The 72,089-nt window shown below is 43.6% G+C and overlaps 1 protein-coding gene across 1 annotated transcript; it reads right to left on the bottom strand.

The window, feature by feature from the left end:
* Nucleotides 1-3,762: 3,762 nt before the first annotated feature.
* srgap1b (SLIT-ROBO Rho GTPase activating protein 1b) lies at nt 3,763-50,734 on the bottom strand. The gene is made up of 23 exons (XM_033614982.2): nt 50,316-50,734; nt 33,453-33,648; nt 32,660-32,714; nt 30,125-30,232; nt 25,458-25,520; nt 24,928-25,125; nt 24,681-24,809; nt 24,373-24,594; nt 23,981-24,082; nt 20,272-20,469; nt 19,697-19,781; nt 19,561-19,588; nt 19,413-19,446; nt 18,438-18,498; nt 18,012-18,089; nt 17,794-17,928; nt 15,933-16,038; nt 14,265-14,489; nt 13,438-13,517; nt 12,916-13,096; nt 9,465-9,596; nt 8,545-8,887; nt 3,763-4,337 (listed from the first exon to the last, which is right to left on the bottom strand). The coding sequence occupies exons 1-23, from the start codon at nt 50,380-50,382 to the stop codon at nt 3,894-3,896; spliced, it is 3,270 nt and encodes a 1,089-aa protein (XP_033470873.1). The 5' UTR covers nt 50,383-50,734; the 3' UTR covers nt 3,763-3,893.
* Nucleotides 50,735-72,089: the final 21,355 nt, after the last annotated feature.

The following is a 72,089-nucleotide window of genomic DNA, read 5'->3' on the forward strand; positions in this document are numbered from 1 at the left end:
TCCTAGGATAGTGAAGGAATGACCCGCCCTCCTGTCCGTCTGGATGGCTAACACTTGTTGCCCTCGTTGGTTAGTTAGTTTTAGTTTTAGGTACGAGGAGTGGGATTGGTGTCGACACAGAGCTTATGCCGTAGCCTGACGTGCACCTCCCCACATATGTAACTCCACGTCACAGTGACGCAGACTTCCTGTCTGTCTCTGTAAGCTGAAACCATTTCCCTCAGTGGAAACAAAGCTTTGATTTACTTTAATTTCACAGATAAGAAACAATAAATTGTGAAGACAATAAAGCCTCCACACACTGTGTGTGATTTATCCTGGCTGAAATATGAGCAGAGGAAAAGTCTGCTAGCTGCTAGGCTAATTCATACAATGTAAAATGCCATAGGCTTGTGCTAATAACGTTAGCATGTTGTATTTGTGGGGAAAATGTGTCCAGATAAAGACAAGTGTTTGTCTGTGAATGCTGCGAGTTATAGTGAAGCTGATTTGTGTTTGAAACTGTCTCTATGAAGCCATGTTTAATGTGTGTTTAATGTGTGTTTAACGTGTGTTTAATGTGTGTTTAATGTGTGTTTTAAATCAACTAAACTTCACAGCACTTAACAGAAACTCCACCAACTAGTGTTTTGGAGGTGTAACTGCAGAGTGACACAGACACACCACCGCACAAGTATAAATGCTCACGACAGTGTAGGCCAGGTGCGTATGTTACAGCGTAGAGCTGACGCACAAGTATAAGTCCACCTTTAGGGTCAAGCCCTGCACATACTCATCAAGAACAGAGAAATTTCTTCTTTTTCTCGAGGTGCCAAGAACAAGAACAAAGTTCTTTCTGGCCAGGACATTTCATACTTCACGAGAAACTCAAGTGCAGAACTCCTGGGAAGTCCTAATAGGCCCCTCCCACTGTCGCATATGTCACCACGCCCACTTCAATTTCTGACCAATCACACAATAGTTCTCGGACACCACACAAAGTTCTGCCCAGATGATGTGTTGAGAACAAGCTGCAAGAACTCCCAGACCACGGCTGCAAGAATAAAACGACATCATTCTTTTCTTGCAGCCCTGTGAGAGAGAACAAATTTCTCTGTTCTTCAGAGTATGTAAAGGCCTTAAAGGAATAGTGCAGCCAAAAATGTAAATTCAGCCATTATCTACTCACCCATATGGCGAGGGAGGCTCAGGTGAAGTTTTAGAGTCCTCACATCACTTGCAGAGATCCAAGGGGAGAGGAGGTAGCAACACAACTCCACCTAATGGAGGCTGACGGCGCCCCAGATTCAAACGTCCAAAAACACATCATTGAAACCACAAAATATCTCCATACTGCTCGTCTGTAGTGATCCAAGTGTCCTGAAGCCCCGACATAAAAAGTTGTTTGGAAAAACCTCATTTGAACTCTGTTTTTAGCCTCATTGTAGCCTGTAGCTCTGACTGTTAACTTTTCATGTCGGGGCTTCAGGACACTTGGATCACTACAGACGAGCAGTATGGAGATATTTTGTGGTTTCAATGATGTGTTTTTGGACGTTTGAATCTGGGGCGCCGTCAGCCTCCATTAGGTGGAGTTGTGTTGCTACCTCCTCTCCCCTTGGATCTCTGCAAGTGATGTGAGGACTCTAAAACTTCACCTGAGCCTCCCTCGGCATATGGGTGAGTAGATAATGGCTGAATTTACATTTTTGGGTGCACTATCCCTTTAAGAGTCAATACATTTGCATGACATCAGAGAAAACTGATTTATTGGTGGCAGCTCTGAAGGCAAAAGGGGTCCAGGCAAGGTGTACCTAATAAAGTGGACGCTCTGTTGAGCACGTAAAGAAGTCTCAGATGTTAAACCTGTGAAAGATGTGAGCAATGTGTCTTCAGTGTTTGATAAGAGCACTCACAGGGAGTTATTATTCTGCAGAGGCAGAACGTCAGGTTTTATTTCAGAGGAAGAAACTTCTGCTGACATTTGTGACATTTAAAGAACAATGTGACAGAAAGAGTGTCAGACGCCGCTGAGTTACAGAACACACCTGGAGGTTTATTGAGTGTTCAAACAAAACATTTAGCCACATTTCATTTAAAGAAAAGTTCCGATCGATGTAACGACTCGATGCTAATTTATTCCGATTTATTTATAATATAAATACAACACGTTGATACAATCCATTTGGCTATATGAGCTCATCTTTAGGAAGCTCAGTTTTTCAAATACAGCAACACTAACAGACAAAAACCATTTTCCGTTATTATGAAACACATTCAAAGAAACCTCCCTTTGAGTTAAAATGCACCAACATGTTATGATGCTACATGCCAAGTACACGATCCTATACATCAAAGTGCAATGTCACAATGGGTTAATGCTAGAATTCATAATTCAGTAAGTCTACTAAACACTTTATGATTATTTCATTCAGAGTGCTGCTGCTCTTCGTTCAGGACATGCGTGAGTGGACTCCCCAAAAAAGACATGGATTAAAAAAAAGGCACTTTCACATACACACACACACACACACACACACACACACACACACACACAGATGTGCATCCATAGCCCATCTCAGCACCACACACACACACACACACACACACACACACACACATCAGTTACCAGCCCAGTTGGAGGCCACATTCAGTGTGCTGTTCAAGTGTTTCTTTTTTTGTTTGTTTTTTTGGGCGTTTACACACAAAGCCCCACCCTGTTAGCTTATTGTGAATTTAAGGTTAACTAGTGACTTCAGTGACTTCACAAGCAGGTAAACCATTATCCTTGCACACACACACACACACACGCACAGGAAGTGGCATGCTTTTTGCTCTCGTTTTCCCAACTTGCACTTGCGTGTTCTGGCACTCAGGGCAGGCATGAATATTCTATCATCTATCACTATTCTAGTGCCTCTGCACTTACAAGGGAGCAGAACAAGGGCAGGCAAGCAGAACACACACACACTCGTCTTCACACACACCAACAAGAACAAAATCATACACCCTCCCCTCCCCCGTCCATCCCAGAAAAAAGTTCTGTCCAAGCTCCTCCGCCACTCAACCGTCACACCCTGTTTGAAGCTCCGCCCCCTCCCCCACCCTCCGAAAACACAAGAAGGCTGTTAAAAAGTTTCGTGAGTCGCCGCAGCAGCTCGCTGAACATTCAATAGATGGCTGAACAGTCGTTAAATACTGGAAACATTCATTAGATAGCTGGACGTTGGTTAGATAACGTGAGTTTGGTGTCACTGACGACCTCAGGAGGCGTTTTTCGTGGTTTGAGGTGAAAGTGAGCTTAGCAGCTGAACCGAGTGGAAAAATAAAAAAATAAATTATAAGTCGCACAGACGTGGTCGTTGCCGTCACTCTGCCGGGTCCTCTTCCTTCTGACAGACGCAGCAGCCCATCCATCGGGACAGTTTCTACCAACACAGCGGCCTTGTTGGTGACGGGCTCCTCAGCTAGCCTATCGTCATGACAGCACAGCCAACATTCACGTATTCACTGAAACTACATTTTTACTGGAGCTGCACTACACTCGCCACGTCTCCCCGACTACCGCCGACTCATATACAGGACAGGACGCTCCGCTTCGTTCCTGTGTCTCTTCTTCTTCTTCTGCACTTCTTTTAGCTAACCTCTGATAAATGCTTCGATACATGGAGAAAGGAAACTCCTACACACCAAGAGAGAGTACACACCAACCTGACAACACAGAAATATCATGGCATATCATATCATAGGTCATGTCATATATTATAGTTTATTACTACAGTAAAACCCTTTTCTCTGTCCTACCCTTTCTACCCTCATGTTGATTATAAACACTAAGCAGTACCCTGATCTCCTCTTCTGGCCCAGTTTTGGCCCGGGTAGGCCTGATTTGGCCTTCTTCGGCCTGTTTTGGCTCACATGGTGCAGGATTTGTCCAGCGGTGGGGGCAGAGGCGGGGTGCTGCTCTTCGGCGGGACCATCGGTTTGGGCCTCAGGGCCGGGGGCCGCAGCGGAGCCCCCATGCGAGCAGCTGCCACGGGCTTGAAGGAGCCCAGGGTGTCGGGGGAGGGGTTGGATGGTCGGGGAGGTCCGGGCGGAGGTCCGGGGAGCGGGCTGATGGGGCTCAGGGGGCTGAGGGGGCTCGGGGTGCCGGGGGTGCCGGGAGTCCCGGGGGTGCCTGGGGTCCCCGGTGTGCTGGGGGTGCTGTGGGGGCTGGGAGACTCGGAGGAGCAGGCGGTGACGGGGCCGTTCTTCACCTGCTCCAGAGTGTCCAGCACCACGTCGGGAGCCGGCCGGCAGCCCTGCCGCTCCAGCTGCCTCAGCTCCCCCAGAGCCACTGTCACCGTCTCCTCGATGTCCTGCAGGAGGACAGAGGACCGTTAAAGAGTCCATGAAGACAGACAAGGACACACCTCACAACTTTACACCTGTAATTACTAATTTCTGTGGCCTGTAGGGGGCAGCACAAACAAGCTGTGGACATTTACACGAGCTGATGTGTTGAACTTTTTATCAAACAGCTGCTTATTTTCACGTCCTGCAGTTACAGAGAGACACGATCAGGAGTCTTTAGTGACTGTGAACATGTTAGTGCGACTTAAACCGGACTTTTAAAATACACGTAAACATGTTAGCGCGACTTAAACCAGACTTTTAAAAGACACGTAAACATGTTAGTGTGACTTAAACCGGACTTTTAAAATACACGTAAACATGTTAGTGTGACTTAAACCCGACTTTTAAAATACACATAAACATGTTAGCGCGACTTAAACCCGACTTTTAAAAGACACGTAAACATGTTAGTGTGACTTAAACCCGACTTTTAAAATACATGTAAACATGTTAGTGCGACTTAAACCCGACTTTTAAAATACACGTAAACATGTTAGTGTGACGTCAACCGGACTTTTAAAATACACGTAAACATGTTAGTGCGACTTCAACCGGACTTTTAAAGTACACTTAAACATGTTAGTGTGACTTAAACCCGACTTTTAAAATACATGTAAACATGTTAGTGTGACTTAAACCGGACTTTTAAAATACACGTAAACATGTTAGCGCGACTTAAACCGGACTTTTAAAAGACACGTAAACATGTTAGTGTGACTTAAACCCGACTTTTAAAATACATGTAAACATGTTAGTGCGACTTAAACCCGACTTTTAAAATACACGTAAACATGTTAGTGTGACGTCAACCAGACTTTTAAAATACACGTAAACACGTTAGTGCGACTTCAACCGGACTTTTAAAATACATTTAAACATGTTAGTGTGACTTAAACCGGACTTTTAAAATACACGTAAACATGTTAGTGTGACTTAAACCCGACTTCTAAAATACACGTAAACATGTTAGTGTGACTTAAACCCGACTTTTAAAATACACATAAACATGTTAGTGTGACTTAAACCCGACTTTTAAAATACACGTAAACATGTTAGTGTGACGTCAACCGGACTTTTAAAATACATGTAAACATGTTAGTGCGACTTAAACCCGACTTTTAAAATACACTTAAACATGTTAGTGTGACGTCAACCGGACTTTTAAAATACACGTAAACATGTTAGCGCGACTTAAACCGGACTTTTAAAAGACACGTAAACATGTTAGTGTGACTTAAACCCGACTTTTAAAATACATGTAAACATGTTAGTGCGACTTAAACCCGACTTTTAAAATACACGTAAACATGTTAGTGTGACTTAAACCGGACTTTTAAAATACACGTAAACATGTTAGCGCGACTTAAACCGGACTTTTAAAAGACACGTAAACATGTTAGTGTGACTTAAACCCGACTTTTAAAATACATGTAAACATGTTAGTGCGACTTAAACCCGACTTTTAAAATACACGTAAACATGTTAGTGTGACGTCAACCAGACTTTTAAAATACACGTAAACACGTTAGTGCGACTTCAGCCGGACTTTTAAAATACACTTAAACATGTTAGTGTGACTTAAACCGGACTTTAGTCCTAGTTAACAGGACCTGAGGGTTAACCCTCATGTTAGTGTGACTTAAACCGGACTTTAGTCCTAGTTAACAGGACCTGAGGGTTAACCCTCATGTTAGTGTGACTTAAACCGGACTTTAGTCCTAGTTAACAGGACCTGAGGGTTAACCCTCAGGTCCTGTTAACTAGGACTAAAGTCCGGTTTAAGTCACACTAACATGTTTAAGTGTATTTTAAAAGTCCGGTTGAAGTCGCACTAACGTGTTTACGTGTATTTTAAAAGTCTGGTTGACGTCACACTAACATGTTTACGTGTATTTTAAAAGTCGGGTTTAAGTCGCACTAACATGTTTACATGTATTTTAAAAGTCGGGTTTAAGTCACACTAACATGTTTACGTGTCTTTTAAAAGTCCGGTTTAAGTCGCGCTAACATGTTTACGTGTATTTTAAAAGTCCGGTTTAAGTCACACTAACATGTTTACGTGTATTTTAAAAGTCGGGTTTAAGTCGCACTAACATGTTTACATGTATTTTAAAAGTCGGGTTTAAGTCACACTAACATGTTTACGTGTCTTTTAAAAGTCCGGTTTAAGTCGCGCTAACATGTTTACGTGTATTTTAAAAGTCCGGTTTAAGTCACACTAACATGTTTAAGTGTACTTTAAAAGTCCGGTTGAAGTCGCACTAACATGTTTACGTGTCTTTTAAAAGTCCGGTTTAAGTCACACTAACATGTTTACGTGTATTTTAAAAGTCGGGTTTAAGTCACACTAACATGTTTATGTGTATTTTAAAAGTCGGGTTTAAGTCACACTAACATGTTTACGTGTATTTTAAAAGTCCGGTTTAAGTCACACTAACATGTTTACGTGTGTTTTAAAAGTCTGGTTTAAGTCGCGCTAACATGTTTACGTGTTTTAAAAGTTCGGTTGAAGTCGCACTAACATGTTTACGTGTTTTAAAAGTTCGGTTGAAGTCGCACTAACATGTTTACGTGTTTTAAAAGTCCGGTTTAAGTCGCACTAACATGTTTACGTGTGTTTTAAAAGTTCGGTTGAAGTCGCACTAACATGTTTACGTGTATTTTAAAAGTCCGGTTTAAGTCGCACTAACATGTTTACGTGTGTTTTGAAAGTCCGGTTGAAGTCGCACTAACATGTTTACGTGTATTTTAAAAGTCCGGTTTAAGTCGCACTAACATGTTTACGTGTGTTTTGAAAGTCCGGTTTAAGTCGCACTAACATGTTTACGTGTATTTTAGAAGTCGGGTTTAAGTCACACTAACATGTTTACGTGTATTTTAAAATACACGTAATTTAAAATACACGTAAACATGTTAGTGCGACTTCAACCGGACTTTTAAAGTACACTTAAACATGTTAGTGTGACTTAAACCGGACTTTTAAAATACACGTAAACATGTTAGCGCGACTTAAACCGGACTTTTAAAAGACACGTAAACATGTTAGTGTGACTTAAACCCGACTTTTAAAATACATGTAAACATGTTAGTGTGACTTAAACCGGACTTTTAAAATACACGTAAACATGTTAGCACGACTTAAACCGGACTTTTAAAAGACACGTAAACATGTTAGTGTGACTTAAACCCGACTTTTAAAATACATGTAAACATGTTAGTGCGACTTAAACCCGACTTTTAAAATACACGTAAACATGTTAGTGTGACGTCAACCAGACTTTTAAAATACACGTAAACACGTTAGTGCGACTTCAACCGGACTTTTAAAATACACTTAAACATGTTAGTGTGACTTAAACCGGACTTTTAAAATACACGTAAACATGTTAGTGTGACTTAAACCCGACTTCTAAAATACACGTAAACATGTTAGTGCGACTTAAACCGGACTTTCAAAACACACGTAAACATGTTAGTGCGACTTCAACCGAACTTTTAAAACACACGTAAACATGTTAGTGCGACTTAAACCGGACTTTTAAAACACACGTAAACATGTTAGTGCGACTTCAACCGAACTTTTAAAACACACGTAAACATGTTAGTGCGACTTAAACCGGACTTTTAAAACACGTAAACATGTTAGTGCGACTTCAACCGAACTTTTAAAACACGTAAACATGTTAGTGCGACTTCAACCGAACTTTTAAAACACACGTAAACATGTTAGTGCGACTTAAACCGGACTTTTAAAACACACGTAAACATGTTTACACACAAACACAAAACTCCTTAAAGCTGCAGATTCAGCTGCTACACACAGCTTCATGCTGTTATTGTAAAAATATAGAATAGAAACTACACAGCAAAGGCAGAACTGTGTCTCTGGTTTACACGGACACATTCAAACACATGAATACTGACTGCAGCAGTTTTAAAGAGGAGCTCATGAGCTCAGCGAGCAGACACACACCACAGACTGTAAACTGAATATTTACATGAGAACATTTAACAGCTGCAGAATCTCTGATGATTCTCTACGAGCGACCCATTTCACATAATTCAATTTAATCCATTAAACACTGATTAACGCAGCTTTAATTAATGCTGTCTATTTAACTTCATTAACTGTATCCGTGTGTGTGTGTGTGTGTGTGTGTGTGTGTGTACCTGAGCCAGTGTGTCGGGGTCCAGCGCTCTGGACCGATGGGACTCACTGAAGCCGTGCTGCCCGCTGCTCGAGCGCCTGATGGGCGTGTCCTCCGGCCTCCGCAGCGAGTCATGCCGGCTCACTGTCATGGTCACAGCGGCAGCTGAGCGGCGGCGGCGCTCAGGGCTGTCAAGGGGCGGGGTCAAGCCCTGGCCCCGCCCCAGCAGCAGCTCCCTGGGGCTGAAGTGACCCGTCACCGGCGGGGAGCTTCTCTCCATCACACCTCCGTTCCCGTGGCAGTGGTTGTCGTTGGAGCGGCCGAGGGGGCGGCGGAATAAACCGTCGGTCCTCTTCCTCCTGTGACTGTCGACAGGAAGTACAAACAGTTTTAGGGTACAGTTTACAGTCACTCAGGGTGGAAGGAATAATGAACGGTCGGCTGATCTTGCTAACGACAGCATAAAGATAAAGTCGAGGACGATTCAGACGATCGCCATCTCTACGTCATTTTCCAAAGGTTTTAACTTTAATATTTGTCACCTGTGTTTCTGTGTCGAAGTTCTTCTGTAAATATTCAGTCTGTTAAACACAGAGACACGGATCTGACTCTGTAACACAAAGCTCTATCTCTGTAGGGATCCTTTCATAATGCTGTCAGACACTCAGACACTGACGGTGTGAACAGAGGAGTCCAGGATGAAATGCACCATTATAAGTGAAGGCAAACTGCTCAGCCACTTCTCCTCCATAGATGAAAGTATTGTCAGTGAGGGGATAAGAGTGAAAGGTGTGTGATGTGTGCAGGCGGAGAGAGAGAGAGGAGTCACATGAGACTCAGGAGTGAGAACAGCCTGATGGTATTTATAGAGGTGAGAGGAGGAGAAGTTTAAACCGTCTCCGTCTCCTCTCCTGTGATAATGGAGGTGTCTCACACACAGACCTGTTGTAGGTCTCCGGTGGTCTGATGTCAGTGGGGGAGCTCAGCTCGCTCCTGGACCTCTTGTCGTCGGTGCTGCTGCTTCCTCCGTCGCTGTCCGCCTTCTGACTGAGCGTGTCGGACATGACGTCGGCCCTGAACACACACACAGACTCTCAGTCAGGACAGATGGCTCTGACACAGGAGAGCTGGACTAACACAACACACCAATCATCAATTAGCTGATCGATAGTCTGCAGTTAGTGACTCTCTCAGTTCAATAAGTCCGTGAATCAACACGCCGTGAAACAAATCCACCTGAAGCATCGCTGCAGCTCGTCCATGAATCACATGAGACACTGATGTTAACAAGAGCTTAAACACACTCTGCTTTAAAATGTTAAATACATGTAATAATTGAAGCTGCATGCAGCGATGGACGGGGCCTGGATGATGCAGCCCTTCTTTTCTGACTGCACACAGGAGTGAGATGGTGTTTTCTGCATCGAGTGCAGGTGCTCTAATGATCTGTTTCACTTTAGATTGTTCAGACAAAATTTAAGGCAACTGGATTAAATCTGTAGGAGGAGTTTGTTTAAGTACAACCTGGAAATAGACACAAAATGCACAAAACTGAACAGTAAATTCAAAATGGCCGACTTCCTGTTGGGTTTACGGCTCCAAGAGACTTTTTTGTAAGTCTTGAGGTGTTTCATGTGCCAACCAAGTTTCATACACGTAGGGGAAACCAACTTTGGAGACTGCTTAGTAGAAATTTAATAGGAGGTGCTACTGAGCCATTTTTTTCCCCACACAAGTATGAGACTCATAAAATATTAAATTTTACAGTATCACATAGTTTTCAAATGTGTGCAAAGTTTCATGAGTTTCGAGCAAGATAAGCGTCTCAGAAAAGCAGTTTATTTCAGGTAAAAGGAAAAATAATAATTCCTTCAATTTCTATCGGGCCTTACAACCTCCTGCAGTCAGTGCTCAGGCCCTAATAACAATAAAACAATAATACAAAATATATTTTAATAAAATAAAAGGGTCCTTTTAAAGTTTGCATGGTTAAAATATACATTTACTGAATATTACATTTTTTTAAAGAAATATTTCAACAATTTATGACCAGTAACAAAAACGCCTAAAATGACATACCCAAATTAAAATGCCTGTAGCTTCTGAACCGCTCTGACTACATGCATGCATGAGGTCTTGCCAGAAAGAAAACTCCCTGAAGTTTCTTGTGAAAGTGTCAGAAACACTCTAGGTGATACAGAGACAGAGTAATGGGCCTCTGAAGTCAGTAAAAAGTTGAAGATTTTGCCTAAAATAAAATAAAAAATGTGTTTCAGGATGAATAACTGTCTGTGGCTTCATCTGAGCAGGTAAATGACACTGTGGGGCTGTAGGCACACTATCAATGAACACTTGTTTCAAATTTGAAGAAGACTGCTCAAAGTATGACCATTCTACAGTGTTTTTACCATGAAAAGATCCAGGCGGAGCTCCAAATGACAAGTGGGTCACTCTGCTTCAAAACAGTCCTATCAGTGATCAAACAACACTCAGCCAGCTTCAAACATTGTACCTTATTGAAATCAGGTGTGATTATGATAGCTGATGTTGTTTATGACACAGAAACACCATAAAATATCACCAAATAAAGCCATATGAAACGTGAAAGTTATGATCCCACTTTCTAGACGGTATATCTCAGCCAAAAATAGTGGTAGGAGTGAGACTCTTACCTTTTATAAACCAGCTAAGTCCCCGCTAACAGCTCCACATAAGATTGCGAGTAATCCTTTAACTTTTCCCGTTGAAAAACGGCATGACATGACTTGTCACCACTCATGGTGATTTTGGACTTTGTGTGTTTAGGCTGCTCTGGTGTGAAATACATAATAAATAAAAGAAAAACGATGTTATTTTTGAAAAGTCGAGAGCTTCCTGAATCCAGCAATACCAAACATCACATGGTTTGATGACGTAGTGCGCCTGGGAGATACCATTTAACAGAGGAGGGGGGGAGCGAGGACGTCGGTGTCCTGGCGGAGTTAGAGAGGTTAAAGGGAGACTTTCAACCAGCTCTGTGTCATAACCCTGAGGGCAGTATGTGTGAATGAACTGTTGGAAACTTCCCTCCATCTAACCAGCGCCCAGATCTCCCTGATCATCTCCCTGCTAAATTTTTACTGGCTCCAAGGCTGTTGCTCGAGTTGCAGGTTGTACTACATTTTCGTACACCTGCCACCACAGACACAAAGAGTACAGAAACAGATCAACCGCCTGGTGGAAATGTCACCTTCACAGCGGCGAAGATAACAAGAACAGTTGACCAATTCTTGTATTGTGCCTGATCATAATAAACTCTATCAGGTATGTCGTTAATCTGCAGATGCTCCGATTCAAAATGAGACAAAACTTTCCTATGGGTGTCAGTTTTTGAGTCACGACAAAGGACAAATTGTGTCCTGTAACAGACGGTGAGGCTCGATGTTTTTAGACGAGATGATTTCTGGAAAACTTGCAGCCCCGACCGGCCGGTTCAGAGGAGTGAGGAGTCAGTGATGGAACAATCGGTCAATAAACAGGTTCACTGCAACCACGAGAGATCACTGAGCAAACAGTTATAAATGTGCACACACAACATGAGGCTGATTGGTCCAGTAGTCTGTGAGATTAGCTGCAGACAGACAGATGCAAGAGTCGCTACCTTATCTTTACATTTTACACACAAACTGTTCAGATGAAGAAGTATGAGACTCTATTAACATTATTTTAAGTGCAGTTTGAGTTCCTTGTGCAATTTGTGTGTTATTTCAATTGTTTTAATTAAGAAAACTGAATTTGAGGCAAAAACAAGGCAGAAAAACATCCATTTCAAAATGTAAATAATCAAAAATAGATGAAATATAAAATGATAACGGTAAGTTTTTAATGCTACCTGCTGTAAACGTACAAATAAACAAAAAACATTTTTTTAAATTAACTATATCATATTCACTATGTTTTATTATGTTATACAACATTTGTAATACTCTTGTGCATCTATACCACACCATATTATAGGTCATTTCCCCTACTATATCATTAATATGTTAAATAAAATGTCTGAATTAACGTAATGTTGAAACCAAAACAATATTAAAATAACATTTTCCTACCTGGTTTTTATAAACTCTCTCCTTCACAAACTCAAATTTAACCCTAAAATAATATAATAATGTTCATATATTCATACTTCTATGTGTTTGGGATTGATTTAATGTTTGTACAGAGGAATAAAATCTATCAGGTGTCAGAAAACTTAAATTAATATTTAAGAAGATGATGAAACACCTCTGAACGTCAACCGCAGCTCCTCTGACATATTAAAGCAAAATGGAAACAATATTAAAATAAAAGTGTGTGAATAAAGAGGTGCGTGTGTGTGTGTGTGTGTGTGTGTGTGCAGCCGAGCACTCGCCTGTCCTTCACCACGATGTACTGGTGAGGCACCAGGCCGTGGTTGCCGTTGTGCCGTCCCTCCCACCAGTCATGTGACGCTCGCTGGAAGAGCTGCAGGGACGCTCCCTTCTTGAAGGAGAGCTCGCGGCCCGACCGGCCCACATAGTCGAACCTCGCCACCGCCTCCACGCCCTCGCCCTCTGCCAGAGAAAAGAGGAGGAGGAGGAGGAGGGGGGTTGAAGATAAGAGGTGAACCTGAACCTGTCAGTCAGCCGTCTCTGCGGCTTTGTTCCTCCCACAGCTCGACCAATCAGAACGCAGCATTCAAACAGTCTTTTCTATTAATCCTGATACAGAGAGAGGAGGAGGAGGAGGGGAGGAGGGGGAGGAGGAGGGTGTGGAGAATGGAGGGAGGGAGTGTGGTGGAGGGGGAGATGTCTCCATGGCTGCTGTTGCCGTAGCAACCCCTCTCCACCAGGGACACACACAGAGGGATGGGAGTGTGGGGGCGAATTGTGTGAAGGTCAGGGGTCGTGCGTACCCTCGTCGCTGGTCTGGGTCTCTGTGCCGCCGTCGGGCTCGGCCTCCTCCAACGCCCCCGGCTCGCTGAACGGACTCTCGCTGCAGGAAGAGGAAGAAGAAGAGGAGGAAGAGGAGGAGGAGGAAGATGAAGCTCAGATCGACACACTGTCCATTCAGCATGGGAACAAAAGCAGGATGAACAGATGGAGACGAGGCTGCTGATCAAGAGTCTGAGGACGTTTATGCAACAACGCAGCGCCGGCACAACGTCAAGAGTTCAGCTCATGGCAGAGGAACGACGACTGTTCTCAGAACCACACACAACCACACTGACACACACTGACACACACAACCACACTGACACACACTGACACACACACGCTCTACACTCACTGCTTTAAAGATGCTCTGGGAAATAAAACTTGTTTCTGATGTTTTCAGGTTCACATTTATTTTTTCTGGCACTGTCTCGGCGCTGATGAGCCTCCTGAGCTGAGGAGGAAATACCACGGCTGGGTGAGACGATGGCTACAGAGGAGGAGATATCTTCCCTCCATCGTTATGGGAAACGTAAGATCGCTGGTTAAAAGGATGGATGACATCACATCACTCAGAAAGAGCGGGAGTGTTTTTCGTGAGGCCTCTCGTTCTCTGACACAAGAATTTACTTTGGGATAAATTAAGTTTTACTGAATCGAACTTCATGTCAGAAAACGCCTGACTGTAACGTAAAGATCAGAGTTCAGGAGGTTAATCTGGACGCAGAGACGCAGACACAGTGATAACATTAAGATATTATAATGAGATGAATCTGATTAACGAATGCTGAAGTGTCAGTGAACTCACCAGTACTGGTCTCCAGTCATACACTTCTCGTACACGGGGCCGGGCAGCTCCTTGGTGTCGGGGAAGATGTTGTCGTGGTTCAGGATCACAGTCTTGATGACCTCGTTGACGTGCGCCTGACAGGCCACCTGGTCCAGCGTGTCCGGTGTGGGCAGGAGGGTGGGGCCGAAGACGATGGCCAGGTTCCCAGCATCCATCATGTTCTCATCACTGTACTGGGAGAGGCTGAAGAGAAACATTAGCACTATTAAAATCAGTTTTCATATCTCAGTTTGGGCTCATAGAGAACACACAGCATCGTATTTTATTTACACCTTCTTGATTTATCTATAAGCTCAAATCCTGTCGTTACCACGTCTCATAGTTTGGACGAAACATCGACATCGTCTCTCTCTGGACCCAAATATCCAAAAATAATCTGCTCACACCTTCATTTAAGTTTTAATCCTTCTTCATAACCATCAGCAGTTTTCAGCAGCAGCCATTCAGTGTATTCACATTCTGTCATCACCTCTTTGTGAGGTTGTTTTCAGCGAGTCTGTGACACCTGTCCTGGATTTAAGCTCCATCTACACGTACAGAAGTATTTTTGAAAAATGATATCTTCTCCTTACGTTCTGTTTAAGCACACACACGTGAGTGCGGTGCCCAGAGAGGCAGTCAGAGCTACAGGCTACAATGAGGCTAAAAACAGAGTTCAAATGAGGTTTTTCCAAACAACTTTTTATGTCGGGGCTTCAGGACACTTGGATCACTACGGACGAGCAGTATGGAGATATTTTGTGGTTTCAATGATGTGTTTTTGGACGTTTGAATCTGGGGCGCCGTCAGCCTCCATTAGGTGGAGTTGTGTTGCTACCTCCTCTCCCCTTGGATCTCTGCAAGTGATGTGAGGACTCTAAAACTTCACCTGAGCCTCCCTCGGCATATGGGTGAGTAAATGGCTGAATTTACATTTTTGGGTGCACTATCCCTTTAATAATGCAGACGCTGAGGTGGTGTGAATAACGTTAGGTTTCAGCGCCACCACAGCTAACCGCTAACGTGACAAGGTGATGAAATCTTACTGTGTAGCAGAGGCGCAAACATTAATTTGTTTATCTCTTTATATGAGCAGAGAGCTGCAGAAACTGATGACACAAACACTCAATGAGAAATAAAAACTGTGCAGCTGAACACAGGCTTTAAAACTTTCCTCCTCTGTGAAACTATTTGCTGCCAGTTAAAACCTAACATGTGTTCAGCAGTCAGATTATTGTTTATAAACGTGTCTTAATAAGATGCTGATGTTAAAATGTTTCCACACTCAGTGCGCCAGCGCTCACAGGACAGATAAATATTCTCTGAGTCCTCGACAGTGAAGCAGCTCCTGCTTTAATAACACTGGAGGTGAACGCACTTCACGGTGCTGTTAATAAACGCACCGATAGATTCAAGCTGCTACATCACACCTGCACATCACACTCTGCCCCCCTCCTCCTCCTCCTCTTCATCGCTGGCTGCTCTCATTCTATATTTATTTGAGAGGCTGCAGAGCTGCTGTAAGTGTGCTCCTCTCTCCTCTTTACCACAGGAGAGCTGTGTGTCCTCTCCTCAGCGTCAGGACGAGAGGAGCAACTCTGTGGAAATGGAACAACATGATGATTTGAGGTGTGAGCAGGAACTCACTGGTTGAGGAAGGCGAACAGGTAACGCATCACCACCAGCGTCGCCCTGGGGACGCCCAGCAGGATCTTACGGATGCACTGCGCTCTCTCGTACATGTTCTCGATCCCTGCGGCAAGAAACACACATCAGAAGAGCTGTCATCATCATCATCGTCAGTCCTGAGACAGTGAGAGGTGTCTGTGAGACGACAGCAGCAGACGGATCTTTATCTCTGCTGAGGAGGACGAGTTTCACAAACACAAAGAGACGCTGAGGAGACACAAAGACAGGGGAACTGAGAGGGGACGAGTGTGTGTGTGTGTGTGTGTGTGTGTGTGTGTGTGGGCTGAAGAGAAATTCAGTCTTTATTTCCACATCACGATAATTAATGTTCATTAACAAGCTTCCTGGAAGCAGCACCAACATTCAGGTCACATAAACGACCAAAGGAGTCCCAAATATTTTCATTAAAGTCATTTCCAAACCTTTTCAAGATTTTTCAAGGACTCCAAACCAAATTTTGACGACTATTAACAACATATGAGTACACAGCACTGTACGCTTTACACCAAATGTTAAATATTGAATCATAATCATTCTATGCAGTAACCCAAATGTGACGTCTCGACACACATCAGAGCTGCATTACGTCAAAAGCTACAGAAAATAAATCTGCCGTCATGCTGTGTAATGTGGAAGATTATCTACGGAAGTTTAATGTAACAAATCATTTCTTTAAACATAACAAAATTCCATGATTTTTCCAAAACTTTCAAGGACTTTACCAACACCATGACCTCTCCAAGCCTGGAAACTGAGATGTAGAAATTGAGTGAATTTTTTCCACGTTTTCTTTCCAGGAGTCAGGGGAAAAATCCATACAGATATGATATCTTTGTGTGGCAGTATCATGTCGTCACACACAGTGCCAGGCATCAGGTTTTTTATTATATGAATTATTAATATTACCAATACAAATTAAACTACTAGGTAGCTACAAGAATAATCTTTTTCAGTCCACTAGAGACATTTTTCTGTGAAACAGACTGAAAACTTTATCTTAACAGATCAAACGGATGCAGACAAAGTTTTTCTTTGGGGACAAAATTCACAATTGAAAAACGTACAAAATCACAATATATATATGTTTTTTAAGATTATTTTTTCGGGCTTTTTGCCTTTAATGTACAGGACAGAGTGAAATGGGGTGAGAGATAGGGTGGGAGGTGACATGCAGCAAATGGTTGCAAGCCGGACTCGATCCTGCGACTGCTGCAGTGAGGCATTGCCTCTGTACGTGGGGCGCCGGCACTATCCACTACGTTACAGACGCCCCAAATCACAATATATTTTATCACAAAAAATATATTGCAACACGATAATAGCCAGTCAGGCTGTAACCTGTGACAGGCTGTCATGATACAGTCACATATATGGAGTTTATTCACGCAGATTTCCATCAGCAAAGGTTTGTGACAGAATCAGAGAGGAGAGGGAGAGACGCTGTGCTGCTGCCAGAGGAGCCGCTGAATGAGTTCCCTCTGAGCAGACGCCACAGTTTATTCCTACTGAAGCTGCTCCTCTTTCTGGAACCACCAAGGAGTCCATCATCATTTCACTGTCAGCCATGCTTGTTGTTGCCGTGGGTAACAATATGACGTCAGTATGTCAACAAGTCCAAATATCGCGATATGAATTTTTCTTATTCTACATTAAAAATTATACCAGTTTTATCATGAACGAGATGATGTGACAGCCCTACTGGAGACGCTGATTAAGTAAGAGTTAATCCACTAGTAGGTGTGTTCCAAACGGTTTTAATGCACGACGTGGGGGCGAAGAACTACCCGACGCGCAGCAGTAAACAGACGGCGTTACTCACGGACACAGGAAATGAGGTCATTGAACCTCTCCTTGGGGAACAGCGGGTTCTCCAAACCTCTGAAGTAAAGCTTCAACACTCCGGCCACCGAGTTGATGTCATGGTTGCTCTCCTCGTCAATCAGCGGGTCGTTACCTGGACGACGAGACAGAAACAGTCAGTCACACCCTGACCCACCTGACGCTGTCAATCACGTGACCTTCAGGTCGACCTCTCACCTCTCTCGAAGGAGTTCTTGATGTCGTTGACCTCCACCTGTGACCCTGACACCCGGAATATACCCTGATGCTGAAGACCTGTTGGGAGCAGACGGGTGTTTGTCTGTCAGTCTGTCGGGTCGTCATGGTGACCTCACTGAATTTTTAATATCTTATCAGAGCTTTCATCAGAGGAAACTGAATCAATGTTTTTCAAGACTTTTAAAGATCTGCAGATACAGCTGATTACTCTTTTAAAAAGTGTCAGCATTTAATTAGAACAATAAACTCTAAACACTAATCAGGTCTTTCAAACCAGAGTTACAGGTGATTCACAACATACTGTACATACCATAGGATTAAAACAAAAATAACAACTACAGATGTGTACTTCTGATCAGTAACAGCTGGGTCAGATCAAACCTGGATGTCGTGAGTGAAACTCACCGTGTAGGTTGATGTAGCGGATGCAGCTCTCCACAAGCAAAGGTATGGCTTTGGTTGAATCCTGTGAACAGTCAGCAGGTTCACAGTCAGGACTGATTATTGACTCTGGAGTTCTTCTCCACTCCTGGTTCTGAGTCTGAAATTTTAATACTTCTGTACAGTCTCAAACCACTGCATTAAACTACTGAAGCACACAGATTATAGCGTAAAACTTCACATTTTCATTAAAGGGATAGTACACCCAGAAATGAAAATTCAGCCATTATCTACTCACCCATATGCTGAGGGAGGCTCAGGTGAAGTTTTAGAGTCCTCACATCACTTGCAGAGATCCAAGGGGAGAGGAGGTAGCAACACAACTCCACCTAATGGAGGCTGACGGCGCCCCAGATTCAAACGTCCAAAAACACATCATTGAAACCACAAAATATCTCCATACTGCTCGTCCGTAGTGATCCAAGTGTCCTGAAGCCCCGACATAAAAAGTTGTTTGGAAAAACCTCATTTGAACTCTGTTTTTAGCCTCATTGTAGCCTGTAGCTCTGACTGCCTCTCTGGGCACCACAGTTTTTCACAGTTTTTCACAGTTTTTCCAAACAATCTCTGCAAGTGATGTGAGGACTCTAAAACTTCACCTGAGCCTCCCTCGGCATATGGGTGAGTAGATAATGGCTGAATTTTCATTTTTGGGTGCACTATGCCTTTAAGATGACATTGATAAGAGTACGTAAGAATACTGATAGACACTAGACGAAATGTTTTTGTTCATTTTAACCTGAAAAACATCCAGAGCAGTGTGTGCAGCCTCCTCACAGGCTGCAAGTACAACTTCCACCAATCAGGATCGGTCTTTTTGCAGCCTGTGAGCTTCTAACCTGACTGTAACACTGAGGAGGACATGACGCACGTCCAACACCTGACCGTCAGCAGAAACACACAGAAACAACCTTCAGTCTGAGCGAGGTGAAACTTTACCTGGTGCTTGCTGTGGGAGTTCTTCCGCCCGCGACTGAAACAAACAGAGAGAGTCTCAGTTTCACAGAAACAGGTGAGGTCACACTTCTTCTTGTTATCATGAGGAGAGAATCTGCACTGTGACATGAAACATCACAGGAAGTCATACCTGGTAGTCAGCAGCTCAGCTTTGTATCCTGGAGGAGAAACGCAGAGCCTCTGATTAACGTCTGAGTTATAAAATATGTGGCAAAGAAGCGGTGAGACAGTGTGTGTGTGTGTGTGTGTGTGTGTGTGTGTGTTACCTTCTGCTAAAGCTTTCTTCAGTATGTCATGTTTGGCCTGCAGTTTGGAGATCAGATTACTGCCCTCCAGATACTCACGGAATTTCTACAGATTCAGAAATAAAAACACACGTTTATCCTCTGTCGTCTCCTGCAGCCGCTCAGAGCTGAGTTCAGGGTCAGGCCAGGCTTTATAAATTATTATTAAAAATTTACAATGAGCAGCCATTTTAATATGACGTCGTATTATCGTATACAGAATGAAATTAACTGCAAAAATGTATCTTCTGTTTTTAAAATGGCCGCCGTCCAGCCATGAAACACAACCCCAGCTTCCTCCTGATCCCGCCTCACTAGTTAAATTTAAGACTTTTTAAATATCACCTTAAATTAAATTTAAGACCAAACTTGTGATAGAAACACACACCAACTATACACTGTGTTTTGTGTAGTTGCTGTAAACATGTACATTCATATCTTCTCCTTATTCATAATCTATGTTCTGTATATTCTGGATATCAATATTACATTACTCTGTACATCTGCTTAGAAGCTAAAGACAGAAGCTAAAGATGTTTCCTGTGTAGTTCCCTCACCGTGAAGTAGAAGAGCTCCGTCTCCTGCTGATTGGCTCGCTTCTTGGCCAGACTCGGTTTGTTCAAGTATCCGTCCGACACGCTGGACTTGACCGACTCGGAGGACGGGCTGTGGGTGAAGCTCTGAGAGACGTCGAAGTCCTCCAGCACCGTCATGTCCTGCAGGGTGGTCAGAGTCGCCCCCCAGGTCTTCTTCACCTGCAGAGGGACAGACAAACAGGACTAGGACCAGCTCACATGATTCGTATGTTTTTTTGGTCCCCAGATTCAGCTGCAGAGTGAGCGCTCGTTGCTTTACACTGCTCTCCGGTACAGGCAGCTGTAGACACAGAGTCTGAGCGAGACAGAGGTGTTTTTTAAAGTCTTTGCTCCCTCGCCTTGGTGTCGAGTCACCTTAAAATAGATTCTGTTAGAGGTACAGGTGATTTTAAAACCAGGATTAAGGACCGTCTGACTGCTGAATACACATCGCTCACCAAAACACTGTTGTTGTTCTGTCTGAGATTTTTTCTGCGGGGTTAGTGCAATGTTGTGTTAACGCTAGCGCTGCTGCTCTGTCTCCATACCTGCACAGATGTCACTAAGACATGCTCACATCAGTGGCTGTAGGGGACTGATAACATAACTTTAACTAATTGTATCTACAGTCAATTCAACTGCGTCTCTTCTGTGAGTTTAAATACGGAGCCTTCCAGCATTTACAGGCCTCCACCCTCACCACACCCTCTGCATCTGTTGTGTTGGTGCACCAGACTCAAATCATCCCTCTTACAAAGCTCTATTTTCCTGTGATGAAGAGAGGACGTTGGTTCCTGCAGAGAGAAGAAGAAGAGCATCCTGCACAAGGTCACTCCCAAATAACTCCACCCAAATAGTGCATCCATCACTGAGAGACAGACCTCAGCCGGTCAGGACTGTTTCCTGCTCTCAGAGCTCAGAGCTGCTGCACCACAGTTTATTCTCCACCTTTAAAGAAAGACTGGAGCAACATCTGTGCTCTGCTGAACCTGAATGCAACAACACCAGAATAAATGTCACGACTGCACAAAGCTTCACGGATCAGCACGTATGAATTATCAATCGTTTCAGATGGAGTCTCAGTCTCCTCAGCGTCTGATGAAGTGTGTGTGTGTGTGTGTGTGTACAGTACGTATGCAAAGTGTGTTTGTATTTACAGCAGGATAATGGGTGTAACAGTGTTTTTATTTGTACATGATAATCAGGCTCTGTGTGTGTGTGTGTGTGTGTGTGTGTGTGTGTGTGTGTGAGACGTGCAGATGCAGCTCATTAATCCAGACTCCTTCAGCAGTTTTCTGCCCTTCAGGGCGAGTTAACAGCTGCCCTCTGTGCACACGACACAACAACAACACAACACACACTGCAGCCCGGTCGCCTTCAGATGGCACCAGTTTATTTTTAGAGGTTACACCTGCTCCATTATCGCCCCATTAAAACTGTATAAATTACCATAACTCTGAGCAAAGTTCGGACCTGTCAGATAAACATGTTCGTCTGTAATCAGGGAGGAGCTTGAGTCGGAATATCTCAGCAACTACTGGACCAACAGTCAGAAGAGTTGGTGCAGACGTTAAAGGTTTGAGTGCAGACTGATGTCACACCGTCCACATCTCAGACAGTTTCAGTGATTCAAATAGTTATTAAGCTCATTAGGAGACGTGACTGGAAAACAACTGATTAAAAGGGAACTGTGGTATTTTCTAACCTGGACTCTATTCTCCATGTAGGGCTGGCTGTATACCAGTTCGTACTGAAAACTGGTCTTTATTTTCGTTATGATATGAATTTTTCATATACCGCATTACCGGTGAACAGCCCAAACAACGTCTGGAACGTGCGCAGCGGGAAAGTGTTTCAGCAGGGACCCATTTCACCGCTGCACACCACAGGTGTGCTAGAGCCGGCGAGAGTGAGAGCACAGAGGAAAGTGTAGAGGCGAGAATGGCTGCTGGAGAGAGTCCTGAAAGCAAAGCAACTGCACACGTTGTTGAAGAAGAACACGATGACCCAGAAGAACTCCAAAAAGGAGCCATGTCTGTCGTCTGGAGGTTCTTCGGTTTTAAAAGGTCAGACGTGGAGCAAACAACCATCTACTGCAAATGCTGTTGAGCAAAAGTTGTAGTCGGAGGTGGCAACACAAGCAATTTGCTGCACCACCTTAGCCGTAAGCACGTTTTAGAGTACCAAGAGAGAGAGAGAGAGATCCGCACCCTCCACATCTCCACACTGTACTGATTATGCAAACTTGGTTCAGTAAAAATGTTCTATTTTGACTGCAACCATAATCATTCTTTAACTCTTTACTGCCACCCTACTGGCAACCATACTTTGAAGGGGTCATGCATTTACCTGTGTGTGGACATGAAAAAACATGATACAGTCCTTATGACAGTAAAATGGGCTGTTTAAAGCCGATGTACTGCAGTAACTCTTTTCTTCTTAAAGGAAAATGTGGTTAAGACCACTCCAAAACATCATCAAATACCGTGGACACGATATGATTTTTAAAAATTTGTCATATTGCCCAGCCCTACTCCCACGTCTCTGTGTCTCAGTGACCTCGAACTATGACTACACACTGACTGTATCTGTGGTGTTACCATCTACTGTTAGCTGCTGTTCATGCAGAGTGACCTAGATCAGTATAAAAGTTATTCATTCACACTGATAATGACCAAGTGAAGAAATATTTTAGTGGTTTTAGGGGATGTCCTGGTGAAGCAGTGACTCTGGGACAAAATCAGATACTGGAAACAGCCTTCAACGTGGTGTTGTGATGCTCTGAGTGATAAAATAAAACACGTCTTCACTGTTGTTTCCTCCTTAAAGGGATAGTGCACCCAAAAATGTAAATTCAGCCATTATCTACTCACCCATATGTCGAGGGAGGCTCAGGTGAAGTTTTAGAGTCCTCACATCACTTGCAGAGATCCAAGGGGAGAGGAGGTAGCAACACAACTCCACCTAATGGAGGCTGACGGCGCCCCAGATTCAAACGTCCAAAAACACATCATTGAAACCACAAAATATCTCCATACTGCTCGTCCGTAGTGATCCAAGTGTCCTGAAGCCCCGACATAAAAAGTTGTTTGGAAAAACCTCATTTGAACTCTGTTTTTAGCCTCATTGTAGCCTGTAGCTCTGACTGTTAACTTTTTATGTCGGGGCTTCAGGACACTTGGATCACTACGGACGAGCAGTATGGAGATATTTTGTGGTTTCAATGATGTGTTTTTGGACGTTTGAATCTGGGGCGCCGTCAGCCTCCATTAGGTGGAGTTGTGTTGCTACCTCCTCTCCCCTTGGATCTCTGCAAGTGATGTGAGGACTCTAAAACTTCACCTGAGCCTCCCTCGGCATATGGGTGAGTAGATAATGGCTGAATTTACATTTTTGGGTGCACTGTCCCTTTAAGACTTAAAGCTCATGAACACACTGAAGTCAGAGGAACGTGTTCCCATCAGAGGAGCACCTGAACGCAGCATCACTCTCACCGCAGCCTTGTTTTCATGACTTTAACATGTGGAGAAGTTGAAAGCTTTACAGGCCGATGGGAGGAGTCAGAGCTGCTGAGCTGTGATTGGACAATCTCTGGTCAGGGGGAGGGTCTAACGAACAGCCAGTTATCTTTGAAATATTTTTTCAAGCTCAGCTTCTTTACGATATGTGCTGCAGTATCTGTGTGTCTGACCTCTTCGTTCTCGATCTTCAGAGACGCCAGGCGGGTCTGCAGCTGCGTGAGGCGGAGCGTCAGCTCAGCCTGGACCTGCGGCTGGGAGGCGATCTGGGTCACCTGACAGGAAGTGGAGCGATAACAACAGGATTAAATCAGAAAAAAATTTACTCTTCAGGAAAAACAAAACTCAGACATGTGACCTGATACCTGTACTTTAACTTTAGTGAAGTTTATGTGTCAGAGGAACCTGTGACCCAAAATTAAACTGTGTGTACATCTGTAATAATGATTGAGAACTGGTTTCTGAAGAACTTAAACTTCAGAACAAAATTACAGAGTCTGTGTTTCATACACCGACTGTGTCTGTGTGCAGCATACAGACTGTGAATAAACTATGATGTACTGACTGCGTCTCCCATGTGTGCCTGGAAGCCAAAGCGCTGCGGGGGGCAGAAGGCGGTGGGGTAGAGGCCCAGCAGACGCTGCCTGTCTCGGGCGGGGTCCAGGCCCTCCACGGCCCCCTCCAGCACCTCCAGCCCCGCCCTCCTGGAGGCTTCAAGGCTCAGCTCAGCTGATAGGTAGGTCCTCAGAGCCCGGCTCAGACTGGAGTGGTACCCTAGGTCACAGCACTGACACACACAGAGGACACATGTTGACACACACACACACACCGACCTGTTTGTATCGATGAGAGGAAACAGAAGTGTGTACTCACGTCGATGATATCGGGCAGGTCGTGGATGTAGTATTTAAAGACGGAGGCGTTGGTGGCTTCCAGAGTCAACAGATACTCGTTTCTGGCTTTAAGAGTCTTGAGTTTGTTCTCGGAGTACTTCGCCTTCCTCTGATGAAGAAACAAACAGACTGTGTGTGAGCAGAATCAGAAACAGTTCTCTTTTCATCGTCTGTCACTGACAAAATGTTGATGACAGTATTGAGAAGCCCCTCCCCCTGCCTCTTACCTTCTCCCTCATCTTCTCCATCTTGCGGGCGGCGTTGCGTCTCTGGTGGCGCTCTTCTATCCGCAGGCCGAACACAGGCTCCACCCCTCCGCCCGTCCCCGACACGCCCTTCACACGGCCCTCCTGACGCTCTGCCTCCCGCAGCTTGGTTTCCGCGCTGATCGTCTCCACGTGGTACATGTGATACGTCTTCATCACCTAGGTAACAGGAGCACACAGTAACACAGGAAGTGGAGAACGTTACACTGCAGCTGAATGTTGTTACTCGTCAAGGTTATCAGAGCGATGTGTCTGGGATCAACGTTTGGACAGGAAGCTGACAAAACATCTCTGAGTATCAAACACGTCCTCTTTACTCTGATTCATTCTGTACAAGAAAGAATATTTCAATAATATTTAAACTTTAATTTGATGCTCTGTCTGCGTCTCTTACAGCCTCCGGACAGAAAGAAATGACACATGTCTGATTCTCAGAGACCTGCTGACACACTCCATCATCACTGTTACTGAAGACAGTTTGTTCCACTTACAGTGTAAAGCTCGTTCAGAAGTTTCATCAGGTCTTCCTGAAGCTGGAAGAGGATCTCCTTACTCTGATAGAGGAGTCAAAGACACACAAACATCATCAGCATCACGTTCATACTCTTTTTATGTTTATCTGTATCGTTACTTTTCAGAATAACATTTTGTGTGCATCAGTGGCGTGGCGTCCATTAAAGGCCCCGCCCCCCTCCTGCAATCCCTACTGAGACATACTGAAAGTGTCACTGCTCTTTTTGTACAGTTTTGGTCACAGCCTCTCTGCACCTCCCGACTCTCCTATCTTCAGTGTCATTCTTTTACCAAAAAAAAAAGCAAAAATTTTGCACCGTAGATCCAGTTCTTTTCTGTGTGAGGTGTCAACCAATCAGGGGCCACCAGGAACATCTGAACATATGACACACACACTGCCACTGGGCGGAGAAAACACACCTGTCGTCACACAGACAAACTGCAGGCAGCAGGTTTTTCATCAGTCATCATGTTTCTGTATCAATGTCTGATTTATGAGACAGTAACAACTGAGAGTGACACAAACAAAATTAATTTTTATTAAAATATGTTTATCTCTCTTTTTTAAAATCTGAGTCAGTTAGCACACTCATCCAAGAAGCTTCTGGTGCAGAGTCACAGGCTTTACATTACGTTCAGGTGTGAACTCTTACAGAGTCGCTGAGGTCACCCACATTATCACCCACCTACAATGCAGTCTTGGGATCCCTTCTCAGACAACTTCACAACCATTCACACCTGGACCTATCTGACCCTTAAGGTGCAGACACACCAAACCGACATCAAAGAACTAGCGGCGACGAAAGCCAACTGTTGCGTCGTCTACGTCGCCCTGTGTCAGTTGCATTTGAACACACTACACGGACTACATCCGACGGCCAAGTAGCACGTACGTTCTGCGCCTGCGTGAGAGAGAGCGGAGTGAGAGAGTGGTACATCCTGTCAGCCGAGGGGTTTCCTATCTGTGCAGCCGAGCACCGCAGCACCTCCACGGACTATTACATCCAGACGGTCCCGGTGTTTCCTCCGCAGGCTCCACTTCACTCAGCTGCCTGATAAACCCGCTGCTTCTTCCCACTTTAACCTGAATAACAAACCAGGGCTCGGTGCTCCGCTTGGATCCAAACGGAGAGCCGGGGCTAGCTCAGAGACTAGCGGAGGCTAACTGGCTGTGCTTCCCTCCGGTCATGCTGCGGCTAACGCTCCGCTAGCCGCTCCCAGCTAGCTCCGGTTTGTTATTCAGGTTAAAGTGTGAAGAAGCAGCGGGTCTGCCTGCGACTCTGCACCAGTCAGTCAGAACTGAAAAAGCTTCTTGAATAAGAGGAGAAATGTCTTCAAGAAACTCAAGCCAGTCCAGCTGCCTACGATACAACGTCATTTCTGTGAATTTGGCAGCACATCCAACCAGCCTCACACCCACAGACCACGTGTAACCACACCAGCTCAGGACCTCCACATCCAGTGTCTTCACCTGTGAGATCGTCTGAGAGCAGACACCTGAACAGCAAAAAACGGTTTCAACAACTGAAGAATTTCTTCAATAATTGTCTCAGTGACGCTCGTCATCCTCACCAGAGTCTGGACCTGACAGCAGTTTGTCCTCATAACTGAGCTGTGTTCTAGTAAGGCAGGTTGGATGTACTGCCAAGTTCACAGTTATGTTTGTCTTTTTTTATAAACATTAATTCTTTGATATTTTGGTCTTTATATTGGACAGTTCTTATGACTGAAGACAGGAAACAGGAGGAGAAACAGAGGTATGTCAGCGACGAAGAATCAGACAGCTGTGTGGCACTGACACACTGTATAAAGATACTAATCAGCAGTTGTGTGAATAAACTCAGGTAAATAAAAGCTTCGACCACACACAGAAGAATCGGTGGATCTCTGTGGCGGCTGCTCTCCAACATGGTTTCAGTCTCATGCATTAAACAGCTCCATCAGTGTGTGTGTGTGTGTGTGTGGCAGCGCTGCGCTGCATTAATATTACATTATGCTAAATGACTGTGGAATCCCAGGATGGATGGAGCCCGTTCCCATAGCGCCCGCTGAGGAAAAGATCAGCTGAGCCTGTCGCCATGGCCACGGGGCTGTCGGCGTTGTCATGGCCACCGAGCCGTCTGTCTCGGCCCGGCGTCCCTCCTCAGAGCGGAGTTTGTGATGTGATGGAGGTCTTACTGTTTATAGCTGCTGGCAGCCGCTGCACTTTAGTTAGCATGAATAAAAGACGAGCAGGAAGGGAGATTAATAATGAACGCGCGAGCTAAAGTTAGAGGCGGTTTTCGGCCGTGTGTGTGTGTGTGTGTGTGTGTGTTTAATTTGTTAAAGTGTGAGGCGGCTCGACGGAGCTCAGGGGGAAACTGACTTTACTTTTCATTAAAATCAACTCTGGTTCTGTAAAGTCAGCCAGATGAAGAAACAACAAGCCTGCAGGACACGAGGACGACGACTCCCTGCACGGCACGGTTACTCACATACTGAGATACTTTTACTTTACTCGAGTCACCAGCCACTTTATTAGGTACACCTTGCTGGTACCAGCTTGGACCCCCTTTTTAATTCTTGGTGTCACAGATTCAACAAGGTGCTGGAAACATTCCTCAGAGATTTTGATCCATACTGACATGATGACATCACACAGTTGAGATGATGAGAATCTCCCGTTCCAGCACATCCCAAAGGTGCTCTATTGGACTGTGTCAAGTATCTTAATACTATATAATGACGAAAACTCTGTGTGTGTGTGTGTTCCACGTTTTTCTCCTCACTGACTTGGTCAATCCATGTGAAATTTGGCACAGTGGTAGAGGGTCATGGGAGGATGCCAATGAAGCAATATTACATCAGTTGGCCAAAGGGGGGCGCTATAGCAACCCATTGAAATGTCAAACTTTGAATGGGCATATCTCATGCCCCGTATGTGGTAGAGACATGAAACTTTGCACAGAGATGCCTCTCCTCATGAGGAACACATTTGCCTCAAGAACCCATAACTTCCGCTTATATAGATTTTCCGCCATTTTGAATTTTTTGAAAAACACTTCAAATGGATCTCTTCCTAGGAAGTTTGAGCGATCTGCATGAAACTGGGTGAACATAATCTAGGGACCAATATCTAAAGTTCCCTCTTGGCAAAAGTTGGAAAACTTACTAAAACTGAGCTTCTATAAGGCAATGAATATTGCGGAGGGCGTGGCTCATCACATAAAGGTGTATAACATCTCAAGGGTTTCACCCATCACCACGCAACTGTGTAGGCATATGACCACACATAATCTGAGGGGACCCCTCCATTATTGACCCCATCAAACAAAATGGGGGCGCTAGAGAGCTCATTTCTTATCTAGGCCTAACCGCCATATTGATTTGTACTAAACTTGGTAGATATGTAGAACAGGACGCCTCAAGGTGACTGGAGAAATTTAACTCTAATTGGCAACTGGGTGGCGCTATAACAACAGAAAAATGCTTCAAAATGGCTAAAATGCGACCGATCGCTGTGGCTCCCCCTGTGGACCAATGTTGGTGTTGTTTTCTAATGTTTGGTATGACTAAGTCATGGTATGGTATGCTGTACATAATCACGGAAACTGTCAGTGTGTCATTCTGTCAGTCAGTCATTCTGTCTGTCCCACGTTTTTCTACTCACTGACGTGGTCAATCTATGTGAAACTGCACATAGGCATTGAGGATTGGCATAGGTAGAAGGTGACAAAGCTACCAATGGATATGGGGCAGTTTGGTTTTTAGTTTCTTAATGAAAATAAAGTTTATAGGACGTAACAATGCACAGACGATATTTTTTAAAATAAGTCACAAAAAAAAGATCCTCACATTTATTTCTGTGACCAAAAGCTTTAAACTATAGACTCAATCATAATAAAACACCATCAAAACCATCCACTTCTGATACTTTAAGCACATTTTACGTGTAATACTTTATACAAGATTTTAACGCAGGACTTGTATTAGTAATTAAATATTTTTACAGCGTGGTACTGGAACCATTCCTCACTTCAGTCTCACTGAAAAGAGTATCCGTCTCTGATCTGAGATGAATCCTGCAGCGTGCTGAGATCTCAAAGCAATTATATATCAATAAATAACGACTCATTTTTTCTACATGTAAAGAAAACCTGCAGCATTTATTACATTTTCTTTCCCTCCTCTCTGCGCAGCCAGCGTCCATGCTCGACTTCACAACCCATTAGTGGAGCGACTGCGGCAGATTTAAAGCCCGACACTGAGGGGACTTCGCCTGGAACATTTATAAAGATTTACAGTAAAACGTTTGGTTTATAACGGCTATAAAACATCACCTTAATTATGGTTTATTACTCAGGTCACACGTGTCAGAGGCGTCTTCGTCCTGAGAGTAAGAGCTGCAGACTGACAGGAAGTGGCCCAATCAGAGGATAAAACCCGCCCAGTGGTCATAAAGGTATTGATCTCTGTCTGTGTCTCTCAGCCTCGACATGTGAATCTTTACAAACACAAATCTACAGTTTGATCAGGGATTCAAACAGCTGCTTATTGAAGGTTTTAATCAAACACACTGGAGGACATTTGTTGGGGACTATTTTCAGCAGTGGATTAATTCATGTGGCACTGTAGTGAATTTGTGTGATGATGAAGATGATCTCACCCTCTTCAGCAGGCGAGCAGAGTCCTCGCTGATGTGCGTGAGGCGGCTGATGACGTTGTTCAGGTAGAGGTCACTGAGGGTGGCGTGGTCCTTACTCTCCCTCCTCACCTGCAGGACAGAGACAAGCTGACGATGGAACGTCTCGTGTTTTCAGATTTCTTGTTATAAAAAAGGTCGACAGCACTAACACCAGGGTTCCTACACGTTGTTAAACACTTTTAAGGACTTCCTCTCAGATTCAAGGACCCAACACATCACAGTATGAGACACAGATCAGAGCTCATCACTGCTGACTTGAGGACTTATGAAAGCTGCTTCATCCATGGCGTGAACTTTTATTGATTTGCTGCAGGCTCTGAACTCATAAGCCAGACTTTGTGAATGTCTTTGGTGAACAACGGGTCCTGGAATTTACATTTTACAAGAAGCCCTGTAGGTTAAAGCTCCAGCGTTCAGGATTCAGAGGAATATACTGTCAACAATGGAATAAAAAATAATCAGTGTTTTCTTTAGTGTATAATCAGCTAAAAAAATCAGAATGGTTGTGTTCTGGTTCCCTCAGAATGAGCTGTTTATATCTACACAGGGAGCAGGTCCTCGTCTACAGAGATCACCATGTTGCACTGCCATGTTTCTACAGTAGCCCAGAATGGACAAACCAAACACTGACTCTAGATAGAGACATTTGAGTGTAGCTAGCATCCCCTCTGTGACCAGAGTGTCATTGATCCGTAACATCAAACGTCTTCCTTTTTCCTGCTGTAAATCAGCTGGTCTGTTTGTTTCTGAGAGGACGAGACCTCTGCGGATAATTTGGCTCAAAGTAAAAACCTCCTGAACATCTGGGGCCATATTCACAAACCTCCTGAGAACTCTCTCACGGAGCTCCTAACTTAGTCCAAACATTTTTAGTAGGAGTCTGAGCTTAGGAGTGATTTAGGAAAGTTGTCAGAGCGACTCTGAGCGAGGAGGGGACAGAAACTGTGACCTCAGTGAGGAGGTGTGGTCATCAGAGACACGCCCCTCTGTGAGCCTGTAAGGTGAGGACACCCAGTGGAAATGAAATGAACTGCTGACAGTGAACGTGTTGTCAGTGTTAGTGTGATCACTGCTGATGGAAGGTTGAGACAGACTCAACTCATCACTGCTGTACTGACGCCTTTTTCCATTTTCCTAAATATCAACCACACATATTCTTCCTGCACGATCTGATCTGTAGCGTTTCATTTACTCGCTGTCATCCAGTGTTTGGAGAATATTTCTCTGACCTCTTTGTGTTTCCACCATTTTCTCCTCTGAACTGTCTGCTCCAAACAGTTTTTCACCTGAGGAGCTCTTTTAAGGTCTGAGATGCTCTGAATAACTTTTATCTTGACAAGGACCTAGTCTTAACTTTAAGGGGAAATTCTAAGAAAACAAACTTCACTCAGCTGCCCGATAAACCCGCTGCTTCTTCCCACTTTAACCTGAATAACAAACCAGGGCTCGGTGCTCCGGTTGGATCCAAACGGAGAGCCGGGGCTAGCTCAGAGACTAGCGGAGGCTAACTGGCTGCTTCCCTCCGGTCATGCTGCGGCTAACGCTCCGCTAGCTGCTCCCAGCTAGCTCCGGTTTGTTATTCAGGTTAAAGTGTGAAGAAGCAGCGGGTCTGTGGGGCAGCTGAGTGAAGTGGAGCCTGAGGAGGAAGCACCGGTTAGCCCCGGTTTCACTACAGGCAGATTCACTCACTACAGGGGCGAGGAAATAAAACCTGAACAGCCAATCAGAGTGATCTCTCTCACCAACAAGCTCCGCCGCCGATTCAACATGCTCAATCAGCCGAAAAGCCACTGACGCCGAAGTGCCGACGGTGCGGGACACACCACAAAAACTAGGCCGACAGACGCTCACTGACGGCCCGACTTTGGTCGACGACCGACCGTCGTCTTGGTGTGTCAGGGCCTTAAGAATTGTCTTAGAATTTCGTCACTAGGAGCGACTCTGTGTACCAGGAAGCTTTGTGAAACACTGATCTGTAACATGAAACTGTTTTATTCAGTGTTTTTCCTGGTTTAAATCAGGTGCTCTGTTTGTTTCTGAGAGGAAAAGACCTCTGAGGATAATTCAGCTCCTGAACAATGAACACTGAAGGAATTCTAACCAGGAGAAGTTTCAGCTGGTTGTAATCTGCAGCCCTCATCACTAGATGCCACTAAATCCCCCTAAATCTGACACACTGGACCTTTAATGTGAGCTTTCTTGCTGATATATAACAGCATCAATAAGCATGCATGTGATGGTCGTACTTTCTTGAGACATGTGATGCAAGAAACACATGCAGACAGCAGAACGTTGCTTGAACGTTAAGTGAAAAAAAAAAAAAATGAAAAGAACTTCAGTTTCTATTCTTGCACAAAATCTATAAATTTAAACACTTTCAATGTCTGTTTTTGTCCATTTTCTAAATCTTTCAAGCTCTTGATTTCCCCCTCAAATTCACAAAATTTAAAGGATGAAAAGGATCCATGGGACCCCGGTCAAACACAAACAGCTGACCTGGTTTAACAGCAGGTACCAGCAGTTGACTGGAGACAGCAGGTTCTGATCCTTTCTGAAAGACAGACAGAGACAGATCCTTTAAGTGAAGTAAAAACACACCAGCTTATGTCAACTACACTTCCTGTGTGAACACATACTCTAATGTGAGAAAGACAAAGTTAGCAACTAGCTGTCAAACACAGAAACACACTCATTATTGTGCGAACAGCTTGTTCAACTGTCTCTAAGATGCAAAAAAATCTCTTACTGCTGCTTTAGGTTTGTATCTGTCTTGCAGTGTGGAAGCTAGTTAGCCTAGCATGATAATTACAGCACAGACATCGTCAGCATCAAATATTTATGTAAGCACCAGCAGAGGGCGCCATCACTGCAGAATTTGATTTCTTTATAATTACACTTTGACCAAACAGAAAATATATGCATTGACGTTTTAGTAAAAAAAAAAGACCCTTTTCATTTCAACTGGATTCACACACACACACACACACACACACACACACACACACATTCGTCTACTTCTGTCTTTGTGAGGACACTCACAGACTTCATACATTCCCTCGCCCCTTAACCTAACCATACCTATCACCAAATCACATGCCTAACCCCCTTATGCTAACCTAAACCTGATTCTAACCTGAACCATAAAACCAGGTCCAAACCCTCAAACAGGCCTTTAAAGAAGTGGGGACCAACCAAAATGTCCTCACTTTGTTGGTCCATGATTCAGTCCCCACTATGTAGCAAGTACATGTATGTACTCTCTCACACACACACACACACTCAGTCCTACTTGTATTGCTGATGGTCTTTTGTGCTGCGTGTTTTGGCCATGAACCTCTCGGCGAGCTTCTCCAGGTTCCTGGAATATTCCGTTTCGATCTCCGACTTCTTCCTGAAGAAATCCTGCAGGTCCTGAAGCAGCTGGACCCGCATCTCGGTCTGCTGCTCCAGACAGCGCTGCTGCTCCACCAACTGGGCCCGCACATCTACACACACACACACAGATAGACGTCACTGTAAACTGAACACATAAGACAATGTTTTCATTTGTGGCAGCAAAATAACTGAATATTTATTTTTCATTTCACCTCCACAAAGACGGCAGATCATCTTTTATTGTTTCTATTTAGTTCATCTTGTTGTTGTGTGTTGAAAAACACGACTGCAGACTCTTTTCATGGCAACACAACAATCAGCGGAAGCAGTGCTCCGACTGTTTGGTATTTTCCCGACCTTGAAACTGTCTTTCCTGTCTGTGTGGTGTTTTGGTGTCCAGCACAGAGCGCACGGTGCACAGGCGGGAGCTTCATTCAAATGAGGCAACGCTGAGCGGCCCGTTGGACCTTTGGTGGAAATATTTGACTCTGCACTGAGAATAGATGTTTAAGAACCAAATCTGTTTCATCACTCAGAAATGACCGAACAATCCTTAAAATGATTAATTTAAATCAGCTTTAAAAACAAACATTAAATGTGTTTAAAGCAGGAACGTCTGTGAATATAAAATAATCGGAGTGACTCTTCAGTGTCTGTTTTCTCCAGCTGAAAAGTTTCTACTTTGGTTCATTAAATCTCTGCAGACGTGTGAAGACAGCAGGACACAAACAGTCTGCACACACACACTCACACACACTCTTCACTGTGTTTACCTTCATTAAACCACATGTTAATGACTCCAGGCTGATACACAGTAACCACACACACCTCTACACACACACACACACACACACACACATCAGACGGCTCAGTTTAACTCTATTATTCATGCAGGAGACGTCAGGAGCTCATTAATCCTCTGAGTCGCTGCCTCCTGTCCGACTTTCTTTTTAACTAAAGTGGCCTCTCATGTTTTACTTTGAAATTTATTCTTGAGATGCATCACGATGAAAACGCTGCTGAGTCACGTTACGATATGATGTCATCATTTATGAAGTGAGATACAGCAGAATTAAAATAAATCTCCTCACACTGATGTGGTCATATAAAGAGCTTCAAAACATACAGTATGATGTTTGATGGTGGGTGGGGCTTAGCTGGAGGCAAAACAGTTCTCCACAGACATTAAGACATTAGCTAGCGCTAGCTAACAAGTTGTGTTGTCTTGTTTTAGACGATGGAGGAAGATGATGTGAGTGGTGCGTTCAGAAACACTCATTGTGAGTGTGGGAGCGCACTCTGACACAAACTGGAGCGTTGACAAATTGGGAGCGCTGTCTGAATGTAGCGTTGGGTTATCCAGAGCAGCGCACTCTCAGAGTGGCAGAGCGCACTCTGGACACTCTGTCTGTGGAGACGGAGCAGCAGAGCGCCGAGCGGAGTGAATGTGTGATTAACTTAACCGTTGGTTCATTCATGTAGAAATATAACGCTGCGTTTCTTCCACCAACAGGGCTCTCATTTTAGTGTAGAGCGTCAGACTGAATTTACCAACTGCTCCTCCCCTAGGCCAATAATATTTCACTAAAAACTACACACGTGAACCTCAGGGTGACGATAGAGGAAAAAGTCAGAGTATGACTGATGTCAGCAGGATTCAACCTCTGGGAAAGATGAACCTCTGCACTAAAGTTTATCACAATCCATCCAATAATAGTGAACTGTCACAGTTTGGACCAACAGAGATGGACATGAGTATCCACAGAGTCAGAGGCCTCAAACGTGACATCAGATTTAAAATGTTCCTCACAACCTCTCAAAGTCCAAAGCGACGTCTTATTCAAAGACATTAAATTCACAGTAGAGCTGCGACAATTAATCAATTTGTTGTCACTATTAAATTAATCAAACTAATTTGATCATCAGTTAATCAGTTTGAGTAATTTTAAATAAAGTCAAATTTCTCTGACTCCAGCTTCTTAAATATGAACATCTTTTGGTTTCTTTCCTCCTCTGTAGCTGCGGTTTTGTCTTTAATCAGACTGAAATCATTCTGATCAGAGATTCAAACTGTTCAGATGTAGAGTAAAAAAACTAATCTATCTATATGATGTGCGTTTACATGCCCCAGAATATTTAATCAGAACATCAATCTTGTGACCTGTGCAGAGTCGTTCTGCCCGCTGTGAAGCATCCAGTCTGCTGGAAATAAAACAGAAGAAGTTTTTTCCAACCTTGGTACATAGGTACTAAATACTTAGTAACCTTAGTAACTTAAGTACAATATAGGAACATTAGTGTAATCCAGGTTTCAGTAGCTACAAATTACAGGCGTACCCTAAACACATCACACGCAGACTATCAGTAAATGCAACAATTTACCGATGGTCCCTAAACGTCTCATGAGCAGGCTGCTGGTAGTGATGGATGATTGTTACAACCAGTAACTCCACAGTTCAGCCTGGAGCAACAAGACGACCATTTAAAAACCACAGAAGACACTTAATAATCACAGTGGTGGAGTGTTAGCTGATGAGGTGGGTGTACTACTCGGTAGATGGGTAGGTTACAGAGGAGGAGATGAGTATACCCTTCGATATATTCCAGTGGTTTTTTGGCTGATAGGTGGGTTTACTGTTATCAGAAAGAAAAAGAGGTGAGTGTACCCCGTAAACCTGAGCATACCCTCCACTACACCACTGACCAATCAGAGCACTGACATGTCATGTGCAGCACACCATCACCTAATGTTCCCCTGATGTGGCCATATAAACACAGAGAGAATATATTTATTCGAACCGGAGAGAGACAATCAAATTTAAGGGTTTACGTTTTAATCAGGTGCTAATTTTTCCCATTGAACAGATTATCAAAGGTTTCCACTCTGCTCAGGTCAGTCTCTTCTGATTGAGACATTTTTATTCTGATTATCAGTAGAATATTAAAGTCCATGTAAACACACCTAATGACAACGAGTGAGCTGAGTATCTTTGCGTTGAGGACAAAACAAGACATTCGAGAACATTTTCTTGGGCTTTGGAAACACTGATCGACATTTTCACCATTTTCTGACATTTTATAGAACAAACAGCTCACAGAGAAAATAACTGACAGAAAATATGGTTTTGATCCAATACCAAGTGATACAGGGCCTGAATCAACGCTATCCAATAAACTGACACAATGCTTTTTATTATAAAATCAGCTTCTGTACTTTCATGGAGGGGAGAGCAGTGTGTCAGGACTTATCAGCTGAACAATCAGTCTGTTAAATGAACAGCTGATGACGACCAATAACAGTCTGAAAATGAGGCATTAACGAACACTGAAGCTCTGATTGACTGAAACATTAATTTCACCAGACCAGAGTTCGGCAACCTTTACTATCAAAAGAGCCACCATGGGCCGAAACATTCTTTAAAAATCAGTCTGGAGCTGTACAACATATTTGAGCCTTACAGTGAAGCAGCACAGCCTATTAAATCTGAATTAGCCTGTAAACATTCCTAACAGGTCTAAATGAGTATTTATTAATATGTTTTACTCAACAATTATTTGGTACTTGAACTTTGCAGCGTTGGTGAAAGCGAACAAATTCATCCAACTCCAACTCCTCTATTTTCCTCCGAGACATTTCCCTTTTGGATTAGGAATCAATAACTAGCCTCACTGAGGAGACTCAAGCTCAGCCATCACTAATCAGATTTGGCAACTTTTAGGAACAGGCAGCAGGCCGTAGACGTATGACGCACACAGTTGACGCGATGTTGAAACATGTTTTTGTATTCAGTGTATAGGCTACACATGTATACAGTTGGAAAGTGTAAGAATTACTTTAGGGCTTCAGCAAGGATAAATTAAAATCAAAATGTTAAAAAATTACTGTTATTGATTACCATATAATTTCTGGTCAAAGCCACGAGGAGCCGCAGGAGGTGGCGGCAGGTTACCGACCCCTGCACTGGAACATGTACCCGAATGTTGCTCACCTGAGCCTCTCTGAGCTTATTGTCACTGAACTCCTTTCTGTCTTTCTTGTGTTTTTCCTCTTTCATTAAAACGTCTCTGCTGTAATGTGTCATATTAAATAAGTCAGGATACAGGCCGCCGTGTGCTGCATGTGTGCCGGGCGCAGGTTATTTAAGAAGCAGACAGTACGTGCACAGGATGTGTTCACGACAACGACAAACACAAGCAGGTGCACCGTAGAGGAGAGAAACTGGTCCCTTTTTTGGTACGAATCCTACTGACGCCAGGATTGATTTCAAATGAAACCATAGTATCCATAGTGTCAATATTTAGGTATTGATCCGCCCTACAGATTAATCAACATTGAACATATCATCAGCTGCAGTTTGAGTTCACAGTGACATAAAATAGATCCTTCTCATATCTGAGGCAGGAAACTGAATATTCAGCAGTTTGTTTAATAAATAATGTTTAATTAATGTTTAATTTCCCGTTAATCAGTGAATCAATTAAATCAGCTAATTATCAAGCTCCACCCCTCCTCTTCTTCTTCATCTTCCTCCTCTTCCTCTTCTTCCCCTCACTCTCTTTAATCCGTTATAATCACTGATGAACACGACCCGATTTTCTCAGAGGAGTCACCTTGGACGACATCCTCAGACCGCATTAAAAAAAGCCCACACACATAAACACACTCTATATGCGCACGCACACACACAACCACTCACACACACACTCAGTCAGTCCCACAGTCAGCATGGTAATACTGACTGCACGCTTCACTGATCGAGCTGCTTCAGAGCTGCAGCAGGACGAAGAGAGAGGATACAGAATACACAATAACCACACACACGCACACTGATACACACTCACAACCACACACATACACACACACACACACACACACACACACAGATACACACTGACAAACACAGACAGACACACACCGATCCCCGAGGGGACTCTATCCACTCCACTACCTGTTGTCTTGGCAACCACACACTGCGTGTGAACCATGTGATGAGGAGGGTGAAGACAAGAGCTCGGATCTGCCGCATCGACACACACACACACACACACACTGGACATGCTTCATAGATCTCTATAGAGAAACTGCTGTGGCCTTTGGTCCTCACAAGTCTATAAACTGTGTTACTGTACGTGTGTGTGTGTGTTTGTGTGTGTATTGATTCTTTACTAATTTAAAATGGCTGCCGTTTCACGTCGCTCTCTCTCTCTCTCTCTCACACACACACACACACACAATGAATGTGAAACACTTTCATATAAATGAATGTCTGCTCTGCGTCCCTGAACGCTGTAATAACACATTTCACCCTGAGTGGGGAAAATACTCCCTTCTGATTGGCTGCTGGGTCAAATGGGACGTCCCAAATATGGTGTGAGGCGTCCCGGCGGTCAGAGGTTTAATCACTCGTCTAAATTGGTGTTAAGCCCCTGTTGAGCTGCAAGTAACCATGGCAACACTACTGATGCTCTAGAGGAATAATTCAGGCGACAACCTCTGAGGCTGAAACATGAAGGCAGACCCTGCAGTTCCTCTAATGTCCACTAGAGGCTGGCTCCAACAGTCAGTCAGTCCCCACAGACCAGATTCATAACAACTATACAGAACTGAATTCATGTACAACTCACCTGTTTAAATGTTATTAAGGATTAAAGTTACAAAGTTAACGATGCTAAGGGGGTTTTGCAGCACAACGTTAAGCTGCTTACTCACCAAGGCTACATGGGAGGAGACTGAAGGGTGGGCGTCCTGTCACAGCGGGTTGGGACGATGTTACTAAAGGTAATTGCCTAATGAGCAGCGCCGCTAGCTAGCTTCCACCTCATAAGGCTGGAGTGCAGTGCGGAGCCAGACCTCAGGAACAGCACTGGGCTTTGAAGACAATTTTACATAGTAGCCAAAAAAGGAAGTACACCGTCAGGGTCCGTCATGTGATGCCAGAGGGCCCAAAAGACTTTATCCAATGACTTACATCGTCTGTAAATCACTGGATGCATTTTTCTTTTTTTAGCGTCACAACCACTGTGAAATGGCTCGTTTCACTATCAGGATTTCATTCAGTCTGATAACAGTTGGAAAATCCAGCAGAGCTGCAGAATTAAATCATTTTTTCTCCGTTCACGTTAGCAGAAGGCTAAACAGGAAGTCAGCTGCTTGGCTGTAAAAGTTCGTTAGTGTGCCTTCTCTATGGGCTCCACACTGTGGAAGATCAAGATAATTTCATACATCAAAAATCAGCTTATTTGGCGTCATGCACCACTGAGCAACTTTCTGAACGCTGTGTCTGGTACTCTTTATATATCCACTGTTAGGAGCAGCCGAGGCTAACGTTAGCTAACCAGTGGAGACTGGATGATAGGCAGTGGGCGCCATGTTTTCGTATGTTTATTCAGCTAGTTGACAGCCAACAGAAAATAAATCAAAAGGCAAAACATTAACATCTAAAAATGCTAAATTTAATCACCTCTCAGTGGATAGTGGTTTTAAATGTGGTCCTGAAATTCACTGAGTCTATGGAGCACCAAACTGAAAGGAAAGGATTCTCAAATTCACCTGATTTTAAGGTTTGTTGTTCTGTTTTTCTTTAAGGGTTGAATAATAACATTAATGTATGAATGCTGTGGAATATTTAGAGATCTCTGGTCTCAGTTAACAGAGTTTAATGTGGCAGTCAGTGGAATTTCTTTCACTGTCAGGTTCACTGTGCCAAACATGTAAATCAGATTGTTTCCATAGCAACATTGTTTGAAAGTGCACAAGTTTTACTCCATTTTGACCAAAAATGATGTATGTAGAGTGAGAATTGTGGGCGTGACAGTCTGTCAAAGAGACCAGTTTAAGGAGTTTAAGAAGTTGAGTCCTCCACTCTAGCTCTGATTATTCGTCCCATAGAAACTAATGTAAAAACCTGAGGAAGGCATTTTGACCATGCTCTGAAAAAGTCTGAATTTTCAAAAGCTTACATGGGATTTGACAGTTGAATAAAATCCAGAATATATGAAAGATGGGGAACATTTTAAAGTTTAAATGGAGTTTCTACATGAATGTATGAATGAAGAAAAAGGCTTTGAAAATACTTGAAAAACTTCGGATTTGTGTCACATTTGAACATTCATCCATTCATCTGATCGGAGAAAATTTGCCTGAAAATGGTTTGAAAGACATGAATGATAAAAACAAAAGCATGCATGTCCCAATTGAGCTGAATATTTTAATTTTTGAATGAAATTTCTACGTTGAAAAACGCTTTAAAATTTATCATGGTTTCACGAAGGGTGACGTGTTGGACTGTTGCTCCGCCCAGTCACAGTTGCTAAGACATGATTGGACAATAGCTGTCCTAGGGGGCGGGGTTTAGCAAATGGTCAGCTACCACCACAAATAAATTCTTAATCAATGCTCTTTGTATTACGTTCAAACGTCAGGACATTTAGTCGCTGGGGATCTAACATTTGTCAGTGACTGTCTTAAACATCCAGCTGTGAAAGTACCCAAAATAAGAACAGGCTCTTTTTGTTTCAAGGCGTCTGAATCTCATTTGAGAACTTTAATGTTTAATTTGCTCACATATTGAGTTTTGTGAACATTATCACACTTTATAAACACGTTTTCATTGGTGTAACTCCGTCCCCTGACTGCTTGATGAGGAATAGCTGCTGTATATTAAATCTAATTTCCAGAGAGCTAACGACTGTTGTGGCCCACTCTCCCAAAAGTCAATATGTAACTACAGACCAAATATTCTCAGAGGTGATTTATTTGTGATGTATTTCATCTCTGGGACTAAAACAATCACACCAGTGGAGCTCTGTGCAGGAAAGTCTTTTAGCTGTTTGTCAGATCCCATTCATGCTTCCTGCAGGGATTTCAGACGTCACATCAAAGAGTGTGAACGTTCACCGCCGACAACATGATGTGAGACTCTTTACATAAACACTCATCACAGGAACAGACTCAAATATTACAGCAACTATCGAAACAACTGCCATAAAGATTTGTTCACACATTCATGTTCCCCTCAGGACGAGCTGTGATAAGACTGGTGACTTCATGTAGCGCCATCAGCAGGTCAAAGTTATTAATACCTGCAGAACTAACAACACGTCACTGCACTTTGTGTTTGGAGCTGATTAGCAAATGTTAGCACGCTAAAATGCTAAACTAATACAGTGAACACGGTGAACATTACACCTGCTAAACATCAGCGTGTTAGCATCATCGTTATGAGCATGTTAGCATTTAGCTAAAAGCAACACTGTGCCTCAGGGCATGATGTACAGTGTTAGGAGGCTTTCACACCGCCACGCAGCTACTAACTGCCTCCAGTTAACTTATGAAGGAAAGGTGCGGAGGGGAAGCGGTCTCAAACGTGGCAGTGAGGGTATAAAGCAAACGCGCAAAGAGAGGACAAGATGATAAACGGACCTGCATTTGTAGATCGCCTTCTCATCACCCGACCTCTTAAAGCGCTTTCACACTACAGCCCCTTTTACACTGCCAGATTTTCGGCTAATGTTGGGCCGTTTTGCCGGCAAGCTGCGAGCGTTTAGACACACAGAGCCGGATTGGCGAGTTGATCCGAGGTGCCCAATTTTCCTCTTCGTAGGGTAGACATATTGGTGGAACCCTTTTAGTTTAAACAGACCGAGGCGGCCTTCTGCAACGGGAGGAGCTGCTGATGACTTGTGGGAGGAACTGTTGATGACTTGTGGGAGGAGCTGTTGATGACTTGTGGGAGGAGCTGTTGAAGACTTGTGGGAGGAGCTGTTGATGACGCCGCACGTGCGACCTACTGGCGGTGGATAAACAGGAAACAGCTGATAGCAGGAATTAGCGAGCAGCTAGTAGCAAGAGGGAAACACAAACCTGACAGACACTGTAAAGATGAGCAACTGGGGAGACAAGGAATTGTGCGCCCTCCTTGTCCTCGCAAACGAAGAGGCCATTAACCATCAGATGACGGGGACGGTGAAGAACGGGCCGACTTACGAGAGAATCACCGAAGGACTGACCAGCCGCGGCTTCCCTCCCACGTCACTGTTTACGTCACACGCTGAGCTACACGTTTTGTTACTTGCTCACGCCCCCCATTGCCCCGAAAAAGGCACATTCTGTATAAACAAAAGTAGGTAGGCGGCATTTTGCTGCACTCCCTGATTTTGTTTTTATACTGCCAATGCCGAAAAAACACTGATTGGGCTTTCCTGTAAATTTGCACAACTCCTGTTTAAAAAGGGCTGTTGTGTCACATTCATCCATTCTCACACTGGTGGCTGAGATTACCAAAGATTTCTTCATATTTGAACAGTTTACCAGTCGTCTGAAGTTTGGTGCAAAGGTTATCCCAGGGCGCAGTTTCTTTCTGGTTGTCCTAATAAGTTGCTCGTGCCATAGACACTGACATTATCAGTTCCTCCTGAGGCGGATTTGGCTCAGCAGGTACAGCACGTTGTCCACGAACCAGTGGTTTGATCTTCGGCTCCTCCAGTCAGCATGTCGAAGTACCCTTGGGCGAAAAACTGAACCCCAAACTGTTCCCAGTGGCTAAATGTGAATGTTTAAGCCATTCTCGTTTCACTACCAGCTGACTGCACCTCTGCTAACACTTTGCTTTTTAGGAAAGCGTTGTCAGGGCAGTTGCCGCACAGAAGCGTGAAAGCAGCTTAAACCTCCTTTTCTTTTTTAATGTGGGCTGTCTTCTGAGATTTCTTTCTTCTGATGGATCTGAGCTTGTTCTTTCTGAGAATGGGTCTCCATGCTGTGTAGCAATATGAGCATGCTGTGCAGTATCTGTAATTTTGGACTGGGACAGAGGCAGTAAGGAGGTGCAGAGATGCAGATATGAACGGGACTAATATCATCACATGACCTCTGTGTTTGGTGAAATATATTCAAGAATTTTGAGGTTGAAGTTTCACTTGATAAATTACAGATTCACACGAGATTAAGGTCACAAATTATTACAAATGACTAAAGGTCGCCTGTAGGGCTGCATCCAAATGTTCGACCATTTGGATATTCATTTGTAGGGTATGTTTTCAGTTTTCAAATTTAGGATTTGGATACTCGTTTTTTCTTTCTATTTCACCGCACTTCATCAGGCGTCTCAGATTTGGAGCCTACTGTCATGGGCATTCATGTAGGTCTATAATCCATGATCCATGATAAGACAAACACTCACAAGCTCTTATTATTAGGACCTCAATTAACCAAACCCTTTGGGATTGCAATCACACCTAAAACACACCACAGTTTCTCGATTTTTTAAAAATTGATTAACAGAATCCTTAAAAATGAATGCCTTTATTTAAACTGATAGATGCAACTTGCAGCACTATGGTGCCCTACTCAGCTGAGAGCAGAGAAATGTCTGGCTGAGTCCTTCAGGAGTCATGTACAGCACCTCCCCCAACCGCTGGCCCAAGCTTGGAATAGGCGCTATTGATTCCTACCAAAGCTCTGGAGACCAAAAAAGGTCTGTAGGTAAAAAAAAAAAAAAAAAGTCTGAAGGTAATACTAGTACTGTGGGAACGGGATTGTAGTCCGACATGAGTAATCTGAAGACGTCACGTTCGGTGTTAAGAGAATCACAATTGGCCTTTTTCAAAATAAAAAAAATAAACAATAAATGGTGAAAGACTCAGATGAACTGCGCTGATGAACTGATAAAAAAAAACAATTGTTTCTGCAGCAGATGAGTGTGTGGAGGAAAAAAACTCTCAGGTTTGCTGTGGCAGAAAAGGAGGAGGAGGAGGACTGAAGCAGATCCAGCGAGGAGGCGAGATTGTATCAATGAAAGTCGTCTGCTTGGATCACAGTCAATTGAAAGTGAAAGGAGGAAATCCGCCGCACTTTTACCTTTTGATGTCTGAAACGCTGCTTCCTAGAAAACCTCCTCGAGTGTCCTCGTAACACCCCCAAAGACAAGACTCAGCCTCTTTGATCAGGGCAGCTACAGTTGGCGCGGCACGATGTAGACAATATACCGAGCATGGAGAATTTGTCTCGAGAAATGTTCCACTGATTCAGTCTGAAAGCTCGACAGGAAACTCAATTTGTGGTTTTAGCCGGCGGGACAGAGCGCTCGGATCAGGAACCACCGGGAGGTCAGAGGAGGATGATGCACAGTCATCAACTTCAAGGTTATTTTCTTTCTTCAAAGTGACTTTTTACAACATTTTCACACAAATTAAGATTCATTTTATCACATCAAATCTTACATTTACTTCAATCTGATCAGTGACTGTATGTCTTGCTTCAGTCACCTCTGTTACCCCACATCAGTGAGATTATATGTGCTCAGCTCTGTTTATAAAAGTTGGTTCAGATCCTAAAATTCCTGCAATTTGTTGACATAAAGATTTAAAACAGAATAAGATGCAAAAGCCTGAATGTGATCATCACCTGGAGACGACGGCTGTCTAGACTTTCCTCTTCAAAGAGTCTGAGCTCCAGCAGTGAAATGATTTCTGCTGTCTTCTCTTTGTACGTCTACAAACACTGTCGGAAACTGATTTCATCAAACTCGTCTCCAGTGACAACAACATTTTATCTCGAGTTAAACCTGCCTCCTGGTAGTTACAGCCGGATCACGTGACCATGAAGAAACTCATCAACGTCTTATTTTTAGGACTTCTGGTTGAGAAACAGTAAAGTGGTCATGGTTATTCATACTTAACAAACTAAATTGCACCTTCAGAGTCATAAGCCTCTTTCACACATGCACGGCAACCCTCAAGTTATGTAGACGTTACCTGGGGGAGCTGAGTGTGAGAACATGAATGTCCAAATCAGTTGGACCGGACTTTAAACAGACTTTACTCGCTCGGTGCAAACTCCATGTTACGTACGGCTGAGCCCATGTGTACGCAGAGAAGGTCATTGTTCGGAGAATTCACAGCGAGAGAATGGGCGTGTGGAAGGAAGAAGAAGAAGAAGAAGAAGAAGAAGAAGAAGACGGGTCACTTACACGGATGCGGCAAGAAAAATGTCGAACTAGGGAGACAATGAGATTTGGGAACTTGTCTTGATAAGGACCAAAACCAAAATCCTCTGACATGCTTAAGGAACGGCAAGGGACTGTCGTTTATGACCAAATTACAAACCAGCTACATGACCACAGTGTAATCTGCGACGTTTCCTGCCTCCTACACGCCCTGCCAAGGCGCCACCCCTCGCCTAAACCAAGCACAGGATTTCCAGTAAGTGCCAACACTTCTGACACAGACAGTCTCCTGTTGTGTGCTGAATGTGTGCAAGAGAAATGAGAATAAAAGAATGGCTTCAGTTAATTTCTCCCCTTAAGATTTTATGTACGTGCGTGTATTTGTTGAGTTTAAACCAAAGAAAAAGACATTTTCTCAGACAGGTGTTCATCTTTTGCTCTGATGATCCAAACTGGAGAGTTTCATGTTCATCTGAGCTGTGGAGGGGCTTCACCTGTCCATCACCTCACACTGGTTGTGTCTGAAATCCTTCACTCAGTCATTACTCAGTTTAAAGGGAGGTCTATGTTCTGCTGCCTGCCTGAGGATCAGAGGCCAGTTGCACAAAACACCTTAAGCTAAGACTTTCCTTAAAGTCCTAGTTAAGGTTTCCTCAAAATAAAATCGGTTGCACAAAACACCCTTAAGTCTTCTCCTTAAGGATTAAAATGTTCACTTAAGTATTTCTGGTTTTCTTGTCTTGGTCTTATACTTGAGGAATCCCTCATCCGTTGCACAATAGACCTTAGCAACCAAAGCTAGTTAAAAAAAACTTAAGGTCCCTCTGACTCTATCTTAACTGCAACATGACAGAGTTTATGGTGATAAATAACAACACTAACACACCCTGTGAAGAGTGTTCTGCGACCAGGAGAACCTGATGATACACTTCTGATTTTACACTTTAGATTTGACTGAATTCATTTTCGTTGCGTGTTCCTACAGCTGTTCTTTCTATGACTGTATTCCTCCAGAAGTTTAATCTTCTCCTCCTCTGACCCAAATGGTTTCCTTGTCTTTTCTTCTTCTGACATTTTTGCACTACCTAACTATGAGACAACTCTGTGAGACGCTAACAGGCGTCACCAGCGTGAGTCCAAACATGATAATATCGGCATGTCGTCAGAATCTGCCAACATGCCTTTTATTATTGTGCACAATGAATGAATATTACATACATTTCACAGTGTTTCATGTCTCCATCTGCTGGTGGGCCGTCACAATAAGATATGTTTGTATAATAGGATGTTAATTCTACCACAGAAGAGACTTGCTGCAACAAGTTTTCGGTTTGATTCAAGTTTTTATTGTTAGTTAGTACAAACCAGCATCCAAAGGGTTTGGTGTGTTTTATGTGTGTTTGTAATCCTGAGGGGTTTCACTGAACAAGGTCCTGTACCTGCCTAACTTTACATAAATGCTCATAGTAATGGCTCAGAAACAACACGTGATACAGAGCTGTCAAACAGAAGCGCAGAAAAATCATTTGAATCCAAAACTGAAAACCAAACACTTACCCAACTAACAAAGAGCCCAGTATTCCAATATTTCACTTTCGGCCATGCTTGTTGTTGCCGTGGGTAACACAATATTAATTTTTCATATTATATTAAAAATCATAACGGTAGAATCTTGAACGCTATGATGTGACACACCGTCAGACGGCCGACTTCCTTCCATCCTCTGTGCCTCTAAACCCTTTTGAAACAGAGAAGGTGCCACAGAGCCGCTACGACGTCCCGTCTTTGCACCTTGTTTGCTTTTTTACACAGAACCAAACGACGGCGGCATCATCATGTGGCTCCAGTGTGTAATTTTAGACAACATGATGATATCTCAGAATCAAAAGAGGCGTGACATGTAACACAACAGCGTCAGCCTGTAGTGTGACATATAACATGCATGTCAGCAGTTCTTTACAAACAACAACAACGACATCACATGTCAGTAACAATCATTTAGCATCCCTGTTATATGGCGGCTGATCTCGTCCTCTGCTCGGAGGGTAAGAAGCTCCTGGACCTCACTGTTTGAGTTAGCTGCTAACTGCTAACAGCTACGTTATAAATCTCCCACAGTGGGTCGTACACATAACAGGTCGTCAAAACGTCACACACGTCCTGTCCATGGTCCCGTCCTGCTCCTGTCCCTTTTACACAGACGTTGATTAAGAGCTGATACTTCCTCTGATGCTGCTTAAAGGTGAGACGACACTGTCCCTCCATTCTGTGATCGTACCGTTCAGACAGGGCGAGGCTGCATCATGGTGTGAAACTCCCACCTTGAAGCGGTGGAGTAAAAAGGGGCTGATAACTGAATACTTTCAGGGTTTCGACTGTCGGTCACTTTGGGAGCTCCAATGTTTTCTGATCAATTCATCAGTTAAGGTGAGACTGAGTGTAAAATTACTTGATAATGCAAATAATCATTAGTCACATCATCTCTTCTCAGAGTGCTGACTTCCCTCCATCGTCTGCGCCTCTCAGACTGGTCGCGGCGGTCTTCACCTCCGGCTCGTGACTCACTCGTTCATTATCTTCAGGATGATCTCATCCATCCAAACTCGCCTGTGATCGCCCCCTTTAATCATCTCTGCAGATAAATATATATCTGTGTGTGATGTCACAGGAACAGGAAGCTCACGCCGTCCTCCCCAGGTGACCGTTACCATGACGACCAGGTCCAAGGACACGGGGGCAGAGAACCGCTGGATCATCAAGAAACACACACACACACATACACACACACACACACACACACACAGATACGGTGGCCTTTGAGTCGGCCCCCCAGAACATTTGACTGGATAAAGAGTGACTTAATTATCTCCTCCTCCTTAATCTGCTCCTCTCCTCCTCCTCCTCTGTCTGCAGGTATGCAGATGTGATGTCACTAATCACCTGCATGCACACGCAGGCAAAAAGAGGAGCTGCAGCCGCTGCATGCAGCAGGAAACACTTCCTCTGTGCTGCCGCCTGTCTCTCCTCTCCCTCCTGCAGAGATCTTTTCTTTCCTCCTTTTTTCATTTGCATTTTCTCATTAAGACGCTCCTCTTCTCCTTCACACAGAGGAGGAGGTGTCTCACACACACACACAGATACACACTGGCGAGGTGATGCTCCAAACATCAGGAGCGCGCTCAGTTGAGCGTTATCAAGCGCACAAATATGTACCGTCAGCACTGTGCATAATCTGCTACCTTTCCACCAGGCTCACCTCACCTCAGCGAGCAGACCCCACCTCCTCCTCCTCCTCCTCCTCGTGAGAGAGCGGCGGCCTCCTCCTGTGTATACATTACACACCACCTCCTGTACGGACCAATCAGGAGCCAGAGCAGGGAGGCAGACTTGGAAAGCACATAGTTACAACGCAGATCTATACGCCGGGCTCTCGGCAGGAGGCGACAGGAGGCAGTGAGGAGCGAGGGGGGCTTTATCGGAGCGGTCACTTCAATGCAGGGGGCATCCCCGAGTGTGTGCCGGCACGGCGCCAGAGCACAGGGCCCCACACACACACACACACACACACACACAGGTACAACTGTGTACAAACAAGAGCCCTCACACACATGGGGGCTGTAACACTCGCCTCTACTCTCCATTAAATTTAATCACTCCAAGTCTGTCGATTCATTGTGTGTTGCAGTGACAGAAAGAGCACAGCAGGGTGAAGACGAATGAGAGGAGGAGGAAGGAGGAGGAGGAGGAGGGAGGAGGAGGAGGGAGAGTAATTGTGCATGAGAGGAAGGACATTATTTCTGAATGAAGCAGCTTGAATTTTGAGGATTTGAACTCGAGAGAAAAAGGTAATCCTCCGTAGAGTAAACATTTCCTCCTCCTCCTCCTCCTCAGACGTGGATTCAGCTGGAGCTGAGAGTGATGAAGATGATGGTGATGATGGTGATGATGGAGATGATGGCGTGGGCGTAGGTGACAAGTGAACATGGAGGTGTGAAGAGCCATGTGGAGAGGGAAGAGCTGTGTAGGAATGAAAGGGGGGAAAAATCTGAGGCTGTGTGTCTGATGGAACCTGCAGGTGTCAGAATACGGTGCAATAAAGGTCGGACATTTTGAACTGAGCCCGTCGAGCCTCTCCAGCAGGTGCATGAGGAGGTGGCGGCTTCAGCTCCCATCACACCTCTGGCTCAGAAAATGAGGCAGCCTGTTAGAGTTGTACTAAAAGGTCATTTGACTCGTCCGTCGCCACCCCTACCAAAGCAGGGATGCTGGTAACCATGGCGCCAGGAGGAGGAGGAGGAGGAGGAGGAGGGTGGTCCCACGGTCATGGCAACCACTATTTGAGGATGTCATCACCTTAAAATGTGCTCAGAGTTTAGCATGAAGCCGCCAGGTGATGTATGGCGAGCTCAGTGCTGCAGTCACAGCCTCAGAGGAATACCAATGGAACCACTCGCAGACGGACACTCGCCTCAGGTCTGAGTGTAAAACTGCACACACACACACACAGATCAAGGGGCTCTGCAGAACACACACACACACACACACACACACCCCTTCATCACACACATATAACCCCCCCCCTCCTCCTCCTCCTCCCCCCTCAGGCGCCATGCAGCACTCAGGATGAACCCAGAAATCCTGACGTCTCATGGTGAGGTGTCAGCTCCCAAACACACCCTGAATGAATCCATGTGCACGAGGGCTCAGCATGCTGGCAGACAGGTGTGTGCGTGCGTGTGCGTGTGCATGTGAGCGTGCACAGGTGAGAGGAGGTGGGTGTGCCTGCCTGATGAGCTGCAGGAACGTTAAATATCTGCACAGCAAACTGCTCTTACCTTTCACCTGGCTCTCGTACTCAGCGAGGATTTCTTTGTCCTTCTTGCTTTTGTTTGAGTTTGACATTTCGTCACGGAGGAGCTGCCCGACCCGCAGGTGAGGAGGAGAAACAAGGTGGAGAAAAAAATCCCGGTTTATTTCCCTCCGCGTGCACCGCCCGAGGCTTCACCCGCAAACACGCGAGTTAGATCCATCCAGTGCCGCAACAACACAGCCAGTAGTGGCCCCGCACCTCCACGCTGAGGAGGAGGAGGGGGGGGGCACGCGCGTGAGAAGGCACGCACACTCAGTGAGAAATTACCCACTCGTGACCGCAGCCGCGAGGACCCGCAGCAGCCATCAAAAGAACAAGAGTCAGATTTAAAGAGCTGCTGGAGGAGCTTCCGCTCAGCTCGCGCCACAACACGCAGTCACACCCGCGCGCTGCTGCACGCACATGCACCGGTCTGCAGGGAGGGAGCACCGGGCACACGCCCACTAGGTACAAATGCAACGGCCCACACACACACACACACAACACACACACGGAGCACGCGGAGACTGTTTGATGCTGTCTTCACCCCGATGTAACCTTTCACACGTGCAGCTATACACACACACATGCACGCGCGCGCTCACAGAATGACCACCCGGAGCGCGTGAGGATAATACCAATAACGGTAAATGAAATGCCGGTGAGGAAATGGGTGTGTCCGCGCTGGAGGCGGGACCAGAGCGGCGATTGACAGCTGAGGTGACCAGTGACTGCGAGACTGTAGGAGAAACTGTCAAACACACAAGGACACAAAAAATCTGTTTGTGCATACATAATTTAATAAATTAAAATGTTTAAAACCTTCACTGGATCCAGACTTCTTTATTTCTCATGATGAACTCATTTCAACTGATTTTAAACTGATATTAATGATATAAAAATACTTTTAAACACCTTAGCTGTGAATGTTTCCTTGTGAAGTGAAGTGACCATATTTGGACGAGAGGGTGGATCTGACTCTGCAGCCCCGTCTCCACCAAACCCTTTCAGTCCAGCACCTTTGGAACCAGCAGTAAGCCTTCAGACATGGTACCTAGACCCTCGGTCTGTTCAGTCAGTCCTCTTAAATGTGGGCGGGGTTGTTGTCACTCACTGCTCCGTCCAGCACTCGCTGTATTTCCTCATCAGCGGTGACACAGATGGAAGTGTCACAAGGCTGCGGAGACAGAAACTATGAACTGAACTGTTTGGTTGAAGCAGGGTTATAGACTGTGGTCAGTGCGGCCTGTGTCATAGGCAGTGACCGCCAATGCTAAGGCCGCCGTCATCTACCTGGGGCGCCACAAATAGGGGAAGAAAAAAAAATGTTAATTGTACTATTTTTACTGATAATATTACTACTGTTGCCGGTGAAGATTCTCAGTCATCCAGGTCATGGTTATCGTGCTGTTTCGTAGGTAACTGGACTTGCTTGCGTTTCTTGAAGATGTTTCGCCTCTCATCCAAGAAGCTTCTTCAGTTCTAAATGATTGGTACAGAGCTGCATGCTTTAAATCCTGTATGGGTGTGAACCCCTGCAGAATCTATTACTGCTATTATTTTGAAATATGACATAAAGCCACAACAATATAACTACACAGCAAAGCCTACTAAATAACTGTAGCCCTTTTTAAACAGGAGTTGTGCAAATTTACAGAAAAGCCCAATCAGTGTTTTTTCAGCATTGGCAGTATAGAAACAAAATCGGGGAGTGCAGCAAAATGCCGCCTACCTACTTTTGTTTATACAGAATGTGCCTTTTTCGGGGCAATGGGGGGCGTGAGCAAGTAACAAAACGTGTAGCTCAGCGTGTGACGTAAACAGTGACGTGGGAGGGAAGCCGCGGCTGGTCAGTCCTTCGGTGATTCTCTCGTAAGTCGGCCCGTTCTTCACCGTCCCCGTCATCTGACGGTTAATGGCCTCTTCGTTTGCGAGGACAAGGAGGGCGCGCAATTCCTTGTCTCCCCAGTTGCTCATCTTTACAGTGTCTGTCAGGTTTGTGTTTCCCTCTTGCTACTAGCTGCTCGCTAATTCCTGCTATCAGCTGTTTCCTGTTTATCCACCGCCAGTGGCTCGCACGTGCAGCGTCATCAACAGCTCCTCCCACAAGTCATCAACAGCTCCTCCCACAAGTCATCAACAGCTCCTCCCACAAGTCATCAACAGCTCCTCCCACAAGTCATCAACAGCTACTCCCACAAGTCATCAACAGCTCCTCCCGTTGCAGAAGGCCGCCTCAGTCTGTTTAAACTAAAAGGGTTCCTCCAATATGTCTACCCTACGAGGAGGAAAATTGGGCACCTCGGATCAACTCGCCAATCCGGCTCTGTGTGTCTAAACGCTCGCAGCTTGCCGGCAAAACGGCCCAACATTAGCCGAAAATCTGGCAGTTTTGAAGGCAAACGGAGGTCCTACCCGGTACAAGCAAGGTATACCTAAAAAAGTGGCAGCTGAGTGTATATCACATAGTTTGATAGTTGACAGATATTTTAGGGGACTTTTAGTCTCTGTTTGTTGGGACAGCTGTGGTGGGACGTGGGCTGGATTCTTGCCCCCTGCTGCTGAGGCAGGGACACAGCCTTTATACATGAGGCACCTGCTCTATCAGGTGAGGTAGTAGGCGCCTCCACGGGAGACATTTTTAAGTATACTTTGAAGTTCACTTTGCTCTGCACTTTCACCTCAGAAACTGAACTGTTAATAGAGTATTTTTATATTGTTGTGTCAGTACTTTCTACTGAAGTAAAGAATTAAAGTATTTTGTCTCCTGCTGTGTGTTCAGGACAAGGAGCTGCAGAGAGTTTATCTCAGCACTGAATCACCTCTGTAGGATCAGAAGGTGGAGTTTAGCCTCTTTACTAACTGTAAATGTGACGTTACCTCATGCTCCTCCACCATTAAATGAGTCCTCCCACAGACATCAGAACCAAACTCCTCCTGCTGCTCCGTCTCTGCTCAGGTCATCTCAGCTGTGTGAAGACAGCACAGTGACATCAGTGATCAGCAGCAAGTGTTCAGTCTGTCACAGTGTGAATCACAAACTTTAAACTGAATCATCAGCAGGTCAGAATCCTGTTTGGGAAAAAAAGCTGAGTTTCCATTTACAGATATCTGTCTCCACCTAGTGGTCAAATGTGAGAACTGACAGCTGATGGGTTTCTACATATAAACTCTGACCTGTGTTACATCCATATCCTCACTGTTTGAGTCCCACAGATATTTGTGTTAAAATAATAATTAAAACTGCAAAACCAATCATGTTTCCCTTCAAATATTTGTTTTTCTCTTCTGAATAATATCAGTTACCTTCAGCTGTGCATCAAACTGAGATGACACATGTAAGAAAGGTGTCAGGTGTTAACCATCAGCAACAAAGAAAGATTTTTTTTTTTTTTTTAAAACATAAGTGTAATTTATGATTTTATTTTGTGTCTCCTGCTGCATCATCTTCAGATTAAAACACTACGAGTCGATAATCTGAACATGAGGGCTGAACTCAGGTGCAGACACACCTTTATCACAGCAGATATTCTGACCTGTTGTTCTGCAGCTCCTGGAGCTGAAAACCAGCCTTCATAAAACCCATCAACTGATAAAATAACTTAAACTTGTGTATCATGTTTTTCCTGTTTTACTGTGACACATGTGGAGTACACACGTATGTTCAAAGGGAAAGAAGTTTTACTTTATTATTATAAGACTAAGGATGTCCCGATCTGAGGAATCGGTGCCGATCACGTTATTTTTACGAAATCGGAATCAGTAATAAAAACAAAAATGGCCAGGTTTTTCATCTATGTTGCTCATTGTTGCCTCCGCTTTCCAATGTATAATACACTGACATTTTCACTGCCGTTAGCATTGCTGGCTGTCCATGCCAAAGCAAGTTATCAGTCTGAACGTCAGTCCCCCGCCTGCCCAACGTTAACACGCTCATTTTGACACTCCTTTACGACACGGCCTGCCGTAAATGAGTGTCGAAATGAGCGTGTTAACGTTGGGCAGGCGGGTGAGTTCAGATGGGCAGCTAGTAACGGTAGCAAAATGTCAGCAATATGGAACTTTTATACATTGGAAGGCGAATGCAGCACAACAGCCACTTGTAAAATGCGCAAGTCTAGCGTTTCGTGAGGGGGAAAAGACAGAGCTCATTTCAACACAACCAATTTGATACGCTATCTGGAAAGGAAACGTCCGTCACAGCATGCCGAGTTCGAGGCAGCGAGTAAAAAGCCACAGAACCAACTGACATTGGCGGAGGCTTTGAAAAGGAAAGAGAAATTTCCCCAGGACCACGATGAAGCCAAAAAGATCACAGCCAAGATGAACAAACCTTATGGGACAACTTGGATGCATTCTTTTTGTTTGTTTTTTTTTTCTTAATGCTTTGCTAGGTATCGGATCGGACTCGGTATCTGACTCGGTTTCAAAATAAAGGACTCGGTATCAGAGGAGATGCAAAAAAAAATGTGATCGGGACATCTCTAGAAAAGACAGAGGTGTTTTTCGGAGTTAATAAAGTTCTGATTGTTTCAGTGACTGTGATGAGGTCATTTACATTGTGAAAACTTCTCTCTGAATCTGTTTCATTTGTCTAATACGTCTAATAATTCTTATTGTCTACATGGAGAGGTGTGTTTGTCAGTTAAACTGTTAAACCATGAGCGACTTTGTTACAATATTTAACACAGTGATGAACAAATGTTTATTTTCAGGCCACACACACCCCTTCAGTTCGGACATGTGATAACTGGAGTGAAATCTTTTCCACAGTGGCGATGTACCAGACCAGAGTTTCCTGAGGTCTCCCTCCTCGACATCACACACTGAGTTTCTCTCAGCAGCCCAAACTTTGAGTGACTTCCACCTACACAGCAGCTTATCTTCAAACTAAAGTAATTGGAACTAAAAGTTCCCAAAGTTTGGAGCGTTTCCTCAGAGGAAACAAACACAAAGAACTGCTGAGCTGAGAGACGGAGTCGCTGATGACGTCATGTTTCATGAAGGGACCGACTCATTGTCTGCAGGTGATGGAAGAACTATCAGATCTTTTACTACAGTGGAGAAATACTCTGTTACAAGTCCTGCATTCAAATTTTACATTTAAAGTAAAAGTAAAAACGTATTAACAGCAATATTATAGGCTACATAAAGTACTAACTAAGCTTTTATAGTGTTAGAGAACTGTGTGAGGACGATGGTGTGATGGGAGGCATATGATTTCATTATGTTTAACTTAAAATCTATTTCTTTTGTTTCATTATTTTCTATATGCAGGTACATACATGTGTTGATTTACTTTATCTGTTATTGTCACTGTTTTGATTTTGCTTAGACTTCATTTTTTTTCTTCAGAAATGTTTTCACAAAGTCCCGTGAGATGTTGGATCCTAGACACATGAAATTTTCACAACCAGATGGAAGTTGTGTCCAAATGTTGCTCAAGAAATGTGACGCAATGTGACCGGGTGGTGGCGCTAAAATTAAGGGTTGTCACTGGACCAGACTTATTAAAACTGATCAAAAACTTGTTGATATCTCTCTGTGTGTTTTAAAGATACTGACCAGTGAACTTCAGAGAGGGCTTGGCTCTGCACATAAATAGACTTAACTCCACAACCTTTGGGCCAATCATCACAAAACTTACAAGCAATGTGGTACGAGATATCAGGAACATATCTGGAAAGTTTAATTCAAATTGTCCACTAGGGGACACCATAAATGCAAAAAAGGGCTTGGGATAACACAACCCAGACTAGAAATCAGAGATTGATTGTCCAATCATTAAAAAACTTGCACGTGTATTAAATTATTTTGAAATCCATCAATAGGGGGCGCCACAAGTTCCAAACAAGTGCAATGTCCTTTCACAAAATTCGTCCATAAATCTATGAATGTTTTTTTCAAACTTTTTTAATTAAGCCATTAAAGCATGTCCCCAAAATGTTTCTACAGTTGACCAATAGGAAGCGACAGTACTTCCAAAGGAGAGCGTGGCCTCGTAAAGATTTGGACATGAATGAATGAACATCGGTCTGATTGTCATAAAACCTGCTGGTGATCTTTAACATAGGTGTCATCTATTGCACGTCTGTCCGTCCTGGAAGAGGGATCCCTCCTCAGTTGCTCTTCCTGAGGTTTCTACCATTTTTTTCCCTGTTAAAGGGTTTTTTGGGGAGTTTTTCCTGATCAGCTGTGAGGGTCATAAGGACAGAGGGATGTCGTATGCTGTAAAGCCCTGTGAGGCAAATTGTGATTTGTGATATTGGGCTTTATAAATAAAATTGATTGATTGATTGAGGCGTCCTGAACTGTCAAAGGTCTTTATTCTACTTAGCTCTCATTTTTTAAACGTCCATGCTGGCTTGAACCCTGAACTGCTGCTTACAGCTGTAATACTTATATTTAAGTTGTGTGCATGTCTCTCATTCAGAAGTTACTAGTTAAATGTAACAGAGTTATGTAATTAAATTATAGAATGAATATACATGTAATCAAATTACAGTTACTGATCAGAATGTATGTGATTACAGAGGGAGTACATATGGATATATTCTATTCAGTGAAAAGTTCCTGTGTCTGAGGAATCATTCGCTCTGTTGCTTTGCATCTTGTCTCGGTGCAGGAATTAATTATTGTGTTCACCTGTTTTATTCTTTCTTCTCCCAATTTAAAACATTTAACAGAATCAAATGTAATGAGTTACATTACATTTGATAAAGTAATTAAAATAGTTACATGACTTATTACATTTTTAACTACGTAGTAATCTGTAACCTGCTCATGTTTATAGTTAATATTTATCCTACATTATATTTCCATGTGTCATGTATGGAACTGGTTTCTGGAATTTATTATTATTATTTAATTAATAGGAAATCAGTGTGTGAAATCTTGTGTTTGATTATTAACCTTAATGGTGTGATTTCGGTTTGTTTTAGTTTGTGTATAAAGAAGTTTACCTGAAGAATGAAATGATGATTTGTGTTTTTCCTTCACGCTCTGTAGCAGTGGACACTAGATATCTGGGCTGATTCCCAAACTAGTTGATATTAATTATTTTTAAATAACAGTATAGGATTGTGTTTATTCTCCTGTCTGGTGCGTATACTCATACTCCATGCTCTCAGTACACTTATTTGCTTTTCTTCTCCTTCCATGTTTTCATGCACAGATGGAAATGTTAATTAATTTCCCATGCTGTCATTAAACTGATGGGGCATCTTTAATTTTTACTGTTGTGATAAGACACATCAGCTGGAAATGACCAAATATCTCTCAGACTATAGGAGCTACTTTTAACTCTAAAATATTGTGGGGAAAACTCTTTCATGTACTGTAAAACTTCAGTCAAAGCCTCGTCCCAATTAAACATCCAGACCTTTTTACCAGCCCGGTGTGGCTACACATTTAGACAAATAAAGGCCTGTCCCAAATATAGGCCTGTTGACTTCAGTGATTTAAGCAAATAATAGCCCAGGGCTACTAATAAAAGTTTTACGGTTTATACTCAAAGAGTAAAGAAGTCTCTAAACTCTGCAGTCAGGAGTTACTCTGGATGATTTCTGGGTTGTAACACAGCCGCCTCACTGACAGATCCACACGATGTGTTCGAGGCCTGAAGGATTTAAATGATTCAGTAATTCACAGAAAACAAATGTTGGAGCAAAGTTTTAAAACGTAAACACAGATTTAGTGTCAGAAATGTTTCTGTGCGTTCCCGTGCTGTGAATCATCTGAGCTGTATCTCAGCCTGCAGGTTCAGAGTGTCCGTCACTGCCTCACAGCTCATTACTGTAAATCACTACAGTGATGGATGTTTTCACAGGATCACAGCGAGCTCTCCATCACTCCTCACACTTAATCTCTTTGCTACAGTCTGCCTTTGTTTGAGTCTCCTAATCTGAATCAGCAGCACTGTACTGTGTATGTGTGTGTGTGTGTGTGTGCGCGTGTAAGGAATGTGTTTACAGAGACGAGCAGCGCTAGAAGGTTCCAGTTGTTTTTCAGCTGTCGTTAGAAGGAAAATAAATCACGTGTTTTATTTGTCTGTGTATCAGTCAGTTATTTGTGTGTGTGTGTGTGTGTGTGTGTGTGTCCGTGTGGTCATCCTGCTCCTTGTTTCTCTTTATGAAGGAATCTGACACACAGGTCAGCTGAAGGAATGTACAGTAATCTTATAGCCGTCTGCAGATGGACGTGTTATATGTGTATGTGTGAGAGTTTAAGTTCTGTTTGGAGAAATCCCAGCAGCAGATTTTTCACTCCTGGTCTCAAAGTCTGAGGTTGTGAAATTGAAATAACTTTACGAAGAAGTTCAGGAGGCGATCACACACACACACACACACACACACCGTCACACAGCGAGCTGTCAGAATGAAACTTTGTAGTTCCTCTATCAGGCTGTTCTACTGAACATTCTTTGGCTAATTTAAATTAAAAACTACATCAAATGTGCTGTGTCGTCTCTGCTTTAACTGAAAAAACAAGCACTTCCATGTGAAGTGACTGACAGCACGCAAATCGATTATTTTCTAAGCACCACTGCCTGTAGAACCAGGAGAGACAAAATCGTGGTGCTAAAGTAATAGTAATAAAGTAATAGTAATAAAGCTCTGGCGAAAGTTCACTCAGCAAGAGGCACTCCTTGCACACATGCTCACTCGCTATGTCTAGGTATCATTGTCTGGGTCTGTCAATTGAGTCATCAGCTGATTCACAATCAAACAATAGCACAGAGACACAACTTCTCCATCAGCCTATCATCTTACTGCTCCTCATTTTAAATATGGTTCTTTCTCTGCCGTAGTTCTTTCTTGCTGCCGTCATGTGTGCCCTCCAACTCCCCATCACCCACTAGTCTTTACAGATTCATCAGCCTCATACTCCTCAGCAGTCAGCAGCCTCAGATTCATCAGCCTCATACTACTCAGCAGTCAGCAGCCTCAGATTCATCAGCCTCATACTACTCAGCAATCAGCATCCTGAGATTCAAAAGCCTCATATGACTCAGCAATCATCAGCCTCAGATTCATCAGCCTCATACTACTCAGCAGTCAGCAGCCTCAGATTCATCACCCTCATACTACTCAGCAGTCAGCAGCCTCAGATTCATCTGCCTCATACTACTCAGCAATCAGCATTCTGAGATTCAAAAGCCTCATATGACTCAGCAATCATCAGCCTCAGATTCATCATCCTCATACTCCTCAGCAGTCAGCAACCTCAGATTCATCATCCTCATACTCCTCAGCAGTCAGCAACCTCAGATTCATCACCCTCATACTCTTCAACAGTCAGCAACCTCAGATTCATCATCCTCATACTCCTCAGCAGTCAGCAACCTCAGATTCATCACCCTCATACTCCTCAGCAGTCAACAACCTCAGATTCATCACCCTCATACTCCTCAGCAGTCAGCAGCCTCAGATTCATCACCCTCATACTCCTCAGCAGTCAACAACCTCAGATTCATCACCCTCATACTCCTCAGCAGTCAGCAGCCTCAGATTCATCAGCCACCACCACCAGTGTTTGGACCCCATGGGGGGGATTTATCCTGCTGCTATTCAATCATAAAAATCTCCCTCTGGTGTCAAAGACTTCTGTTAAATCTTATCAGCACAAATCATCTGTTAATCTATTCACTCATATTCTGTATTAATATTATCTTTACTTCATTCATCTGTCGTTGCTGATTGAATCAGGTGTGAAAGAGGGAGAGAGACTGCTGCGACAAGAACACTGCCTTGGTACATGGGCTACTGGGTGTCCCTGTGATGAAATTTAGAGGAGCAGGCAGGTGGATTTGAGGCCGACTGTTTCCTGTCTTTGTGCTACAGATCCACAAAGGCTGCAGTTGGGCTGATTACTCAGTTACACTGTGAACAGTCTGTGTAACACGACAGGCATATTGAAGGCAGATGATAAATGATCATCTGTTCTGAATGAACCTGACATTTCAGGTTCAGCTGATTCAGCTGCTGGAATCATATCTTTATATTTCTGTTGGATATGAAAGAGAAAAGTTTTAAGCGCAAAGTTTTGATTGACTACAAACATTTCTCAGTGCGCTGACCTGTGCATCACCTGGATCATCAGTAAATACACCGTGCATGTGATGATTTGTGGTCTGCGTGGGGGGTTCAACCAAACCTGACGACGATCGTTTCCTCACAGAGAACTGAACACGTTTGAGGCTCTGACTGTACAATAACAGATCTGTTTGAAGGTCATTGAAACATCTTTTCAGCCGACAGACAGAGTTGGTGGATGAAAAACTTTTCACTCTAAAAATCATTAACGTCTTGTTCTGTGTCCTTGCTCCTGCACTCCAACGCTGCTGCGCCTCCAAATGATGAAATCTCCACAGACCTCAGAGATCTCAAACTTTTCTTCAGACTTGGGCTCGTGTGTGGGAGTGTGTGTGTGTGTGTGTGTGTGTGTGTGTGTCAGGCCTTCGAGGTGAAACAAACAACCACTTCACATTTGGAGGTGTTTTGTGTGTCGGCTGCAGAGCAGGAGGAGGAGGAGGAGGAGGTGCTGATAGAGAGGTTAGATCTGGAGCTACGGATATATAAAAGATGAGTTAACTCACAGGGGAGCTCCGTGAATGATTCAACCCTCACCTCCTTCAGTCTGTCTGCATTCAGTCCGATGCTTCCTGCCACCAGAGATCGACACACACACATTAATATGAGATATATGGAGCTCTGGATACAGTCAGATCAGTAACAACATCACAAACTGTGATCTGAGCTGAGAGGCTATAAACTCTGAGTGATTACACACCCGTCAGCCGATAATGGAGGCATGTAAACGCATCGTTATGTTAATGGATGAACATGTTCTGTAGGTTAAAGCACATTAAAATGTAAATGGCGTCGTGATGGAGCTGATGGATGGAGGGAGGGAGAGAAGAGAGCAGTAGATAAAGAGAGAAGGAGCACAATCAGATGTACGAGCATATTTCATTTATTTTATTCTTATTTTGTGTGTTGTGTCTCATCTTTTATTCATCTGTTTATCTTATTTTATTGTTTTTAGGCCTTTTATTCATTAAAATAAATATGCATTATCGTCTACTTTCAGTAACATTATTCAATTAATTTATTATTTATTGGTTTATTCTTCATCTTAATTGTTATTCAATCAGGTTTTATTTTTAGATTAATGGATTAATTCACGTCCACGGTCGGTTGCTGGCTGTTTGGTGCCTCACACATTATGTTTCCATCTGGCATTAAATGTTTTTCTTGTCTGCACATTGTTACATGGTGATTATTATAATGACATTATATAACAAAAATGGTAAATAATCTGTTCCAGCTTCTTAAATCTAAATATTTTATCTCTGTTTTCATCGTTATCGTTTGGACATCTTTAGGTTTTTTATACTGTTGGTTGCAAAACCAGTTTGAAGTCATGTGAAGAGGCTAACTGTTTCCACCTGTTTCCAGTCTTTGTGCTAAGCTAAGCTAACCAGCTGCTGGACGTATCTTTATGTTAACATATACACATTCAAGTACTGGAATAAAACGTAGTACATTACTCATGATCTGTAGTTAAAGGTGCACTCTTACTGTCTGTAAACACTCTCGCCAGATAAAATGAGAGTAAAAGCCAACCACAGATTTACTTCCTTGTGTTTCTCCTCGCTATATTTGCATTCTTTTTGGCACTGTGTTTCCTGGATGCCTGCTGCTTGCAGTCTGCCACCTGGTTGCTACCTTTCTATAAAGCCCTGTCCTCAGTGAGCACTGTGGGGATACACGCACATAAGCGTCTTGAACACACAAGATGCAAAGAAAATAATGAACTCCAGTCAGAGGTCAGAGTCTGTGCAGATAAACACACCACCACACACTAACAGTGGGTCATAGTGATGAGAGGGATCACTGCTTTCTGAGTCTGTACAGTGTTTCTACGGAGAATTCTGCAAAGTCTACCGTGAAGTACAATTTTGTTATATTTGTACTTGAGTATTTCCATTTTCTGCCACTTTGTAGTTCTACTGCTGGACCTCAGATTTGCGTCTCTGCTCTTTTGCAGATGATGTGGTTCTGTTGGCTTCATCGCAGCATGACCTCCAGCGTATAATGGGGTGGTTTGAGTATAAAGTCATCGGGATGAGAGTCAGCACCTCCAAATCTGAGGTCATGGTTCTCTGCTGGAGAACGGTGGATTGTTCCCTCTGGGTTTGGAGAGAGTTACTGCCTCAAGAGAAGTATCTCTGGGTCTGGTTCACAGTGAGGGCAGAATGGAGCGTGAGATGGATCGGCGGTTTGGTGCAGCTTCTGCAGTGATGTGGGTACTGTGCCGGACCAGCGGGACGTCTGGAGTGCTTTGCTTGGCCTGCTGCCCCCGAGACCCAGTCCCGGATAAGCGGATGAAAATGGATGGATGGATGGATGGATATGTTTACATGATAGGATGCAGTACTATACTACTAATTTACCTGATATTCTGTGGATACATTACTTAAAAAGATAATTTGGATTTTTTAAAATGATGTGTGAATGGACCTTCACTTGCATGGCGCCTTTCTTGTCTTCTGACAATTCAAAGAGCTTTAACAGGACATGTCACACTGACAGACTGGCGGCCGAGGCTACCATACAAGGTGCCACCTGCTACTCAGTTACAGTAAACATAAATACTCATTCACACACTGATGGAACAGACATCTGGAGCAATCTAGGGCTCAGTATCTTGAGGCCCTGACACACCAAGCTCACAGTCAGCTGTCGGTCAAAGTTGGGCTGTTGGTGAGTGTCTGTCGCCCTGGTTGGTGCGGTGTGTCCCACAATATTGGCCCTCATCGCTGCTAGTTCTCTGAAGTTAGCTTGGTGTGTTTGGGCCTTGTACCCAAGAATACTTCAGCATGTGGACTGGAGGAGCTGCGATCAAACAGCTGATCTCCAAATTAGTGGATGACCTACTTTCCCTTCCCTGAGCGTGCAACACATTCACCAGAATAAATGTGAGCAAAACTATGGGTACTTTACATTTGTGCAGTATTATGTAAGAGACATGATGAAACTTTACATTTCAACAACGCTGTGGTTACTGTGGTTAGGTTCAGGCACAAAAACCACTTGGTTTGGTTGAAGAAAAGATCATGCTTGGGCTTCAAATACCTGGTTTATGTGCCACAATCACAGCAAGAAACAAAAACAAAAACACTTCTTTTTGTGGTACCATTCCCAGGGGAAACATGGAGCTGGGTCGTAAAAATAAAAATAAATAAATAACTAAATAACACACCTTCGGTGGTCTTAGGTGGTTAAAATCCGTTTTGCAGTTCTCCTGCCTGCTTCTCCAAACTGTCGACCACCAAGTACCTCACACAACCCCAACAGATCTGAACTTTAAGTATCATTTTGAATGCAGAACTTTTTGTGTGTTCAGACTGAGGTATTTAGATAAAAGGTCGGAGTACGTCCTCCTGCACTGAAACATGAGAGGGTTTTAATTCTCCAGACAACAAAAAGTGTGCTTCCTAAAATGATGAACTATTCCTTTAAACGACAACTTTTTATGTCAGTTTAATCTGGTAGTTGCTGCTGCAGGTGAAGCCCTGCCAGAGACTCTCTGTACTGACTGTACCGTCTTGGGGCTTCGTTGGCGTGCAGCAAATACAGTTTTCTAAACTTCCCCCGAGGCGGCTGCTGTCTGTAATAAAACAGGGATCAAACACACATCATGTCAGATCAGGTAATCTGGAAGCGCGAGTGAAGGGGGTTAAGAGAATTTGTGCTGATCCACCACAGAAATCCTGCAGTTCCTCCAAAGTGGACACTAAAACACTTAATCACTATCAGAAGCTCTGGGCAGACGCCAGCAGCAGGAATGTGTGTGAGTGTGTGTGTGTGTGTGTGTGTGTGTGTGTGTGTGAACATTTAGTCACTTTAGCTGTAAATTACAGCTCGGCTCACAGAGATAAGGACCACTGAGAACTCACACAAAGTCCAAAGAGAGAAGGAGAAAAATAAAAATAAAAGTCATCTGATGGAGAATGCAGTCAAACTTTCAGACACTGAAACAAAAACAGGTAACCCTAACCCGTAGGAAACTTACACAAGGTTAACAATTTGGGTTCAAAGGGACAGTTCATCCCCCAACGTAAACAATGAATTTTCCTCTTACTTGTAGAACTATATGTCAGTCTAGATCAGGGGGGCTGCAACCTAAGGCCACACATGACTCTTTATCTCCTCTACAACAGCTCCCTGTGGGTTTGTCAAAAAAAGGAAATAAATAACTTTTTCATACATCATTGCTCTCAGCTTAAAGTGATTTTACATTCTCTGATTGTAAACATGTGTGGCCTATACACAGATTAAAAAGTTATTTTAACATTTCATCAATTAAAATGTTCATCATACGTCTATGACCTGGCGCCTTTTCCTCTAAATTTTACCAAACCTCAGTGGCAGTGGCTCGTCTTGCGTCTTTCTAGTGAGGCTAACGTTGGATTTCAAAAAGGAAAACAGAGAATTTAACAGCGTGCGGACAGATTTGTTTGTTTTCACCGACAAAGCTGCAAAGTTAAAGATAATCATGAAAAGCCCACTGCAGAGGAGCCACCCTGTGGTAAAAGATATTAATGAATGCTCGTTTGGAGTCATTTGTGATGTTGATAGGCTCATTCAGATCCTGTCATGATAAGGCTCAAATATACTTTGTGGCTCCAAACAGTTTTTTTTTGACCAAAAATGTCTCCTCTAATAATAAAGGTTGCTGACACCTGACCTGGATCAAGTTGGTGTGAGCGAGTGAGTGTTGATAGAGAGATATCGTCTGTAGAGACGTCTGCCTTCACTTCAATATAATAGAACTACATACACTTGACTTGAAAAACTCAACATCAATGTCTAATGTCAAAGATAATCCACAGACCTATTTGTGAGCACTTTCATGTAGGAACAAACGATCCAAAACTACACCCGCCAACTGTATCACTGTGCAGAAGGAAGAGTGTATCTACTGCTATATCAGCTAGCACCACTGAGCTAGCTAATGTTACAGCTCAGTTGAGGAGGACCCAAAGGATTTCAGGAACAAGATGCAATGAAAATGTATAGGACATAGGGATGTCATTCTGATTAGACAAGGCCGGATGGTTTCAAAGAGAGGCAAGATGATCAGAACTGAGGGAGTCAACCTACCAGAGGGCAATATAGGAGATATCCAGGACAGCTTCAAGTACCTTGGGATCCCGCAGACTAATGGAAATCATGAGGACGCCGCGAGGAAGTCGACCACAACCAAATACCTCCAGAGAGTAAGGCAAGTCCTGAGGAGCCAGCTGAATGGTCATAACAAGGTTCAAGCCATCAACATGTACAGACTGCCTGTCATCAGATACCCAGCTGGGATCATAAGCTGGCCAAAGGAGGAGATAGAAGCCACAGATATCAAGACAAGAAAGCTCCTCACCATGCATGGAGGGTTCCACCCCAAGTCCAGCACCCTGAGGCTATACACTAAGCAGAAAGAGGGAGGCCGAGGACTAGTGAGCATCAGAGCCACCAGGATGAAACATCCAGAATCCAGGAGTACATCAAGAAGATGGCCCAAATGAACGAATTTCTAAGTGAATGCCTCAGGCAACAGGAACTGGAGGAGGGCAAAGAGGTGGAGGAGCAAACAAGGCAAGACAAGCCCCTACACAGATAGAGGAAGTGGCTGAGATCAAGAAGACCTACCAGTGGAGAGGCATACATGGAGAGGCACAACCAAGTGGCTGGGATAGTGTACAGAACATCTGTACCCTGTATGGACTTTAAGTACCCAAATCCCATGGGACACACCATTGAAGGTGGTTGAGAACAACAGGGCTCAGATCCTGTGGGACTTCATCTTCCAGACTGACAAACAGCTGCTGGCTAACCAACCGGACATCTGGTGATACCAGCCGACAGCAACATCAGAAAGAAGGAACACGAAAGGTGAAGAAGTATCAAGGTTTGAAAGAACAGCTGGAACAGATGTGGAAGGTCAAAGTTGACGTGGTCCCAGTGGTGGTAGGAGCCCTCCGAGCTGTGACCCCCAAACTGGGAGACTGGCTCCTGCAGATTCCTGGAACAACATCTGAGACCTCAGTCTAGAAGAGTGCAGTCCTAGGAGCAGCTAAGATACTGCGCAGAACCCTCAAACACAGGACTCTGGTAGAGGACCCCAGCTTGAGGATGACACAGATACCACCCTGAGAGGTGGAGAGGGTGATATACAGCCACCAGCTGCGGGACTTGACAGCTGACATGTTGTTTCCAGTATCTGACCAATGAAACGCTGCTTTACCTGACTCATAATCAGTGTAAATGCTAATAAATAAATAACTTTTCTAACTCATCTAGGTCGCTCTACACGGACCGCAACTAACAGTTATAACCTGAAACCATCATACAAATTACATGTGACCAAAACGTTGATATGCAAAACATGAATTACTTTTGTCCGCCATGTTTCTCTGTGTACAAAAGTAAGCACGTCATGTTCCAACTTTAGGGGCGTTCATGTGAATTTCCTCAGTCGAAACTCCTTTTTCAGATTATTTCCAGGAAAATGAATTTAAAATGATTATGATCTTTCAATCCCACCATCACAAGCAACACAAGTCTGTCCTCACAGAGCTGCAGGAAAGACTTCAGACTCCCAGTCTTGTTAGAGCGATGTGCCAGAGTATTTCTTGGCCAACACCAGAAATATTTTGGCGCACTGCCCCACCATAAAACAATGAGTGGTCATTTTTACACTTTGGTTTTTGTACAGATCAAATAAACGAGATATAACACAGTCGTTAGTGAGTTTAAGAGATGCTGCTGGATGGATTTTGTTACCTTTGGACGGCTGACTGTCTCCTGGCCGTAGCTTCATGTTTGCCGTTCAGACAGATCTCATCTGACTCCTGGTGAAGAGGGAACATTTATAATTATCTCCCAACATGTCAAACATTTCCTCTAAGTGACGCCGGAGGAAAGATCTGCACACTGAGCAGGAAATACAAAGATAAATGCAGTACTTGTCACTTTATTCTGAAAATCAACTTTGTGCATCTGAGCACAAACTATTTAGCATCACTCATCGTACTCACTGAACAAACACACCGAGGCTTAAAGAGATTAACTCAGCTCTGCTCACACACACACACACACACACACACACACGATCGGCCCTGAGGCGAGGGCATCCTGAAACACACACAAACACAATCACAACACAGGTCCACGGCCAGCGATGAGTGTGTGGGTGGTATATTATCTTATATGAGTGGAGCTAATTAGCCGCAGGGCTTCAGATCTAAATGCTCCATTAGAGTCGTTTATCACCAGCACACGAACACACAGATTCACAACGTATAGCTCATGTGTTCTTTTTAAACCGTCTGAGAGACACAGAGCTTTGTCCTTCTCACTTCTACACAGCGACTCTTTTAATTCAGACTGAAGCTTTAACTCTCGGCCTGCTTCTTGATTTCCTTTAACTAAACACCACAGAGGGAGAGTCAGCAGAGAACAGCATGTGTGTAAAGAGAAAACTATAAAGTTAAACAGAAACACGTTTCACACATAAATTATTAAATAAATGAGCCAAACAGAAAACACGTTATTTACAAAATAAATTCACATTCGTGCTTTTTTTTCTGAGTTTTTCCAGTCATTAGTTTTGTGTTAAATTAAAACAGTTTTAGTGTGTTTTGCAGCTCGAGGCTCCAGATGTCCTCCTGTCCCTGAGGAAGGAGGACGCATTCAGGTGCCCAGGAGGAGGAAGAGGAAGAGGAGGAGGAAGAGGAGGAGGAGGACATGACAGATGGAAATTTCAACACAAACAATTAAAAGGCAGCTGATGAATTTTCCTTTTCAGACATGATCGTTATTCAGCTCCAGCTGGACGTCTTTATAAGGCCACCGATCCTGATCTTCACCTGAGTTTTTTATTATTATCTGCCGACCAAATCCAATATTGGCTCCTGTTTATTCCTCCTTAATAACACAGCTGCTCAACAGACTGCAGACATTTAGAGGCTGTGTGAATCAGAACAACTCTGCTGCTCTGTATAATGTTGTGCACAGTGTCATGTAGTATCCAGTGTGACATCTGTGCAGTGTGTTAGAGCAGATCTGTGGACACCTGTGAGCCTCATCTTCATCTCCAACATGAGGTAAATAATAAAGATCAGATGCAGTTTCAAAGTTCACCTGCAGAATGTCACTGAAAGAGATGCAAGAGGACTGAAAAGAGATGCATAAAGAGACGCCGAATGACTACAAAAAGATGCAAAATATCTTAAAAGCAACATAACATTTCTGCAAATGAGTCAAACATCTACAGATACCAAACAGAGAGCTGCTTAACAACTAAAACCAGATGCTAAAACTTCCACAAAGAGACATAAAATCTAACATGTATCTCAGGTTTTCTTTGATGGTCCAAACAACTGAAAACAGATGCAACATATCTATAAAGTAACCTTAAATCTCTAGTGACTCACACAACTAGAGATGCCGAACCATCATCAGAAGAGATGCAAAATGAAAATCGAAATGACTACAAAGAGACGCAAAACAGCAACCAATAGATCAGGGGTGTTAAACATATGGCCCTTGGGCCAGAACCAGCCCGCCAAAGGGTCCGATACAGTCCACTAGATGACGAGACTAAGGGTTGCCAGGTTTCAGGAGCAAGTTAAACAATGCTGACTTCATGTAAAATTCTACTTCAGAAGCTTTTCCACCCAGACGAGGACACAGCTCTCTGATATAATGACGAACACTTACTGTGACCATGTTTAAAGATATTGAGCATTTTGCAAAGTATTGTCAATCGGCAGCTTCAATTCAAAAGAATCTGTGTCAGAAAATGTGTCACAGAGAGAAGTCTGACTGACTGAATGTGGAAATCATGCTGTTGAAATGACACATACTTTTCTAAAGACATCTCAGGCTGTTCATCTGACTTGTAAAAGGACGTCTACAAAATGTACTTGTTTTCCTTTACACACAAAAAAGGAAAAATATTGGAGGTGATAATATCTATAAGTTATTGAAAGATGGTTTTATTAGTCCGACCCATAGAAGATCAAATCGGGCTGCATGTGGCCCCTGAACTAAAATGAGTTTGACACCCCTGGAACAGACACAAAGTGACCACAGAGACATGCCGAACAACTACACAGAGACACAGACTACAGATGCTAAAACCCCCACAAAGAGACATAAAATCTAACGTGTATGAATTTTCTACAAACAACAAACAACTAGAGATACAACACCATCAGCCGGATGCAAAATGAGATTCAAACTGACTGCAGAGATACAGAACAGCAACGAATAAACAGGAGTCAGTGTTCATCCTTTATAGTAATGACAAATGTAAAGTATCCAGTGTTTTGAGACTGCTGTTTCTTTGCTGATGATTCAAATATTTTCTGCTCTGGAGAGATTTGCCTCGACTGTCGGAGGATATCAGCAGAGAAATGTTCAAGATAAAAATGTGGTTTGATAAAAATGACTGATCGTTAAACTTGAACAAAACTAAATAATGTTATTTGGTAACTGTGGGAGAAACACAGGAACAGATTCAGGTAGATGGAGTAGACGCTTAGACACTGTCCTTACTGATGAGTCCTGCTGGGTCACACTCCATCTGTGTGTGTGTGAGTATGTGTTCTCTTCCAGGTGTGAAGCTCTCTGCAGGTGAAAGTCTGTTCATCGTCTCTACATCTTTACTGCAGCAGATTCCTATGAGCTGTGATTTCCTGAGAGCTTTACTGTCCTCAAATGTTTCAACAGGAGGGAGGAAACATGTCGGAGAGAAATACTGAGCAGCAAAAGGCCCAGACACAGCCAGATGACTTTAAATCATCACTTCACTGTGCTTCAGAGACGTTTGAACTACGTGTACTGTGTCACAGATCTACACTGGAAACTACTGACTTACAGGAAGTTCACAGAGTATTTCTACCACTGTTACTGTCAGTCTGCACAATAACATGAGACCAGGATCAACCGGTAGTGTCAAATACAGGATACACCAGGACATGACACAACATACGATACAACGCGACACGACGAGACACAACATATGATACATCATATATGCTACAACACAGTGCGATATGATATGTTACGATACAATATGCTACATGATACAATATGCTACAACACGATGTGATACAATATGCTACAACACAATGCGATACAATATGCTACAACACGATGCGATATGATACATTACAATATGCTACGACACGATGCAACACGATACGAAATGCCACAATGTGATGCTATACGATACAATGTGACACGACACGACATGACACATCTCAACACGATACAACACCCTATTATACAATGTAATACAGTATAACACGATGCGACATGGCATGATACAATGCGATGCGATACAATGCGGTACGGTACAATAAGATGTGATACGATATGATATGCTACAACATGATACGATATGATACAATAGGATATGCTACTACATGATGTTGTATGATACAATACAACATAATACAAATCAAAACGATGCGGTGCAAGGTTTTTTTTGGTGGTTTTACTGGCGTTAGCAGTTTAGATAACAGACACTGGACTGTCCTGCTTTATTACAGACATGTGAACTAACCACAGACACTCCACTGTCCTGCTTTATTACAGACATGTGAACTGACCACAGTCACTTGACCCACATCAGTGAGCTGCTGCACAAAGTTAGGGGAAAGACTGAAAACTATATCTGGAGTTATTTTTGGCATTATAAAAGATGCTTCTCTGGCCTGTCGGGGGGGGGGGGGGGGGGGGGGGGGGGGGGTCCTGTTGACCTACAAATTCAGAGGAAACACTCAACTGATCCCTGGAGAACACCACCGGGGGGCGGGCTGAGGATGAGAAGGATTTTCCCGTAACAACAGACACAGATCTGTCAGAGAGAGAAGAGCAGAACCAGGCGAGCGTCATTAAAATCAACACAAGGAGGTTTATACGAATACTGTGGTCGACTGAATCAAATGTTGAACGAGCCGCAGAGTGATGAGCTGTTGAACTTTAATAAGAGCTGTGCCAGAGCTGAGTACAGAAACCTGACTGATATCACTCAAAAATGTGACTGTTACAGTTTAATAACGAGGCAGCAGACTTTTCTAAAACGTTATATAAAGATAAGGTATTTTGTTTTTGTTGTTAAAACAAAGATTTCTTCATTATCAAAGATTAACTCAAGTCCTTCTTTACGTTACCTCTGAATTAACACACAATCTGACACATTTATGAAACAACCTTTAAAATAACCTTCTTTCACATGAAAAACTTTTTTTTTAAAAAAACAGTTTCAAAAGTATTTTAGCTGTAAATAATAAATCATAATTTACTCTCTAAAATCTATTTCATATCTCTGTAAAAAACATCAACACATTTCAGCTGGATTAATTAGTTTCTCACCAAAAACTACATTTTAAAAGATTACACCGAACACATCATGACAATGTTTTAATTTACCTTCATCCAATGCTCATTTTTACTGCGCAAAGCATGAAGGCATCATAATGTCACTCAGTGTAACCTCCATCAGCTGTTAGTTTTACCGGCTGCTAACAGCTAACATTAACTAGCTGCTAACAGCTAACAGCTACTGTTAACTAGCTGCTAAAAGCTAACATTAACCAGCTGCTAACAGCTATTTTTAACTAGCTGCTAACAGCTAAAACTAACTGGCTAACTAACTAACTAGTTACTAATGGCTAACAGCTAATGTT

The sequence above is a fragment of the Epinephelus lanceolatus genome, chromosome 23 (genome assembly GCF_041903045.1).
Source record: "Epinephelus lanceolatus isolate andai-2023 chromosome 23, ASM4190304v1, whole genome shotgun sequence".
Classification (NCBI taxonomy): domain Eukaryota; kingdom Metazoa; phylum Chordata; class Actinopteri; order Perciformes; family Serranidae; genus Epinephelus; species Epinephelus lanceolatus.

Excerpts from the sequence above, each read along its gene's own strand:
- srgap1b (XM_033614982.2), bottom strand. The coding sequence starts at position 50,382 with ATGTCAAACTCAAACAAAAGCAAGAAGGACAAAGAAATCCTCGCTGAG. Across the intron at positions 19,782-20,271 it reads CGGAGCTCTTCTACTTCACG|AAATTCCGTGAGTATCTGGA; the intron begins GTGAGGGAACTA and ends CTGAATCTGTAG. Across the intron at positions 14,490-15,932 it reads CTGTTCGCCTTCCTCAACCA|CCTCTCCCAGTACAGTGATG; the intron begins GTGAGTTCCTGC and ends GTTTCTCTTCAG.